Source organism: Cyprinus carpio, unplaced genomic scaffold (assembly GCF_018340385.1).
Source record: "Cyprinus carpio isolate SPL01 unplaced genomic scaffold, ASM1834038v1 S000006731, whole genome shotgun sequence".
Classification (NCBI taxonomy): Eukaryota; Metazoa; Chordata; class Actinopteri; order Cypriniformes; family Cyprinidae; genus Cyprinus; species Cyprinus carpio.
In genome coordinates, this window is record NW_024879334.1 from 807,978 (window position 1) to 880,066 (window position 72,089).

Sequence of the window (72,089 nt, forward strand, 5' to 3'; positions counted from 1 at the left end):
AGAAAGGTTTAAAAGAGAGTAATTTGGGATTTTGTAATGTTTTTATTGGTTTTTTTTTGTTTTGAAAGAGGAAAGGGCGTCGCATAGCAGGAGAAGTCAGATATATACTATATAGAAGAAGGACATATTTAACAGTTTTTATTTTATTTAAGTTTCAGTAAATTTAGTACTTAGATTAAAAAGAAAAAGGAATGAATGAAAATGTTTTAAGTTTTGAGTTAATAGGGAATAAACCCCGATCACACTTAAAATTAGCTTAACAGGAAGACAAAAGAAAAGGAGTGAGAATGGGATGAGAAAGAAGCTTTATTTACAGTTTTTTTTTAAGCTTTTTTTGTAAAGCATTTTTGTCATATTTAGTCTTAAAGTCTTAAAGTTTGTCTGAGGAGATTGCTCCCCTAGTTTGAGAACCACTACAAAAATGACAATTTTAGTTCATTAAAGCATGGCCTCTTATATCTTATTGTGAATTGTTTTAATTAAATCTCGTAAATGCCACAGCGTTAATTCACTCTGAAACTGGGGTGGGGAGATACAGCGGAGGGGGGGGGGGGGGGCATTACATAGGGGGGAGGGGGGGGGATGAGGGGGGAGGAGGGATAAAGGAGACAGAGACGGGACAGTGCAGATGCCTCACAGCGGGCCGCTGCGGTGGCTGGTCTGGGCCGCGCCGCTCGTGAACTCGACTGGACCCCGGCTTCGTTGCGCCGCAGGAGCTGGACGAATCGCCTGAGTGCTAACAGGAACTGCAGGGAGTGAGGAGCCAGAGAAAGAGAGAGACATAAAGGAGGAGGCGAGCAGCATCGGTTTATAAGATGGCCAGTCAGAACTGCTTTGAAAGAGTTTCGCTCATTGTCTCAGTGTGGTGTGTGGTTCATGTTCAATGCTGTGTGCAATTAAAGAGCATTTTGAGTTCAATATTATAACGTGTATAGTTCCAGTCCTTGATTCTATTGGCTGAGCCGCATTCCGAAGCTGTTATAAATTACTCTACAGTAACACACACCTTTGTTACGTTGTGTGTTGTCTCGGCACCACTTGTTGCAAGACCGCACTGTTTTCTGGAGGAACTACATTGTTTGGTGGAAGAATATTGTTTTTATTAATATCATTAGACTTTATTTGCTCTGTTTTATTTTGTGAAACCTTACTACGTAATATGGAATAACCGGTTTATAAAAGCAATAAGCCTTGTAAGCCGTGGTTTACAGTGAATTTATAACAGCTATAACTCCGCTGTCATGTCGTACCTAACAACGCCCTTAGCTGTTATTAATTCACTGTAAACCACGGCTTCACAAGGCTTATTGCTTTACTCTATGTTAGAGGATTAATCAAGTGCATTTATGCCATAATGTTGATTATCACAAAAATAAAATCCCTTTCATTTTATAGGAATTCAAATTCTATTGGACACATCACCGCCAGGAAGCTGAACTGGAAACGTATTTTCAAAAGCAAACAAGTGGGATGCACAGCATTCTGGGAAATAAAGTGTTCTCCCACTCTGGTCCAAAATCTTTCGATCTGCCTGTTAAGGCCTACAAAACCTTCAAAATGTTATTAAACTTTCCTTGACAAACTTTCCTTTTCTTGTTAAAACTGCACTATTAGTGTTGCGTGGGTTTTCTTGGATTCGTTAAGTTTAATTCTGTTTCTGTTTTTGGAAAGACAATGTTGTATACTTATTTTACAATTAATATAGACAATTTAATATATATTCAGGATTCAAATAAAATATTGTTACAAGTAATTCAAAAAACTTACGTTTCACAAAATAAAAGTTAAACCTCGCTTTTTATTTTTACTTACATATTGTAAATCGATTAAATTATTTTATAACATTAGGTTCTTACTGGCTAAATATTCAACAATATGCTAAATAACTTCGTATATATATATATAAAAAAAAAAAAAAAATATCGTATATATATATATATATATATATGATATATCTTATATATATATATATATATATATTAATTCTTATTTCTCTTTTGATTTGATAGGCAAATTATGTCCTTTGGGAGTGCTGCAGATATAAAATTTGAAATTTGCAAAATGCATAGAAAAAGGATTTCTTATTCATACAAATCTATTCTTCCATACATAAATTAAATCTTCCTTTTTATTTTGCCTATATATTAATTATATAAAGTTCTTTATAAAATCATTTCTTATATCTAAAATTTGTAAAAACTATGCTGAAAAAATCTTAAATGTAATAACATATGGAAAAATTCTTATTTTCCTTATATAAAATTCTAAATTATTAAACAAAAAATTATTACTACAATTTCTTAAAATATGCCAAATTGTTTGTACTTAAATATATTATTCTTATTTCTGATATAAAATTATTTTTTTATTTTCTAAAATATTGTAAAATAATTCTTACATGTATAAATAACTCTCTTATTTCTTACATAAACATTTGTGTTATTTCTAAAAAAATCCAAATATGCATACTAATTCTTTAAAATATATACAATATAGTTTTAAATTTTGCCTATACTACAAATTATATAAAGCTCTTCATAAAACATTGTCTTATAATTCTAAAATTTTACAAATATTGCTGAAAAAAATCTATGTATAAAATATTAAAAGTTTCTATTTCCTTATATAAAATTCTAAATTAATTAAAAACATGCACAATAATTCTTAAATATATAATTTAATTTCTTAAGGTACAATAATTCCACACTTCTAAAATATTCAAAAAAATATGCAAAATAACTGTTATATGCAATTATTGGAATGGAATATCATAGTTATTCTTATTTTCTTGTGATTTGAAAGGTGAATTAAATGATGACCGAGTGTTCCTGACATCCTGAGATCATTTGGTGTTAGAGGGAGGAGACAGACGGGTTGACAAATCCCGCCGCTGAGGGCCAACGCTGTGATGTGAGGAGCAGATCCTGGACGCCCGAGACGAGGCACTGAGAACAGTTTTAACAGCTCCACTGCCAACGCGCGCTCTCGTCTCCTTCCTCACAGATGCTCGTTCTCTGGGCCCCCTACTGATAGAGCGGCGCGACCGAGGGCCCATGAGACGCGGAAAGAGCTCGGGGCCGCACCACATTGCACACACACACACTGACGGCGAACGCCATCCACTAACGAGTCTCATCCGCTCCGCGCTGGAAAGTTACAGCGATCAGGCAGTTGGAGGATAAATGATTAATCGTGTTTCGGAGGGAAAGAGGAACGTCTTCCGCCGCAGTGAGAACCAGAGAATGGACTGACAGCAGGATGACAGGGAGACGCCGGGGAATATAAACCTTCACCTAACAGACCGCAACACTGACTGTCCTTAACAGAGTTTTCAGGGAAACAACCAGTTACTGCAGGTAACCTTATACACTTAAACTTTAAAGTTCACACCACAATGTGTAGTTACTGTATTGTGAATGTACTGCAAAATTACTAGAATTAGTCCATGCACCATAACCATTACAACTGACTGAAAGGTTTACTGTATATTTACTGTCTATTATGATATTTTACACTGTATAAACTTTTTACTATTTTATGTCTAGAGGCTACAAAATCAAAAATAAGCCTATAGCATGATTCATTTTATTAATGGTTGCACAAAAAACGCCTCTCTCTTTTTTCTCTGCATTAGCTTTGTTTCTTAATCTACTTTTCTGCCGTTGTGTATTGGCTCTATGATGGCATTAGCATTATGATGCGTCTGCCTCAAGCATTAATGCAAATGTTAAAACCATCCTAATTTGCTACACATCAGAAATGAAATGTTTTGTTATTTGGCAGTGTTGTATTAAACGTTTGAATGGCCGAGATCATTATTAACATCAGTGTAAATTTAAACCAATTGAGCCACTACTAAAAGCGAGCCTCTTGGCGCCATCTGCCTGGACAAGAGCGCACATTACACGCTCACACACTAGAGCCTACATTACATTACACAAACCACTCTGATCTTTTTATCATACAAATAAATATACCACATTGCTCGTTATTAAGTTGTTTGCATAATTTGAAAAAGAAAAATACTATAACAAACAACAAATATGATGGCTGCTGCCTTCTTGTGGCCAAATGCTGTAAATTCTATTCCTCAAATAAAGTATTTTTACATACATAGATATAGATTCTGTTGAGGGAGATTAATATGTGAACAGAAAACAGCAACAAAGACCAGCTTAACAGGATGTTTTTTATGTACTTATTCATGTTTGATATAACTTTTGAAGGAGCAATGCATTTGAAACAAACTGGTTAAAGAGATAAGGTAGTGTTTAAAGTACAGAACACTGAAGAAAGAGAGCTGTTTTCCTTGTAAATCTGCTAGCATGAGAAGAAATGAATGAATTGGATCTGGGGATGCACCACTAGATGTCAGCAGTGACTCTCATGAACATTCATCGCATCCAACTATGACTGAAAAATGGCTTTCAGAAAGATTTAATAGTTTGTAGAGATGGTCATGTGGAAAATAATTAATAAAAAAAAATAATGTTTTTTAAAACAAAACATGCACAAGAAAATAGTGAATTGTTACTGAACTGTTATATCTCTTTATATTGATAATGAGTTTCAAAAAGTTTTTTCATAAGCAGGTTTGCTGTGTTTATGAGGTTAAGATTTTTTTTTATTATTATTATTATTGCATATGAATTTCCAGGTATTACACAGTTTTTAACATAACTACATAAACTTTGTGATGCATGTTGTCAGGTTGTTACATAAATGAACTCAAAAACATCATGGCATAGTTTACTATTAACTATTTGAATCTTTTTGATTTTAATATTTTGAAAATTTTTTTTTTTTCAAATTGCATAAATCTGTTCATTGAGAAAACAACTTTTATTCAGTTTAAAGGCATAAATATAGCTAGCTGTTAAATATGGGCAAGCAATATTCAATTAGAAAAAAATATATTGAGATTGAAAAACAAAAATATGCCATTTATTACAAACAAATACACTGGTTATTGAGTATTTAAAACATTTTGTTTCTTTACACCCATTTCATTTACGTATGACAGACAATATGCATCGATTTATTAGTTTATGTTAAACCTGTGTCATCCAAATGGATGGAATTTTGATCGTATTTTTGATCAAATGTTTGTGTCTCATGGAATCTGTTTTTACAAGTCAAATGGTTCACAGAAGTGCTTTTCTGCTCATTGAATCAAATCACAATACGTGTGCTAGTGTGAGTAACCTTTAATTTCGCAGAAGTTCCTTTCATCTGTGAACAGGTTATTATTAACATATCAAATCACGTGCCGTTTCATCTTTACTTGGACTCTGAAGAAGCATCACATCTGGAGTGGGTTTATTGATCACAATATGAATATCATCACTCGTTTCCACTGCCGTGGTGTCTTTTTCTATTTTCACAGAATTCAACTTTTTGACAGCATAATAAAAGTTACCGTCCTCACTGTGTTTACTGTGCAGAGGATTTGATTACGTGTGATTCATTTTTAATTTGTAGAGTGTGTTCAATCTCTCAGAAGATATTTTTTTGTTATATCAGTGACACAAATTGCAAACAATTTGCAATATTGCCTTTGCAAAAACAAAAGGTTTGTTGAAATGCATCTGGTCTGAATTCAAAAAGCTTGATGTCATTTGAGTTTTACAGCGGGAGGTTTGGGAAAAAAAAGTTTCAGAAATGTCATCTGGTGTGTCAGATTTATTGTGACTCCAGAGCATTACAAGGCTGTACCTGTGGGGTCGTGACCCTGAATGTGGCCACGCTGGTGGGCGTGGAGGGGCCGGGGTGAGACGCTGTTCTGGGCCTGAGCTTGAGCCAGAGCCTGCTGAGGAACCATCACCAGCTGACCCATCTCCGTCCGGACCAGCACCATACCTGAAACACACACGAGTTATTCACCTCTGACCTCGGAAAAAAACTAAAATCCTCATCCGTGCATGAAAAAAATGACAATCAACAAAGCAAAACTGTGAATAATTCAAATTCTAAGTAATCATTTGGTTTTGTTTTTATATTGAATGTGTCTGTCTGATGTCCTTTATGTGCATGCATTTCGCTAAAAACAATAAACTTAAAATAGCATTTGGGTAAATGACATGAAATAATTTTAATAAGTTTGAGAACGTGTATTGTGAACATGCTAATTTTTTTAAACAATATTCAATAAAAAATAGATAGGAAAAGCATTTCAAGAAGCGCATCAGTGCATGAAACATAAAAAGTTACAGTCAGTCAGCAGCTGAAGCTTTGCATTTTTCTGAAACCAAAATTTTGACATTTTTAATTCAGATTTTAATTCATTATTATTCTTTGCATGTGTTATGTCTTGATGTCTTTTATCTGCATGGATTTCCCTGAAATGATACATAAAAATAGCATTGGAGTAGGATTGACAAGGGGGATAGTCGTGGCTGGACTTGCAACCGATGGGTTGCGGGTTCGAGTCTCAGGTCTGGCAGGTATTGTCGGGTGGGCGGAGTTAATAACCATGAATAACCGTAATACCATGACTGAAGAGAGCACCAAACCCCCAACTGCTCCCGGGTGGGTCACGGTGTGTCTGTTGTGTGTGTGTGTGTGTGTGTGTGTGTTCACAGTGTGTGTGTGCACTTTGCATTGCAGAGCACTAATTCTGAGTATGGGTCACCATACTTGGCCATACTTCCCTTTAACGTTCAATACTTTTAATAAGATTGTGGTTTGTGACGGGCTAAACACTTGCAAGAGAAAACATATAAACCTCATTGTTCAGTCTTCCTGTTACTATTATGCATGCAGATTTAAACTTGATTTGCAAGACGAAATGCAAGTACGCTGTTACATGTCATTTATCACAACCAAGGACCATTCATAAATAAACTACTAAACTCTCAAGCTGTTTTGTTTGGAGGAAAATTGATGAGAAAAGAAATGGTGACCTGGAACCTGAAAATATACACTGTAAATACAGATATTGATTATTTGTACAGTTACAAAATGATTTTAGGTAAAGTTCAGATTTACACTGGTTTCACAAAACTAGTGCTTGAACACACTCAGAGAGTGAAAAGGCAACAGGGTGATCTGTTCTAAGGCTTCATATTGGTTACTGATGAATCATTCTTGATCATTAAAATAATGATTTCTCCTTTGCTAGACTTGAAAGCAGTCTGTGAACAGTGTGAAAAGTCCCACTCGTAAGATAGCAAGTCACTTTTTTGATCTATGGTTCTAGCTCATTGCAGGACCTCCAAAACTGACCTGCAGTTTTGTGCTTCCATTCACCATCAATACCTCATCAGTCAGCATCCAAATGCACCAATGTAAAGTTATAGATATCATTTAAACCCAGATGTGTTTTAGCTCCAGAATCTCTTCTATACGTTTTCACCATTCCAGCAGCTTTAGTGTAAAACCACCTCGATGTCGATGAGACAAATGTCCAGGATGTTGCATTAAAGGCTCTTCAGATCAGTGTTTCTGAGGGTTTTCTGAAGCACGCGAACAGTTCAATGCTGCAGCTCCAGGAAAGTATTTGATCAACTCACAAATGCAATTTACATCCACATCATCTGGTGTGAAGTTTGTTTACAAATACTGGAAATGTATACATAATTCAGTAGAGAATAAAGTATCTGGAGACTTGAGTCACCACTTTTTTAAAATCTTATGAGTGTCACGAATATTATATGCAAAAATAGTACATAAAGACCATATCAGAAGCCCAGCATAATGTCTGTCTGAAACACACTTCTCAAGCAAAACCTCTGACAAAAAAGTTTGAAATTAAGTCATCTTTTGAGAAAAAAAAAAACACTTTGAATGGTAGATAAAAGGACACGAGGTTCTAATGACATTTGCCATCAGTTTTAAGTGTCACTTTAGTGTCTAATTTACTATTTAGGGCCACCGAATTTATTTGTGTTTATTAATAACTATTACTATAGATAATGGCAAAAAAAAAAAAAAAAAAAAAAAAACAGTTAAAAAAAAAATAAAACTTAAAGAGGAACAAACACTTTTTGGTCCCATAATGGAACCAAATGTTTTAAGCCGCTTTATGTTTTAAAACATTGAAACATTTACCATTTAAAAGAATTCATGCGATGGTTGTGTGATGTCTGGGGGAAAAAATGATGCCAAATGAGTCTGTTTAACCGTGATGCTTGAAAGTTTGCGATCAAATATAAATTGGGTTGCATAGGAATTTTCATTTGGTGTTTTTAAAAGATCAATCAAGCAGAGATAGTGTTAGAAGAGCTAACAAGTGTATGGTGCGTCTCCTCCTAACCCAAGTGGGGGGGGGTGGGGGGGGAAAAAAAAAGCATCAGTGTTTACGATGTGTAAAGTTGATGGTGTGCATAAGAAGCTCGCGCTATTAGAGAGTTTTCATCTGGGTCACGGTGTGTGCTCACACATCACACCAGACTTCCAGCTGTTTATGTTCAGAGTGCATCACTTTCCTGGTCATTCTAACGTTGGAGAAGAGTCGCAAGTACCTGGTGGGAGGTGAAGTCCGGGCGGCGCTGTATTGTAGTTTGTTGCTGCGGTGGTCTGACAATCAGCTGCGGCGTTACGATTTCCTCTGCTGTGCAGGCGGCTGCGTCTGCGTCTGCGGCTGCGTCTGTGTCTGCGCCCGGGTCTGATGACCGGAGCCGCACTGACAGCGGGTTTGACAGGCGCTGCTGTGGCCGCGGTGGGAAGGCGCCGAGGTCGCCGCGGGTTTCGCGTTGTTCCCGGGCGCGTCCGCGGGTGGATTGCTGTGGTTGACCTGCGCGCCCGCCGCTCCGATACGCGCGCCCCTGCTGGACCCCAGCGCGGACACGGATGTGCCGTTTCCATTCTGCGCGATGCTTGCGATGATGTGACGCGGGAGTCGGTGCAGCGCGATGGTGGGCGTCCCGCGGTCCAGCGCCGATCGCCTGCGGGTTACTGGACACGGTGAAAGTCGCAGCTGCCCGGGCTGGAGGTGCTGGGTGATGCTGATGCTGCAGCGCCTCCGTTGCCGTTGAGACTGTGGGATGCTGCGGAGCGCAGCGCGCGCGTATTCCCCGGGTGCTTCTTGCGGGTGTCCCTCGGGCTCTCACCTTTGTTGCCCGGTGCAGGAGCGTCGGATGCTGCTGCTGCTGCTGCTGCCGCCGCCGCTGCCGTAGTGATGATGATGATGCTGCCGTGCGACTTCAGAGGGCTCTCCTTCTCCAGGGCTTTGGAGTGCTTATCCGTGCTGGCGCGTCTTTCGGGTCGGAATCCGGGTTGCGCGCAGCTTTCCGCGCGTTCTGCTGCTGCTGTGCTTGTTGTTGTGGTTCTGCTGGAGAGTCTACAGGAGCAGGCAGCTGCGCGCTGTTCCTCCTCCTGCCTGCTGCTGCTTCGCGCTGCCCGGGCGCGCGTTTTCGGGCTGCGCGGCGGGCGGCTCGCTCTGGCCCACCAGCTGAGACTCCAGCGAGCCCACAAGATCGCTCACGGCTTTCTCGTCCACCTCGGAGAAGAGCATGTCTTCCAGAGGGGTCGGAGGTGCCCGCCATGTTCGGCTCTGTGTGTGATGGGCTGTCTGCTGGTGCGCGTCCACGAGCGCGAGTGCGCAGTCGTGTTACTATGGCATTGTGGGAATGGATGTGACGTCAGAGGGCCAAAACCAAACAGTTGTCCCCCTGTTACAACTCAACATACTACACACGAGTTGGAGGGAACGACGATAGACAGACAGACAGACAGACAGACAGACAGACAGATGAGATAGATAGATAGATAGATAGATAGATAGATAGATAGATAGATAGATAGATAGTACCATACACTTACAGATAGACATTGATATTATTACATAAGAAAAAATAAATATTAATTTTGTCTCTCTTATAATAAAAAGGTCCCCAGCTAAGAAAAATATGTTCTAAGAGCATTTAAAACATCCAGTTTTAAAATGTTTTAGAACCGTTTTTATTAGTTTTGCGAATGTTATGTGTTCATTACATTTTTTTTTTTTGAATGTTTTATGGAAATGTTACTTTTGAATGTTCTCTGAACGTTCTGAAACAAGTAACATTAAAAAAAAATACAAGACAAACGTCAAACTAAAATGTTTCAGAAAACAATGATTAGATAATGTTTTCGTGATGCTGATAATGTTTTGAAAAAACGTTTATTAAAAGACGGCAGTAATACTTTACCACGAACATTTCACGTATAACGTCAACTGGCGAGAATGTTATTGTTCTTTTAACGTTCTGACGGAACGCTCCTGAGCAGAAACAGAACTCAGAGTAAAAAGTCAGCGGTTTAAACTATGGCAGACATGTATCAGAGAGTAGCATATATAAGAAATTCAGTTATGGGGGGGATGGGTTTATGACATCAAGTTTCTGATATCAAATCATGTAAATTCAATACTTGGAATGACATAATAAAGATTTAACCCGTGTTATGTGTAGTTATGTTTCAGTGTACAGCGGTGTTTATGATTAAATAATCCTTCAGTTCTGCTGTTAGCATGTGTAATTGTGCATCAACAAATTCCTCAGCCCTCCTCATTGGCTATAACTGAGATCATAGATTACAGTTTCACAGGCTTTAATAATAAATATATTGCAGATTGAGCGGGATTTCAGGGATTATTGTTTTAACTTTTATATTATAATATAATGTACAGTTGCACGTGTGCATGGGGATATAAAAGAATCCCTTCATACCCATTTAAGTAAAACCTTCTAATTATTTACTTCCCACAGCGTTAAATCGCATTTCGCCTCTTACGTAATTCCCAAAGTAACGGGAGTCATACTGAACTCTCGCGATACCGTGAGGGAGCGTCGGGGGCGCGTTTCCCAGCATGCATCTCGGCTCAGTGCGGGAGGAAAATGAATTCGGCCATGTCGTGTTAAAGAAACCCAGGCTGAAAGAAAACGACACCGAATTACCGAAAAAGCAGCCTTCAGTCCGATCAAACCGTGCGCGCAGAAGATCAGAGGAGCGCAGGAGTGAACTCAAGCGGAAGGATGAGCGGAGGGACGCCTTACATCGGCAGCAAGATCAGTCTGATCTCAAAGGCCGAGATCCGATATGAGGGAGTTTTATATACACCATCGACACTGAGAACAGCACTGTAGGCTCTGGCTGAGGGGTACGTGCAATAAACACACACGCATATACTCAAAATTACACTAAATATATATATATAACGTTACACCTACAGAGGACAAACATAAGAGAGTGCTGTTATAGCCCTGGCTGAATGTACACATTCAATCCACACACACATCAGATATGGGGTTGCTTTAATACCCGGATTAACTGTTAGATCTGGCCTAAATGGAGTGCAGATACACAGAATTGGAGTAAACATACAAGGATCCCTTGTGAGCATAATAACTAATGTGTCCCCTGGTAATCTGTTTGTCTTTTCTAGTGAAGTCCTTTGGCACTGAGGACCGTCCCACGGACAGACCGATCCCTCCTCGAGAAGATGTCTTTGAGTACATCATATTCAGAGGAAGTGACATCAAAGATCTGACGGTGTGCGAGCTCCGCCCAAACCCACCTGCAACCTTCCTCAGGATCCCGCCATCGTGCAGGTGAGCTTCACGCGTTCAGGTGTGTGTGCAGAGCAGACGGCGGAGTGAATATTGACCCGTGTCGTTCTTGTGTTTGTGTGCAGTCCTCTCTGGCTTCCAGCGCGGGTCCCGCGGCTCCTTCCTTCCAAGGGTAAAAACCGTAAATGCGCCCCCTTCAGTCGGGCCCCGTACAGCCAGTTCAGCTCCAGTCCGATGGTACCCACAGCCGTTCGGGCGGCGGTCACGGTCCGCGGCTGCTTGTGCGTGCGATCACACTCCCACTCTTACAGCTTCCAGCAGTGGAGATGGTGTTTAGAAGAGAGTACACAAAACAAAACATTACTTGAATTTATGCCAGATATCACACACAAAAATCTCAAATCTCAAAGGCAAATGTTCGAGACATTTTTACAGCAAACAAACGGTGGATATTCTAAATGTTGATTTGAGTTGTATACAATTAAGAATAAGTGCATATTTAGAAACATAACATTTCAGAAAGCGTGCTGTAGCGTACAAAACAACTGACCTTGATGTACTGTATTTAATCAGCTGGGGAATTATGGTTATATCTGTTAGATTGTCTTCATTTTTTACTATTAGTTTTATTTTTTATTTTACTCTCTTCACCGGTGGTGTCTTGCCGTGTCTTTAAATTGTAAACATTATGACATGGCATAAGAAACAGTGCAAGTTAAGATGATAGCTGGCTTTTTTTTAGACGTAAATATATAAATATGATGGCGATTGACAATATATTCACAAGTGTCTATTTGCATATTAGAAGTTAAACACATTTTTATTTTTAAACTAAATGTTTTTATATTGCACACTTATAATATGTGCTGCAAGAACCAGAAATGTAAAACATGTCGACCGCCGGTCTCATGGGTGGAGCCTAAAACACTTCTTTTTACAGTTTACAACTGTTGCCAATCAGCTAGGCGCTTCATAATATCAGAGCCGGAGATTTTGTGCTTCTTTTTAAAGAGTTTTTGCAAGTCAATACAAAGTAACACTTAGCCTGGAGACGAGGATGGCCATCGATAAGAGCGAAGGAGTTATTATTATTATTTATAAAAGGTTAATCTTAACTTTTTAATGGTGGAGAACATGTGGTGGATGCAAAAGGCAAAATATGATTTCTGAGTGAGACATATGGTTAAGCTCAAGATGGCTCTTATCAGAAGGGCTTGAAACTGCAATCGAGGTGTTTGGCTCTTATGTAAGACTTCATATGAGGGGTTTCTCTCCGAGTGTGTGATGTGTTAAAGCCCACACTTAAAGTTGTGCACTTCCTCTCCTCACAGGAAGGGGCAGCTCAGGTCCTGCGTTCGGTAGCGAGGAGGCGAGGACACTAGTGACCTGGCCTCTGTCCCAGAGGCTACTGCTCTTTCCCGACCCGCACTCATCTCGGCGTCGCTGAAGTGTCTAGTACCAAACCGAAAGGTAAACCGGAGAATACCGCGGTGCTGATCAGTGTGAAGGAGAATGGCTTTAGTGTGTGTGTCTTTTGGTCGTAATTACAGCATGTGTCTTTCTTTGCCGTGTTTTAGTGACTCCAAGTGTCAATTCCTTCTAAATAAGTGATTAGCATAGTAATCATACCACATATGTACACAATCCAGTCATCAGATGGTGAATATGGCAAATTCCCCACTGCCTGTGATGGCACATTACAGAAGTTAAATGCATTGTAAATTATGCTCATTTCGTGTTGTCTTAAAAGGAATAGTTACACGGACAAATGAACATTTGCTGAAAAAGTACTCCAAGATGTAGATGAGTTTGTTAAAAATCTTCATCAGCAGATTTGAAGGAATGTAGCATTGCATCAGCTGTCTCATCCAATGGATGCTCTGCAGTGAATGGGTGCCGTCAGAATGAGAGTCCAAACACACCATCTGATAAAACATCAAGTATAATCCATACCACTGAGGGCGCAGTCCATCAGTTACACTACATCCGGAAGAAGGTAGAAAAGCTGAAGTTAAAGACACTTTTAACCTTTAAACCGTTCCTTTACCCAGCATAAAATATGAGTCTTCTATCCATAATACTGAACGCTTTCTCCTCTGAACCAGGAGAGAAATCCTGCACAAATCTTAAAGATTAAGTGTTCAGCGTATGTTGATGTGCCTACTAAATGTGTAAGGAATCACTCCACAGTCCATTTTATTTAATATTTTCTGTGACATCGTTGTCATAGACGATGTTGGCTATGGGTTGTGTCTTGCTTTGGGACTTGACTGGCATTCTGTCTTTCGTGAACTTCATGGCTATTCTAACCTTATCTCAAACTTTTTTTTCCCTTTTCGTTGCAATTAATCTGCTTATTATAAACATAAAATACAAGTTTATATTATGTAATTGTTACCCCACAGTCCCCAACAATGTCTGCAAAGTGCTTGCATATATATAAAGAGATAGTGTGAATCTTATTATTGGAAAGATATATAAAGAGAGAGAGAGACGAATTGTTAGAATTGGATAATAGTGATGATACATGCCCCCCCCTTTTTTTTTTTCCATTTTGCCCCTGCTTAGAAAGTCTCTGCACATCCCTTGTATACATGGGATTGATTTGGAATAACTTTAATGGGCTCTCAAATGTGCACCAAGCACTAGGGAGAATACAAGTATCGGATCAGGACTCTGTATCGGCAGATACTCAATATTTAATGACTCGGATCGGATCGGGACGAAGTATGGACTCGTACTTTGACCTTGATGGATTTTGTTTCTTACATCCTGGCAGCGAGGATCCATTGGTGAGACAGTGATGTAAAATGAGTACAATTTAAAGACCAAATCTTTTCCGCATGAAGAAACAAACTTCGTCTACCACATCAGAGTAAATTGTTCTAATTGTTTTTCTGCCAATGTTTCTTTCTTTAGTGGACTGGGAGCACTCTTTCCTTCCGCGTTTATCACGTTAAATGATACAGAGGCTCGCACATACTCACACATGTGGTCGCATCCTCTAACTCTTGTCCACGTTGTCGTGTTGTTGTTTTTTTGTGAGTCTGAATTGTGTCCTCGCTCGGTTCAGGTTGAGGGGTTCGTTCAAAGCCCATCTCGTGGAGACCTTCGAGGAAGACCCGACCCTCGGAGCAAAAATAAAAAAGCGGTCCAGAGCGGCCCCAGGTCAGGCCCCTGTCTGCGGACTGGCACAACCAGTACGCAAGTGTGTCAGAGGAGCCTTGGAACGATGCCTGCCTCCACGGTTTGTTCCCCGACCTCTCAGACACCTCCGAGTCTAACATTAATCTGCTGCTGTAGAAAACCAGGAACAAAAAGGTGAGATATCCGCGGCATTGGAAAATGATAAAGCATAAGTGAGTTTATCTGTGCATATATAGCTGAAGTAAGAGTTTTTTCACCTGCAGGACATTAATTTATGATATATGTTGTTTAGGGGCTACATGCGATCTGATGTTCCACGAAAGGAGTTCCTCGACCAGAATCCGACTCAAACAGGCCTGATAACAAAGATCCAAATAAAAGCGGCATTCTGTGGGTGAGTAAGGGAGGGCTCGGGGCGTCCCTCGCTTTAAAACTCCTGTCCGGGGGGTCGCTTCTGCAATAAACATGATGCAGGACCATACACCTTCATTTGTGGTGCTCCTCAGTAACCTACACGCTTGTTGTCCTCTCACTTCATCCAGGTTTCGGTCTCTCTCCGCATCCCCCGCCGGGTAAAGCTACCTGCCAGTGAGAAAGGCGGAGGGCAGTGGTGGCGGAGGCATGCGTCTAGGCAACATGGGCGAGGGCAGGCATTAAACGGGCGTAGAGGATAGGACCAATGAACTGTTGAGAAAAGTGACTTTGTGACTTTGAGGAGTTGGCGCAATGCACAGTTCAATAAAGAGTAAGAGATCGACCGGCGAGGTTCCAAAACAAACTCAAGGGATTAAAGTGTGCTCACTCGTGCGTGGGTAGGGAAGGAAAACTCGTGGTTGGGGTGAAAGCAACTGTATAACATGTGTACATCAACACTCACACAGAGTGCAGTATTCATTGTTAGGTTTGATTTTTTAAAAATGTCAGTATTTTTTAATGTCACTCTGCGCTGCAGATGAGAGAAGAGTGAGAAATCAGAGAAGACTCTGAGCGGGAGAGGAGAAAGGCCGATTCAGGTGTGGAGACCCCAGAACAGTGAAGTGCAACGCTGATGAGGAGGATCCACTGGGACCCAACTGTTACTATGACAAATCCAAGTCCTTCTTCGACAACATCTCATGTGGCGACTCAGGTGAGATCTCGGCTCCTGCTTGAGAACATTTGTAGTATTTTTTATAACATGTTCATTAGGGCTGGGTATTGGCACGGAACTTCGTGATTACGATACGAGTTCGTTTGGAAATAAAATGGTGAATTTTCTTGAGGAGAAAAACTTCTCATTTGGTAACACAAGTTATATTTAGCAAAAGTAAAAAAGATTATAGTTAGCAGAATTTAGATAACATATTGTTAATGTCTGTAAACACCTAATCAATATAAATATAGTACACTATAGATTAGCAAAAATGCTTCCTCCTCTAGAGTGAGTTGTTGACTAATGACGACAGATGGACATTGAATGATCAAACATATAATATTGATGTCTAGTCCGACAAATTAAGAGTACTTACATTATGTGACAAATTGAACAGAAATTCTGAAAGCGTACGACTTATGTTTTTTGTATTCGTATCGAGAAAGTAACAGAGTACATCTTTTAGATTCACACATCATGGCCTTGAAAACAGCGCCAATACCTAACAGATCAAAATCCGGGTTATCAAAGAGGTATCTTCAACCCCAGTAGGCCCAGGAGGGGTGTCCTTAGCACAGGTGGGTCTCTCGCAGTGTGACACAAGTTATGAAAGCCGTAATGCAATATTCAGCGGGGGGGAGGGGCTGGGAATATTGCGGGTACCCGTGCTATGGACAGTAATGGCTATAATTGTCCACACATGACTTTGCTACGAGAGGGGTGCTCAAGTCGACGAGAAATAGAATATATACTAGTCAGTTTTTTTTGGTGGAACAGTCTGATGCCAGACAAGTGAGTCATGAAAAAGCATCAGCGTTTAACATCTATCTTGTACCTGAGCTGGTTCAAACAGTGTTGGTAGATGCTGTTTGAGTGCATTCAGTCTAATCTCTCTCCATTTGCCTGTGTGTAGTAATTTGTTGTGGTGAAGTTCAGAAGTGAACTGTTGAATGAATCATCTAATGCGTGTGGCAGATCCGCTCTCAGGTTCTGGGATCCATTTTCTAGAAAGGAGAAATCGTGGAGGTTCTTTTCGGAAAGGTGCAGTGCCGTCTTTTTATTATATAGTATAAAATGTATATTGACATGCTAATGTGTTTATGAAGCTATTTCAAATATTAATACGGGCGACATCTTAATATTTTAAATTAAGTTGGTTAGAAGTTTTTGAAAACCTGATTAAATAGATAACCAAAGGCAACAGAAATGCTCGCTTTGTGTTTTCAAGTATGCATTTTTTTTTAAACAGGATTAGCTGCCTTCTAATATGTTATCACAACCGACAAGTCATGGACACTGACACTTTCAGTGGCAAAGTTTGTTCATAAATACAATCGGGAGCTATCTGGTTATAGAACCAGCTGTTTGTTATACTATCATAATCGCAAATCTAGCTCACCTACGCAAGACGAAGGTCCCGTACACATGTTCCAGATTAGACCAGCAATCTTGCCAAAGAGATGGATCATTCTTATGGACATTGCGGCTGGCACACAACAGAAGTAATGACACACGGTTGAATTTGCTTTCTGATGTATTTTTGGATATCTCAGGGAGCGGAGGGCGACCTGGTCGAGGAGAGGGAGGATGAACGCAGAGGACGTTCGGTATTCCGCTGCGCTTACATCGTGGACCGGTGTGGTATTTCCGCGGCAAGAAGGTGGCGTAAGAAACCATGGCATTCCCGTGGCGGTCCGGGAGGCGTGGCGGCTAGCAGGGGTGCTCGTTCATGCCCCTCCCTCTGGGGTGGAGGCGGATTCAGGGGCGGTTTAGAGGCGTGCAGAGGAGGACCTATAGTTGCTCTGACTTTGAGTCAGGTTAGCACTTCCTCTCTTTCGCACAGTAATGGACCCTTGTCACAGGGTCTCATGTATTCTCATAAGCAGAAGTCGAGTGTATAAGCATGTATTTGGATTACTAAATGGGGCGTATTGAAAGAATCGTGTTTTGGTACACTCGTTAGAATAGGAACCACTCTTCACTATCTAGCTAAGAGTCATCCCTGAACAAACTCCTAATTGCTGCCTTAATTATAGTTAGAATAAGATTATCGGCTAGTTAGTAAGCTAATATGCATGCTAAAAAACAAACTAAGTTAATCGTGAGAATCGAATCTGTAAACATAAGAAAGTTTTACCCATTTTGGGTAATTTAAAATAGATTAGTCAAGAAAGCATTCCACTGGTTTATTTAAAGTAACATTTCTACGTTTTTTGTTCAACGTTGAAAAATTTACTAAAAATTACAGAAGCTATTTAAAAATGATATGTTATAGGTATGTATACGGGTTAAAGAAAAGGCTCATAAAATTGCAAAGAGCGAAAATAACCGATAAAACCTATGGTAACATATTTATGACTGAATACTATAATAAAAGTAGACCATAAAAATGAATATTAAAAATAACACTAGGTTGTTGTGATAACAGAATTGTTATCAGCCAGTTAGAGATATAACATTTTTTTCCTCATTTGTCTGATATTGTAAATATTTAGAGTTTATTTACAACCCCAAATTAAACTATTTGAGGAACCACCAAATGAAGTAAGAGGATAAAATTAGTAGAATACAGTGCAATCTTTCTATGCGGTGCTAACGTTCGTACCTTTTTCTTGTGTGTGTGTGTGTTTGTTTGAACGTTTGTTTCCAGAAAGAGGAGAATAAAGGTATCCGAAGCGTGGTCCAAGCCTGAAGACCAGATCCCTCCCAACAGCCAAGATTCGGTCCGATCGTCCCGTCTAGATTACCGCTTATGGTTTCGAGCTCCTGACTAACTTGAGGAACTGGCCGGCGATCGCCTATCGACAATGCATGATGACAATGAGAGGAAATACAGTGAAACACTGGCGGCGCCAGGGGGAAGGTGGAAGGGCAAAAGGGGGCGTTAAGATCAGACGCCTGCCCTTCGCCTGGACCCACAGCTTTACCCCAGGTTGTATTTTTCTCCTATTCTTTCCTTTTCTAGAAAAAAAAAAAAAAAAAAAAACATTTGCTGTTTTTGCGGAACGGTTTGCTCCTGACGTTTGATGCGGATAATTTGTGTACAAAATGCCGAGGGGGGGGGGGAGTAAACTGTCCAGGTGTGTATGAGGATGATGATGGTACTCCTTCTATCGGTTATTTTTTGGCATAAACCTTTGGTTCCTTTTCGTAAATAGCTTTGAGACGGTATTTTGCGAATAATCAGTTAGGTCCTGTAGCAGAACCCTCGGGCTGACACTGTTCAGCGCTCCTCAGTCGTATTTGCCAACTTGACTGTATGTTTGTGATGTTTTTTGGGATCTGTTCCTCAATATATATGAGGGCCCAGAAACCGGTCTAGCGAAAGTGCCCGTGTTCGATTAGCACAGTGGTCACGGCATCACCGTCTGCGGCTAATGGCTGAGATGGTTACAATGGTTTGCACATGGGTGTGGGGTTGATAGTAAGCTAGTTGAGCAGTGTTGTGTGTGGGGGTTTATAGGGGTCATTAAGTTTATTTCACCATCCTCCAAAAAGCTCTTTTTTGTGGATAGTCTGGTCGAGAACTCAGCAGGTCACTTTGAAAACACCCTGGTTTATATGATTGAATGATATTGATGGAATTCAGCTTTTGTTTTTTGTCACGGAAGTCCCTCTCTCTGCCACTCTAAACGGGATCATTTGTTTGTTCCACCTTGCGGTTCTTTCCGTCTTTAAAACCAACTGGTATTTTGATTATTCGAGTGCCAGTTATTCTTGCCTTGTTCGATGCTCAGTTATTTAAAATTGAAACTAGAGGGCTTTCTTGATATAAAACCCTGAGAAACGATGAGCCCCATCGCTGTTTAAAACAGAGTCGTTCTGGAACACAGATCACAGAAACCCTTTAAGGAGGCCGATTGGACGTGGCGTGTGAAAATTGTGTCCAACGGGGGTCCGCATTTTAAAGGAAGACAGAACGCCCCGCGGGCTACATTTGATGTCATTTCATACAGCTGCCATATACCCGAAAGTGACTTGGTTGAATTTGTTCAAGGAGGTTCTCACAGCGTGGAAGCGAGTATTTCAGTATAGATTCAAATGCACATGAGTGCACTGCAGGGGTCTCGTGTAGCTCTGTAAAACATACCTGACGCGCTGCTGGGTATCCCGACGCACAGCAGAAGTATGCGAGTAGGTCTTCCGAGTTCTAAACCAGGAGAGCGAGGTTGCGTCACTCCGAATTAAGTGTCCATCAAGCAAGATGTCTCAATGAACCCCTCTATGTGAATCGTTTGATCCAACGTTGTCTCTGTTTGGTTGTCCACCTTTGATTTTCGTTAACGCAGGGGCAGAAGTTGAGTAGTGCTTATCCCATAGTTGACCAGCCATCCATTGCTTAACCTTCGTTACCGGGCCAGGCCCTGGGACAGGGGCAGGAGTGATAAGTCGGAGCCGCCATCTCTCGCCCTTTGAATGTCACTGAAGCACTAGGGGGGTCCTAAACGCCCGGCACTGTTTGATACTGGAGCTTAATGATTATTATTCTGTGCGGATAAGGTCCGTGGCTTCAACGGTCAAATATTTTAAATTTCCTATGTTTTTCAAAAGTGTGGTCCAAAGACTGAATTACGGATGACATTTGGGAGCGAGAAGTGCTCTGGTCATAGTTCCCACGGAACTCCCAGGCGGTTCACCGGCTGTCCGTGTCCGTTTCTTATGCTTTTGGTGGTATTAAGCTCTACTGTTGACATTAAATCTACAGCCACTCCCCCCTTTAAAAAAGCACTTACTGCACTCTTTGCAACAACACGTGCAGGCAGGCTAGTGAGAACGTGCAGTCTGACCGATCGCTCAGAAGCAGGGCATCGATCGGGAAACCGCTAAGCTACAAGTTGTAGGCAGATTTCGGACTGGAGTGAGATGTGAAAACCAGAAGTCCTCTAAGCCTGATGGCCACAGCTTTCGAAGTCGAGCGGAACGACTCTTGTATGCTCATGGACAGATGTGCAGAATGTATCTGTTTACCATTACAGGTGTGTAATGGTGAATTATGCTCTGGAGGAGATTTGATTGGCAAGTTTTGTTTTGTAGTTTTTCCTGAATTGGAGGCAGTTTGTACATGGTGTGGCTCCTTAGAGGGCATCCTTCAAGACGGGACAAACAGGTTATTATATTCAAGGAGAAAGTACTAATAGTTGTTCAGTAATCCTCTTTGTATGTGTCCTCACTTGGTTTTTTGATCAATAAAGCAGTGCTAAACAAGTAACAATTATGAGAGCTAGCAACAATATAGCAGCCAATCATGACATTTTCTTTTTTTTTTTAAAATCCGGGTAACACTTTACAATAAGGTCATTATTTTCTTAACACAGTTAATTCCATGATCTAGTACATGAAACAACCATAAAGAGTAACGATAATTGTGTTGCAGGCAGGTTATTTATATTTATTATTGTGTTTATACAGCAATAAGCTGACAAGAATGAGACATCATAGTTCATTGTTATACATCGTCCAGTCACATAAAAAGTGCAGGGAATATAGCACTCAAAACAAACCTTAATCAACTTTTGTTATCGTACTTCTGAAAACTTGAATGACGAAATATTTAATTATATATTTGTGTCCTAGCCTTATAAACTTATTCTCATACTATATTATAGTATTATATATAAAAAGAAAAGTATCGAACATAGATAGAGGGGGGGCAGTGCCTCAAATTTAAAGCAACTACAAACTCTTGGTGCACTTTAAAAATGCGTACTCTTCAACTAAAATGTTGAGTAACATAACATGTATAGATGGACCTGTATCAGAGTGCTGGTCTTCATGTTACACTCACGATCGCCGTATACAAGTGTTTTAAAAATATATGATTCATAAGGCTAGATTTTTGGGGGATATTTAAGAAAGTATAGTTAAAGAAAAAATAGATTCTTGACTTTCTGAAAAATAACCAATGAGAAACAGTACCGTGGCGGCGACAAATTGAAAATAAAATGTTATTCGTTGTCATATACTCAGAAACATGAACGTGTAGGCTAAAACTTATCACTACAAGTTAGGATTATAAGCTATTATATATACTATAGATATATATATATATATATATATATATATTATATGATATATATATGATATGATATATATAAGTATTATGTATTATTATTATTATTACTTGATCATTATTACTTACTATTAAAGAAAACGAATGAATGTACCACTAATATTAAAGGTGATTAACAATGAATTTCCGTGTGAAAATAATAGAAATTTCAGCAAACAAGATTGAAGAGAGGTACCAGATTAAAAAAAAAAAATATGATGTTCAGCGTACTGTGTGAAAAAATAAGGTGTGCAAGCTACTTAATCGTTTTTTAAATTTTCTTACACAGGCATTGTTTTAAAATCATTTTTATTTCAGTCTAGAATCTAATCTCTAGATATAAAATTAGATTTAGCCACGTGTGTTTACTTTTTAATAATAATATATACATACAATAAAAATCATAAAATTAACACAATAATCAGATATTTTAGCATTTTAATTCTCTTAGACTATTTTAATACAAATAAATTTAAATATATAAATTAAATATCCCTGTTTTTCCAGAAACAGACACTGAGGGGCTGGGATTAAGAAATATAATGTCTGGCCTCTTAATGATTTTTTAATTTGTTCTTTTTAAATATTTGTAATATTTCCGCTAGGTTCTAAACTGTGGTTTGCTGGTTGAGAAACACAGCTCTGTGCCATACATATAACTTATGTACAGTTGAGTGCTTGTTTTACATTTACATTAGATTTTTTTTTTTAAGAGGAAAGGCGTCAGTGCTGAAGTGACCTGCAGGCGTCAGTAATGAAGCGCGTCAGGAAAACCTCCGACCAGCAGAAGAAACGCGTCGATCTGACCTGACCTGACGGAGACTGTTTACACGCAATAAAAATGCTGGAATTCATCGAGGATTTGTTCCTCGCCCGGGATTTCTGGCTGTTTCTCATCTTATCGCTACACAAGTGAGGCGCGTGTCGGTGCCGTGGAGCTCCGAGTCTGGAACATGTCTGTTGTTTTTGTTCCTAAACGGCAGCGCGGAAAAGAAGAGCAAATTCAACCAGGGAGATCATCTCAAGAGAGCGGGAGTTTACGCTTCCCCTGCTTACCACGGCTGTCACACAGTTCGGTTATTTAAGAGAGAAATAGCCGCGTTCTATAACTAATCTCACAGCCCTCACGTTTCCGGGACGCAAACGACGACGTAATTTAGTTCCGCTCACTCAGCGCGGTGTGGCCGCGGTAACTTACAGAGACGCAGATATCGAGCTGAACGTCCTCTTGAGGTTTTAGATCCCCGGTCACCGTCTTTCTTTCGAAACTGCTCTCGCCTCAGTTCGCCGGTATTATTAAACCGCTGTCCGTTGAGATTTGAAAAACAAATTCGCGCCACTTGTATCCATTGCGTGAACGCGAGAGTTCCAGAGCGCTGGTTTGTAAATACGCGTGAATCGCTATTTCTATTCTTTATTTACTCTATTTACTGATAGAGTAAAATCACAAACTCAACATTTGATATATATTCTTTATTTTTTTTTTTTTTTAAAGTGAAAGAAAACACTTGAAACTCAATATAAAAAAACGTTGTGCAGATATATAAGGAGTTAGATTTATTGCAAAAATGTGATAGAAAAAACGTTAAAAGGGAAAAAACTTAAAACAGACAAACAAGAGGAAACACTCCAGCAGAATGGAAGATAAAATCATAAACTTGTTATTTATTTAGAGTTTAAGAGGTTTCTGAGTGATAATGAAGACGACATTTCAACAATAAAGACTTTAAATCTAGGTAGAGTTGAGATTTTTGTTATCGTGGAATTTAAACAAAATGAAAAAACTAAAGTTTGATAGCGTTACTATTGTTATAGTTCCATAATGTATATATTTAAGTGAGAAGTTTGGACTCTTTAACTGTCACTCCCCATTTTTTAAAATAGGCATTAAAGTGCACTATCCAAACTTAAATTGTTGCATTTTAGAACACTTTGAATATAGGACCTAAGGTTGGTCTCTTTTAAAGAAGAAAAATTAGCAGATTTTGGCAAAAGTGGAATTTTTTTTCAAAAATTAAAGTATCAAAAGTTATATAGAATTTTAAATGTCCTGTCAATAAAATGCGCTATATTAATTTAATTTTTATTTGGTTATAACATTTTATAAATAGGTTTTACTCTAAAATTGTATACGTTTTTACCTTTGTCTCTAGCGAGATGTGGCAAATTTTAAAGGAGCATCAAAGAACATTAAAGTCTTCTGTGAGAACTTATGTAGGGGGCGCCATACCACATACAGCCACTGGGAGCCATCAGAACTCCTTTGAATTTTGTTTCTAATGAATTGTAAAGTTAGATAAGTGAGACAATAGTAAATTAATACTCAGGGTAAATGCCCTAAATATGTATCTTGAGACTCAGACCTTTCCACTGGGTCTGCCTATTGCTAATGTTATAACTCAGTATTGATTCTAAAACACCGCAATGCATGTTGTACTATGACACTTAACACTAAACTAAATGGGAGGAGACTGGCCATAAGATTTTGTAAAGTAACATAACCATGGCATAGAAGCTACAATTTCAAAAATGCTCTCACAGGATGAATCTATGAGCTTCAATGATATATACTTATGATGATTAGGTCAGAGATTTTATATAGAGACAACTCTAAATAAATAAAAAAGATAATTCAAGCCATTCCAATGCATGGGACGGGTGAAAGTTAAGGCTTAAATCACAGTGATGACTTTAAAACCACGCGGCTCATTAACATACGACCACCGATTAGCATATGCATCTTTATTAAGCAAATAGTGTTAAGTAGTACACTAAGGTTAGATACTCATATAAGGTCAGTTACACACAGTAATGTGATCTTCTTTTAAATAAACCAAGCAGCTGGATAGGCTTCCAATCTGTTATCTTAGAGTCCCACTTATATCTCTGGTGCATAATCTGAATGAACGGCGGCTATCTGACTCCGTAACATTAAAAGTTATAACCTGTTCATTGACTGATGCAGTTTTCCAGTTTGCTTCCAGTTTGTTAAAGGTTTCTTTATGGAAACAATCTAGACAAAAAGAGTTGGCTTCTTATGGGGTCATTGTGCGGAAGTTCTATGCGGGCTTTTTTTTTTAAAAGTGAATTATTTAACGATAAATTTAAGGCCTATAAGTAAAGATATAGAAACTGTAACTTTATATTATTGTGGAATTTAAGTGCGGCTACCCCATTGGTTAATGTTTAAATCGCAAAGCTAAATGGAATGCGCTGAGACTCAGACCTTTCCAATGATATGTTTGTTGGCAAGATTATAAAAAGTTTTGATTCTAAAAGACCGTAATGCATTTTGTAATATGACACTTGACTCCGCCCACTAAGGGGGAGGAGACCGCCATAAGATTTTAAAGTACCATTTCCATGGTAACTCAATGTCCGATTTCAAAAATGGGTTTCTTACAGGATGAATCTTGGGCTTCTAAACTCCAAATGATATAGTAATTTATATTTATTTACTAAAAGATTTTTTATATAGAGAAAAAGGACAACAACAAAAAAGAGCACTAAGCGTCCCAATGGCGGGGACGGTGAAAAGCATGGGGTTAAATCATAATTATGACATTAAAACCACGTAAGCTCATTAACATTCAACCACCGTATTTACATATGCATATTTATTAAGCAAATAGCATTAAGTAGTACACTAAGGTTAGACACTTATGAGGTTATTTACATATAGAAATGTTAAAGCTACAGTTGCAGAAACTGCCAGCTGGAGAGGCTTTGAAATAGTCATGAAGAACTAAATTATATCTCTGGTGCAAAACAAAAATAAAAAAATCTTGACCTGCAAAATTAAAAGTGACTGGCCTGTTAACTGACTGATGTTGTGTTTTCCAGCTGCTGGATGAGAACGATCAGCTGGTGCGATGCATCACAGAGTATCTGCAGAAAGGCCGCGCCACGGAGTGTGTGCAGTGCGTGAGTTTCATGCATCTGTTCTCTTCAGATGCTTCGCTGCGTTTATAAAAAGCATGTGCTCCATCATCTCCACAGATACCAGCAGATTCTGCACCGCAACATTGTGTATTTGGGAACCATAGCTGACGCCAGCACCGAGATCCTGCCGGAGACGCAGACCTCGGACCACACCGTCAGTTAGATTTGTATCGTAAATGTTATAATAAATGTGAGTGTGCATTAGCGTACATTCATATGAGTGAGTCATTTCTGTGCCAAGAGTTGCACCAAACATATTTGCAAAAAAAAAAAAATCCCTATATATATATAATTTTAACTGTATTGTTATTCTAATTATATTTAATCAATTATAACATAGTTAATATTCTATATATGAAATATAAGTTATTAAATTATTCTTTATATATAAATGTATATATGTTTTGCTTTTTAACCACAGAATCGCATTGGCTGAGAGGAAAGACGCTCTGGATGTCCGTTGGGAAACATTGTTTTTCTGTAAATAATTTCATAATGATTTTACGTCGGTGCTTTGTATAATAAATGTATAAACTTCAATAAACACTTGTACTTTTACACAAGCAGCAGAAGTCGACAGAACTTCATCTCTAACTATTTAGTCTGAGTTTGATGATGCTTTCAGTCACTCACAGAAGTCTATTTTCAGCTCCATTTAATATTTTACCATGTTTAAATCCCTTCTGTGGAAAATGAAAATCAGATTCCATCTGGATCTACATATACATGTCTTTACATAGTATTTACACCGTGCTTTGTAAACCCAAACACATTACAGTCATGAGAATGTGAATACTAAAAATGTATGCAAAAGGAATCAAAGACGAAATGAAAGCGGATGTTATGTTATATATTTATTTTTTGCATTGCTGGTACACTTGGAAATAATCAGTTGCCAGCTCTAGTGAACAATAAGCAACATAAGCCAAGCAGTCACCCCTCATGTCTTCAGTCAGGGCAATGTCATTTCTTTCTTTTTAATTTTTTAAACTCCTTTTATTTATTTTTTGAAGCCACTAGTAAACCATTTTGACACAGCTTAGAAATGTTGAGCATTACAGTAGCCAAGCAGAAGATGTTTATCTTAAAAAAAAAAAATGCCTTAACAGGTTGGGAGGAAAAACACTGAACGAAGCAACGAACTAACATTTTATTGTGCAAAGCACGAACTAGAAAAAGATATATTTATACAGCAAAACGATTCTCTGTAAACATGTAAGTATGTAGTTTTCAAGAAAACATGGTCTTCATAAATACAGCAACATTGGCATGGCAAACCGTCACGAAAAGGACATCTGGGCTTTTCAGATGCAGCCCGAAAACACAGAAACCAACAGGAATCTGGGTCAAATAACAAAAAAAAAAAAAAAAAAACACCCCAATCCGACCATAACCAGTTATTAGTGTTTATAATGGCGTATTTGGTAACCTCTGTAGAAAGAAGGTACAGTTAAACTCTGTAGGAAAGAAAAGAAATGTGCTTCACATCTTGGGAAAATAACGTTTTACTTAATAATAAGCCTATATTATTACGCTAACTTATAGAATAATGGTATAATGTGTAAGAAAATACAAAAATAAGATTAATACTGTCAACATTTGTACAAGAAATATATCATATTTGAAAGGAATACATGTTATTTTTATGGGAAGTGTTAGTGTCGTTCTGAGAATGCCAATGGGAAAATGAACGCGTTTGACCGTACAGAAGGGTTCGGGTTTTTATTAAAAAGTTTTTTCTAGATAGAACTACTACTACGGCTCCCAAACGGCATTTCTTTTGTATTTCAAGCACCATTTCCCCCTCTAAACGATACTTTGGTTAGAGAAAATATCTGCAAGTGCTATTCAAAACAACATGGCACAAAGTTACTACTAACATCCTTTTTTTACTTGTTTTTTTTTATCTTTCAGATGTTGAAAAAGTAGTGTATTTCTTTCAAATTACACCTCTGCTATGATTATTATATTTCTGCCGAGCCTGCTCGAAGCCTCTTCATAAAAAGTAAATTATTTATAGTTCTCTTTCGTTTCTTTTAGTCATTTACAAGCTATGGAACAGTAGCTGAGAGCTGCAGTCTGAGTCGTCCCACGTGACATTTGGCAGTTACAGCTATTTAAACACAGTATCGTTATGTGGGACGTCCGGTTAGCAGACCGGGATGTCCGGATCTTCGTAATGTGGCTGCGATAGCGCGCTGTGAGTGAGCACGGTGGCCATGCATATCGAAAAAGTCGTGTAAACTCGAAGCCGAACGCCGCTGCGAGACTGAAGGCTTCAGTCGTGCCGATGCGGCCGCCAGTGAAATGGTCCGACTAGCTGCTGTTAACATGAACCATGCATCGTTTGGACAGCGTGGAAGGCAGTAACGTTTCTTGTTCCCGGGATGTTTCTGACACGCGATCAGTGTACAAAAATGTTATTGACCACTATGTTAAATGCAAATTTCCCTATAAAAACACTTCTAGTTTACAAGGTTGGAGTCTAGTTTAGGTTCACGGCACACCACAAGATCAAGGTTTCTACGACGCCGTGTTTGGATAATTAAATAATATCCTCCCGCTTCTGCTTCCCCGACACGACCGACACCCCTTTATAAAGTTTCTCAGTGGCGTCCCACTCAAAGCATTTAAAAGCTGATCTGGGTTGACATCCTGAGCGTTACTCAAAATACATGAAAAGGGTTGGCGACCTCTCCCAGCACGGGTCCAGCTCAGTACTGGTGCAGGTAAGCTGGGTCGATGCTCGGGTTTGAGGCAGGAAGGTTTTTAAGCTACTGCACAGGGTCTTGTGCTGGGGAAACCTGCTGCTGCTGTTGTTGTTGTTGTGTGAACGGGAAGCCGGAGGACATCCCGGAGGATGGAGGGCAGCTGGCTGGCTGCCTAATTCACACCGGGGACTGCAGCATTTGCATGGAGTCACTTCTTGTTGGCTGGAGGGATGAACACCTGGCAGAGTGGGAAGAGCTGCTGGGATTGGGCATGGTACAGGTGTGTGAGGAGTGCTGCAGGGGGGCTTTAGAGGCCAGGTTTTAGCTTTTGCTGTCCTGTAACACAAAGAACACAAAACATATTTACATTTATGCATTTTGCAGTACAAAGCGGTACATCCTTAAATGAAATGAAAGTCCTGGGAATCAAACCCTTGACCTTGCATATTGGGAATCAAACCCTTTACCTTAGATCCTGGGAATCAAACTCATGACCTAGGAATCAAACCCTTGAACTTGTGTCCTGTGGAATCGAACATATGGGAATCAAACCTATGACATAGCACACTGGGAATCAAACCCATGACCTTGTGTCCTAAGAATCGAACATATGGGAATCAAACCCATGACCTTGTGTCCTAGGAATCGAACATATGGGAATCAAACCCATGACCTTGTGTCCTAGGAATCTAAACCCATGACCTTGTATCCTAGGAATCGAACATATGGGAATAAAACCTATGACCTGATCCACTGGGAATCTAACCCATGACCTTGTGTCCTAGGAATCGAACATATGGGAATCAAACCCATGACACTAGCACACTGGGAATCAAACCCATATGACCTTGTGTCCTAAGAATCTAACATATAGAATCAAACCTATGACCTTGTGTCCTAGGAATCGAACATATGGAATCTAACCCATGACCTTGTGTCCTAGGAATCGAACATATGGGAATCAAACCCATGACCTTGTGTCCTAGGAATCGAACATATGGGAATCAAACCTACGACATTGTGTCCTAAGAATCAAACATATGGCAATCAAACCTATGACCTTGGCATTGTTAGCACCATGCTCTACAATTTGAGCTATAGGAAAGATTGTTTTAAAGCTTCATACAAAGCAAAACAATGCCAATGTGCAAGAAACACACAATAGCACAAAGGCCAATGACAAATGCTGATGCTCAAGATGGTGAAAACAGTTTAACGTATTTAAAAAGTTTTCACATAAGTTTCAAAGTTTTTAGTTTCTGAGAAATGTAATTGTGTATATATGGTGGTCTGATTTTATTTAAGTCTTTTAAAATAATTTTAAAATAAGTGGCTAATAAAAAAAAAAAAAGTCAAAAGGTTCTAACATAATATATTTATTGTACAAATATTGGCAGTATTAATCTTATTTTTGTATTATGCTACACATTATACCATTACTCTACAAGTTAACATAATATAAGCTTAAGTAAAACATTTTCCCAATTTTTCTTTCTTAAAGAGTTTACCTTCTCTTGCACAGACATTTAAAAATTAAAGACTATTTTTTGCTAAAAATTGTAAAAGTAAAAAAAAAAAAAAAATCAAATATTTTGAATAATTTTAAATCATGACTAATAAAAAAAATTCTATATTTCTATATTTATAACAACATCTGAAATAACGGTCATAATAAATAATCGGAATCAAATGATCGGACAATTTAAGATCAGATCAGAGTCAACTCTTTGATGTCATTTCCTGGCATCTAACATTTAATTTGATGCGACATCAGAAAATTAAAATTCAGAAATTGTGTTTAATGTGCCAAGTTACAAATACAGTACATTATTACCAATTTGAAATGCATGGTGCGCCAACTATGAACACAAGGCTGTTTATTTTGTTTTTGCAGAAAGACAATCAACTCATGCAGAAAGAGTTGAAAAACTGGATCAACTCCTTCACAATTTTGTTACTGGCTCAAACTTTTCAAGTTCTTGGATCCGAATTTTAATGCAGAACTCAATACAGAATGTTTTCCAAAAGATGCTTAACTGTTGTCTCAAGTTAATTTGACAGCATTTTTGTTACAGTAACAGCTGCATATGAGATTTCTAAAAGTTTTTAAGTCGTCCTCTTATGATGATGATATATATAAACGTGTGGGGGTTTACTGAGTCATTAGTACCTGGTTACTGTCGTCACTGGCGTGGTGGAGAGGAGGAGAGGGCAGAGTGCACACTTCCTGTTCGCCACAGCTGTGTTTCCTAAAAAACACACTCAACATGAGGGACACACTCATCTCAAACACACCGCCCTGGCAAAATGTTTTTGATAGAAGAGTCTGATAAACAAATTAAACTCTTACCGTCTTTGTTTAACAGCCGCCACCAGGTCAGGCCCGGAGAACATGGAGAACAGACTGTCCCCATTGGCTGAGGACGTCTCGTCACTCGAGCTGGCCGAATCCCCCTGATTGGCTGACCAGCCGCTGTTGACCGCCTCCCTGCTCGAAAACAAACATCGATATCAACATATGCAACTATTAACTGCAATATTTACACTATGGTTCAAAAGTTTGGAATAATTAAGATTTTTTAATATGTTTAAATAAGTCTCTTCTGCTCACCGAGACTGCATTTATTTGATCAAAAATATAGTAAAAAAGTGAAATATTATTACAATTTAAAACAGCCATTTTCTGTGTGAATCTATGTTAAAATGTAATTTATTTCTGTGATGCGCAGCTGTATTTTCAGCATCATTACTCCAGTCTTCAGTGTCACATGATCTTCAGAAATCATTCTAATATGATGATTTGCTGCTCAAGAAACATTTCTGATTATTATCAATGTTGAAAACAGTTGTGCTGCACAATATTTCTGTGGAAACTGTGATACATGTTCCTTTACAGGATTGTTTGATAAAGCATTTATTTGTAACAGAAAACTTTTGTAGCATAATAAATGTCTTGGCACAAAAATATTAAGCAGCATTTTCAGCATTGATGTCTACTGGACTTTACTAAGTAAGGAAATGGAAACTGAAATAATTCATCATGGTTAAAACATGGATGAGATGCTGTGATTGGTTGGAGCGTCTCTCACCCCTCGCTGTAGTACTCTGGGTGTGTCCAGCCCCTGTGCTGCTCGTCTGGGTGTGGCCAGTTACTTCGGGTGTTGCTGGGCCGACGAACATGCTGCGCCTGCCGTTTCTGCTGCATGGCCTGATTGACCCCGGCAACATAACGTGCAAACTCTGGATCCGAGCCCACTGACAGAGAGAGAGAGAGAGAGAGAGAGAGAGAGAGAGAGAGAGTGATGTGTGTCGCTGTGTCCTGCTCTTTGTTTAAACTGTCCAGCGCAGCAGAAACACATAATGGAGTCCAACACACAGACACACACACAGACACACACACGCGCGCGCGCGCAGACCAGTAATGCACTTAATTGACATTCTGCACCACAATAACCACTACATACACACACATACAGTTAGAATGTCATAATGGAATTCCGCTATGGCACTAATGAGGAAAACCCTTTGAATAAGTAATACAATTGTGTGTGATTTGACCAACACCCTTATATACACGCATTCAAGTCTGGCATCTAACTAAATACATTACATTAAAATTACTTGACAAGCGGATTGATTATTCTAAATTAATGCATTATCAAGTGTAAGATGGAAACAGAATGGCATGATCACCATATGTAAAAACGCTGTGACTGCTTCAGTCTTTTGATTCCGCAGCGAACAAGGGGTAGTTGGGCTCATAGAGCTCTAAAAGCAAAAAAAAGAAAAAAAAAACGATGTAAACGTATTACAAAAAAAAAAAAAAAATACATGAAAATCAGAGTTGTCAAATCTGTGTTTCTTACTGTTAACTCAAACGATTAAAACATTAAGAATTTTATAATTGAAATAAAGCTAAAATAAAATCTAAATATTAGATGAAACACTTGAAATTAATAAAACTAAAAATATAAAAATTATAATTGTGAATTCCAACTAACGGAAATAAATTGGTTAAGTACAAAAATGACTAAAACTGAAATAAAAATAAATTAAGGCTAAATCTAAAAATATATATAAAAAAATAAACTAAGAATGACAAAAGTAAATTTGATTGAAATGAAACTTAAAATGTAAAAATCTAAAAAAAAAAAAGTTTCAGCTAAAAACTGATTTACTTACACATATGTTCTTATACTGTAAATATATATAAGAAAATGTCTTTCTAGCTGGGACTGTCACACATTTGAAAAAGGTTTTATCTGTTTCTGGAAAAAAATTTTTTTATACACTTTTATGTTTTTTATATTTTGTATCATTTTCATTTTTAGTAACTTCTTGAACTTTTGTCATTTTTATTAGTTTTTATATTTTTGTAATATTTCTATTCAGCTTTTATTATTTATCATAATTTTTAAAAACTATATATACACACACACACACACACATACATATACACACACATATAAAATGTAATGGCTTAATGTAAAATAATCAGAACATTCATTCTCTTCCACGCGGCAGAGTTTTGCTCTGATGCTCTACCACTACAAAACCTATGATGAACCCATCTGAGCTGACCGGTCTCTGCTCACCTGCAGGGTCAAAGGGCATTGAGTCTCCCAACACCCCGAACAGACTCTGGTCGCTTTGGTCTCGGTTGGGCCAGGTGTTGTTCCGGGGTCCCTGCGGGGGCTTGTGGCCGAGCATCTCAGACATCATGCTGTCCATGTACGTACTGACCAGCCCCAGACTGTAGAGGTCAGAGCTGAGGTCCGGCAGGCCCGGGGCGGGCCACTGTGTCAAGGGCCCGATGGGCGAGAGGCCTCCTAAAGGACCCTGGGGCCACTTGCTGGGGGCTCTTTGCTGCGGGGGCTGCTGGGAAGAGAGCTGCGGGGAAACAGGTGCTGTTTGTTGTGGCTGCTGCGGCTGACCGATCGGCTGCAAGAGATGCTGGTAGAACGGCAGAGTCTGTGAGTTCGGCTGCGTTTGCTGCTGTTTTGGTGTTGACGGAAGCTGCTGTTGCTGCTGCTGTTGTTGCTGTGTTTGTTGCTGCAAGGTTTGCGCTAACATCTGAGACACTTGAGACTGCGAGGTGAGCGGAGCCGCTCCACTGGGCGGCTTCAAGTCGGCCGCATTCGTAGACGCCACCGAGTTCCTCCTCTTCACCAGCGGAGACGCCTGCTGGGATTTCCCCATGTTGAACCCCGACAGGAAGTCGATGACGTCTTGCATCTCCTGGTCGGTGGGCAGGTTCATGCCCTGCTCGTCTGCGGACGCTCCGTTGGCGTTCTGTGCGTGGCTGGGGTCAGGTGTGCACGGCATGCTGTTCATCTGCAGGAGGCTGTGCAGGCGGCTGGATTTGTCGTCCGAGCTGCCGCTGCTCCGAGACGGGGTGCTGGGGATGGAGTAGCTGCCGCCTGCGCTGGAATTAGACGAGGTTTTCTTGGTGAAGCGTGAGGTGAGTTTGGAGATGGTTTTGGGGAGGCCTCCGGAGGATTTGGTGCTGTTCCCGGGAGGAAGATCGACGGGGCCGCCGTAATCAGTCGTGTCTCGCTGTAGCTGGATCTGAATGGTGGGCAAAGTCTGTTCCCTGAAACACAGAAACACAAGCAAGCAATTACATCATCAATCTGTTCTCTTAATATCATGGAAATGCTATTAGAATTTTTATTAGAATTTTTTATTTTACATTTAAATTTTACTTAAAGTATTTATTATTTTTTTAATAATTCAATGGCCCGGAGTCAATTATTCCACTTATACTACAGTTACCACATCTCAAGACATCGATCAGATGATATATTTAAAGGGATTTGTCCGGTTTTTGTACTTAAATCTCTATTGTGAGTAGGATTATTTCTTCCGCATCTCATCCAACGCCTCTTTTGCTGGTTCCAAAACATCATTTTAAAGCTGGTAATGGAGGCTTTAGCCATTGATGGCATTCTAATGCAGTTATTAATGAAGTTATTAGAAAGAGAGCGAGAGAGACAGAGACACACAGTGTTTTGATGGTTGAGAGAGATAGTTTTAAAGAGAGAGAGAGAGAGAGAGAGAGAGGGAGAGAGCGAGAGAGAGAGAGAGACACACACACACACACACACACACACACACACAGAGAGAGAAAGAGAGAGAGAGAGAGAGAGAGAAAGCTTGTGTGAATTAGACTGGTGAGGTGTGTCATGTGTATTTACTTTGGGAAAATTGTCTGTCTTGTTGTTTTTGTTAGTCCTGTAATTTCCGTTATTACAGCTTTACTACATGCGAAGAGCTGCCTGGAACTACGTTCACTGTGCACTTCCCAGAAAATAATTGCACACCTCAGAACATTCGTCAGCCAATCAGATTCAAGCATTCAACGGCCCATAGTATAAAAAAAAATATATATATACACATATATATGTGTGCGTGTGTGTGTGTGTATTAAATGAATACAAATTGTGTTTTCTAGATTCCATTTTACAAGGATTTTGTGGGAAAAAAAGATTCATAATAATAACAAACTATAAGTATATACCTGTATATAAGAAATGTCTTTCTGAAAAGATTTCATTTTTATTATTTTTTGTGTCATTTTTTTATGTATTGTTTTTTTTTTTTAATTTTACTTATTGTAGCACATCAAGTTAAACTAAAGGAAAATGAGAAAGGTTGCCTTTGCAACTTGCTAAAACTATAAAAAAAAAAATAAAAAAAAAAATCACATTTTATTTCAGTTGGGGTTTATTTTATTTCAAGTAAAATAAATTTTTTGTGGTTTTACTTTTAGCTAATTACAGTAACCCAGTCTATAATGAACTAAGTCTAGATTTAACAGAAAGTGGCCAATTCTGGTCTCCTTTCACTGAGTGCAGTCAGGTATGAAGTTTTGACACTGACTTGCGCTCTTTCCAGCGCTGGAGGTCAAACACAGCCGTGTACAGCACGTCCACCAAGCCGAGGGTCTTGTCTCTCGGGGCTAAAACAGACTCGCGCTGCAGCAGAAGACATCGCCGCTGGATCCGCCTTCAGATTCACCTGTAAAGACAAAAGTACATATATATTAATTTTATATAGTCTACAGTTTATTTGACTCTTTTATTTGATTTTATTTCACCAGGAAAGGCTGCTGTCATGTTAAACTTAGGAGTAGAGAAAATAGATAAAACAAATTAAATACAAAAAATGTATATACAATAATTTAACTAATTTTTTTTCAACTAATTTTTTATAAAAATATAGTAATTATATAATTTAATTTCTGTTTATTATTTAAAGTTTAATATTTAATAGAAAACAGGTTTCTTTTCCTGAAGCTGACTCACAGTGACCCAAATTCTTCATTAATAGCCGTAAATGGTTTATTTTATTCACACACACAGCATTAGTCCATCTCTTCTTTGAATAAATGGGCAAAATCTAGAACTCTAGTAACCTGCAGCCAAGAAGGGATGTGGATCTACTGTCAAAGCGACTGGAGAACCAAATATTATCAGAAATATTGTTGTATACAATGATCACCATGTCGTAGGGACCCTGGATCACAACTTTAGATCCTTCAACGAGAGATCTGAGGGGCGTACGCTCTTATTCTCATCTTGAGGCCGTGTCAACCACACCTTGCACACACACACACACATCATCAGGTTTAATAACTGTACTGTACACACTGTCATGAAGATCTGCCATGTGCCGCTCGTTCAGTGATCATAATCAATCATTCCACAGTCAACCGGACGCTTGAGAGCCCCGGTAACCTGGCTTTTCATCACCGTCAGAGAGCCACGAATTGCAACATTTCCCACAGTTCTTGAAAGAGGGCATGTTGAAGCCACACATTCGTGGCGTTTGAAACGGAGATGGTCGTTTCCTTCAACCGGAAGTGGTGGTATGTCATTAATAGCACAGGTGTATCCTCAATTGACGAGACTCTCCACTGAAACACAACACACACCCACAAGGTCACGTCACGCTGACCACACACACACAGCAAGGACAGAAACAGCGTCATGGAAACCGCTTTATGATTATTCAGAAATTATTTTCCTGTAGCCGGAGGCTTTTTTTTCTTCCCAAATCCTCAAGCGTTCAAACTTTCTTTCTTTCTTGTGTGTCAACATTGCTGACCAGGGATTCTTCTTGGAATATCAGGGGTATTAAACGAAAAACAAATGATTTTTGTTACTTGAATTTAAACAAAGGTTAATGAAAAAATGTTAGCTTATTCAGCAATTAGTTTAATTTTTGTTTATTCAAGCAATTATTTTACCATAACGCAGTTTAAAACCATATGTACTGAAAAAATAAATAGGTAAAAACTTGGTTCCCCTTCAAGTTAGGTGTCTTTAAACCACTTGTAATTAACTAACGGTAACACACTTTTTTCAGGTGTCCCTTGTTTCCTTTTACATGTTACTTTACTATATAATAACATTAAATTTTATCCTATTTACATGTAAGTGACCCTAACCAACCTCAATCCTAGTAACCCTAACCATAATAGTAAGTACCTTTAGTTAATTAAGATTACTCCGTATTTATATTGCTAGGAATTAGACTGTAACAAGGGCACCTTACAATAGTGTTAACCACTACTACTATAGAGTTATTGTCCAGACGTAACTTACAGAAAGGTATTTCTTCAGAATAACGTCAAATGAAATACAACATGTATAACAAGAGTGCAGTACATCAATAGTGTAATTTGTATGCAGTACATAGTATTGTAATTACAATGGCAAGTACATACAGTAGTATAAAACCAATATACAGAGTTCCAAAAAAAACACCTCCCCCAACTTCAAATAAATACGTAAAAAGAGTTACAAAACACAATTAAAACTTTCAATCAATTGATGACTCCAACGCGGCGCCCCGTCTCGCACGCATGTCGCCACCGCAGAGTCGGGCCCTGTTGTGCGCGCTCAGACTCGCTCAGTTCTCTTCGCATTCTCGCCTCGCCCTCCCTCAGGCGCGCGCCGCGCGGTGAGGACGAGCGGGCACACGCGCACGCGCGCAGGCGGGGTCGAAGTCACCTTTAAATGTAAATTGATAAGATATTAAAAAAAATATATTTATATATAATATATATTATAATTGTTGATAGAAACTTTACTAGAAAAGAAAATGCATTTTCTTGAAACTGCCTCAGATTGACCCAATTTTAATAAAAATAATGAAATCATGAAAAACAAAAGGTCCCTAGGCTGTTACGAGCACTTCTCAGGTCAGATTAGCGACTGAATTTGCTTTCATTTATGAGGTTTATGAAATCAAATCTTTCAAGGACAATTTGGTAGTTTTTTTTTGAGACACATTTCTTTAGGGAGGCAAGCAGATATTAATTGAAGTGATTACGAAGTGTCATTTAGACGAGCAGATGATCTTTTTGCTTGTTTTTAATGCACCCACTCTAAACAGTATCCACTGATAACAGATCAAATGTGACCCTTAGAAGGTGGCACAAAACCCAGTCGATAGGGTCCAATTTTTTTTCTTTTTTTCGAATCAAATAATCGCTATCCAACTGATTTATGGTTTTTGTAGGAGGACAATATTTGTCTGGAGATCAACTATTTGAAATTCTGGAATCTGAGGGAGGGCCAAAAAAATCTAAATATTGAGAAAATCACCTTTAAAGGTTGTCGCAAATGAAGTTCTTAAGGGGTCAATGCATATTACTAATCCCCCCCAAAAAAAAAAAAATGAAGTTTTGATATATTTTACAGTAGGAAATTTACTAAAGATCCTTCATGGAACATGATCTTTAGCTTAATATCCGAATAGATTTTTTGGCATAAAGAAAAAATCGATAATTTTGACACATACAATGTATTTTTGGTCTATTGCTAACAAATATACCCGCAGAGACTTAAGACTGGTTTTTTTGCGTCCAGGGTCACACAAATGGTAAACTACCTTGAATTGCATTAAAAGCAATGTATTTCACTTTGGATGAAATGTAGAAAATGTAAATGGCAGCACAAAAAAATGTCGTTGATTGTTTTAATACACACAAGTCTTACAAGTGCCCCATGCCTGTGTGAAATAACAAGAAAACTCACCAGTCCAGCCTGTCCGAACGAGCAGCTGAAGCTGGCCGTCTTACAGGCTCGCTCGTCCAGGCTCGGAGGGACACACCTGGTTCAGCACCTACTGTGACGGGGAAGCGTCCCGCACGGCCACACCATTCTGATCCCCCGCATCCTTGATCAGCTGGCAGCACAGCATGCGGGGAAAGAGATTTCAATTAGATCAAATTAGATGATTCTCTTTAGCTGTAAAGTGGCCTGAAGTTGTAACTGGCGCAATTTAAAGCACCACAAGCCATTCAAAAACTGAATGAGATCGATAAGATGCTTTGGAAAGTCTGCATTTATTTTGATCAAAAATACAGTAAAAAAAAGTGAAATATTATTACAATTTAAAACAACTGTTTGCAGGGTGAATCTATAATGATATATCAGTGATTCTAGTTAGCAAGTGGGCTTAATTTTCAGCATTATTTCCTCCATTCTTCAGTGTCATTGATGCTTCAGAAATCTTCTAATCTGGTCTGATTGGCTGCGTCAAGAAACATTTTCTGAATTATTAGTCACATGTTGAAGGAACATTAGTTTAGATAAAATTGTACCAAAAGTGTTTTGTAAACATTATAAATGTCTTTACTGTGACTTCTGATCAATTTTAATGCATACTGCAAAAAAAAAATTATATATTTTTTCCCATAAAAGTTTCAAACGCAAAATCTTACTACCCCCAAACTTTTGAACAGAAGTTGTGCATTGCAATCTTAAAGGGAAAACTTGCTATTCTTGTCATGAAAAAATAATGAAAATCTGCTAAATGGGTTTGGTAAGATCCAAATTTTCTTGTTTTGATGTGAATATATGGCAGAAATCTTCAAAACAATTGAGAAAACAAGCATCCTGAGTCTACTGGTTTTTAACGTTAGTTTATATCCGCTCTTAGTTTTGGTGGCTTGCTTTTCAAATCATGTCCAGGCAGGGATCTCATCACAATCTCTAGTCGACATTCATCAGGTCTTCGATGTGTTCTGATACCAATTTTTAAGCTTGAGGTTCTACGATTTGCGTTTCGTTGAAGGAAACTCCTCGGGAAGGAGATCTGAGAGCCGATCTCGGGGGACGGGTATTTGATGGGTAAGGCTCACACTGGATGGGCTGAGGCTGTGGTGTTGAAGCGTCCTGGGATGTAATGCCCGTGCGTGGGCCCCGGCGTCCACTACTGCAGCAGTCCCTGCAAAAAACACACCCACAATAAGTAAACACATGACTGAGCAAAAGACATGACAACACACAAGTGCACGTGCCTGCGGCGGATACAATCGATGAAGTCAGGTTACAAAGTAATCAGGCTTGGTCGCTAAAACGAGGGGCGGCGGGTGGAGGTTCATGAGGAAGAATTACTCAGCTGGTGGAGGGGAGGGTTGTCATGGCACCGGGGAAAACCTTGAATGTTTCATTGAACATTTATTCATTTGGCAGTTTGAACAAGCACAGCAGGCGATTGTTCCCCGACTGACTCATTTGAGGGCACAAACTAAACCAGTCTGTGGTTAAGAACTAACTAATGTAAGCCAGTCGAGAACAATCACTTCCTGTCTAAACAAATAGTTTCTTATCCAGAAATATGATGCAAAGTGATTCACACACTTGATGTGGACAGTCAACATCTGTTTCTTCTTTCTGTCTGTGGCGACTACTGAACACACGGACCTCCAGAAAGCAGCTTAATCTGCACTGAGCGCTATAATTCCACACACCACAAAACATGCCCGTAGCTGGGCCTACCTGGATTTGGGATTATAGAACCGCTCAGCCGCATTCACTAGACCCAAAGAGTCTAACGTTGCTTTATACTCTGGGTAACGCAGAGGAGAGAGAGAGAGAGAGAGAGAGAGAGAGAGAGAGAGAGAGGGAGGAGGAGGAGAGGAGGAGAGAGAGAGAGGGAGAGGGAGAGAGAGGGAGAGGGAGAGGGAGAGGGAGGAGCGAGAGCGAGAGAGAGGGAGAGAGAGAGAGAGCGAGAGAGAGAGAGCGAGAGAGAGCGAGAGAGAGCGAGAGAGAGCGAGAGAGCTTTATTAATGTCAGTGGGTTATTTACTGGCTCAAAATAAGCCTCGTTATTAACAGAATTTTTATATATTTTTATTACATTAGTGTATATCTCTATTCAATAGCGTGTAACATTTTACTTATAAAGTCCTGCAGTTGATCAACAAATTCTTTAAAACAAAAATATTACATGCACTCAAATAATATCAGCTGATATCAATATTGTTTAAAATATTTTTAGAAATATAACATGTCATATATATTAAATACTGGGTAATACCACCAATTATATATATCCTTTTCAGTTCTGACTGATTATTATTTAAAAATAATATTTTCAGGGCTTGTTGACTCAAATGCATCAGTCAGAACTGAAAAGGATAACAGGCTGGACATCGCAAGATAAGATTAAAACGAAATCAAACAGATACTGAAAAGGCTCTTGCAGTGTTTGAAGGAGATCCACGTTAATTCTTTATGACTTTGCAACACTAAGAAACACTGCAATCACTCGGATGTTCTGGTAGAAACTGTTACTGTGGGGTTCACCTGCAGAGCGTTGTCGATGTTGGCGTTGAGCTCTTTGAGCTGGTGTTCAGGGATGGAGGTGTTCTGAGAGCAGAAGAGCTGCTGCACCTGAATGCCAGACTGGTAGAAACTGTGTTACTCTCCCGGAGACACGCCGTCACCTGAACACCCAACACACACACACCGCCCTTTAACATACAAAGCATGCATCTGCCACATGCGGTCTGCAGTTTTTATTACATAATAATTTAAATATTTTATTGCAAAAATAAATAATATATATGCATACATATGTGTGTGTGTTATGTATGTGTGTGTTATATAGATATATATCGTTCACAAATTGTGATCATTAAGACTTGTAATGGTTTTTAAAAGAAGTATCTTCTGCTCATCAAGCCTGCATTTATTTCAATCAAAATTACAGAAAAAAAAAGCGATCTTGCCAAATGTTATAGATTATAATGAAGGTTTGTGATTTTAATATCCTTAAAATGTAATTATTTCTGTGATGCAAAGCTGAATTCCGCATCAAGACTCCAGTATAAGTGCACCATGATCTAAGAAAATCATTTAATATGATTGTTTATTATTAGAATTCCAACAGTTGTGCTGCCAAATATTTTTTTTTAACCTGTGTGATACTTTTTCCAACGATTTTGCTTTGATGATAAAAAGTTAAAAAGAACAGCATTCATTTATTCAAAATAAAAAACCTTTCTAACAATATAAATCTTTGCTATCACTTCTTAACAATTTAACACATTCTTGATTGTTGGTGCTTGTACCTCTGACGCTCCTTTCCATGAGCGGACGGCCTCGTCCAGCTCCGACAGGGGCCCGGGGCTCGTGTTCTGCGCGTGGGCATTTCCGTGTCTCTCCTGAACCTGTGCGAGCGCCTCGGCCAGGCAGGACTGCGCCACCGGCTGGACCTTCTGCAACGCCTGTGACAGGAACTGGAAATGCACCTGCATCACCGTCAGGAAGCAGCGGCCCAGCACCTGAGAGAGAGAGTTACATCAACACAACATCAAAACTGACTTACAATCACACCCTGAAAATGTGTTTTATTTATCTGTATATGCTTTTATGTCTACAGTAATGGCACTTCTGTGTATAATCACCATGTATCTGTTTGTATTGCTTTGCTTAACTTATTTTTGTCTTATTTTTGCACAAATTAAAGCATGTTGTTGTTGTTGTTTTTTTAATCTGTTTTAATGGCCTATTTCAATTTTAAGAAACAAAAAGCATGTCTAATAAATTTAATTCATCAAACTTTAAGAATTTTATCATTTTATTAGATTTCTTACATTAATTGGGGTATATGATGTGTTGTTGTTTTTTTCTGGCTTTAAGATTTAATTCTGATTTATTAAATGAAGCCATAAAACAGTAATTACTTTATTAAAAATGTGTGATCAAATCAAATTGAAACCACACACCAGAGAGGCAAGAAACCCTTTCGAGGTCAACGCAGCAGACCGCGCTCGATGCTCCGGGAAACGGCGGTCCATCCCGGTAGCAACATTCCCAGACACAGATGCATTCTGGGCAGCTTTACAGAGTCTCTGCCGTATCTCTTCCTAAATAGGGAGTCTTTCCTGACTCACGTCTTACTCATCAGGACGAGAGCACGGAGACAAGCTCATAAAAATAATGAAATAAAGACAGGATCGGCATCTGCTCAAACCACTTCAGGCAGTTCACTGCTTATAATTTCACTTGAATTTTGTAGCTCGAGTCAGAACTGCGATGCATGAATTGATTCCTTCCCCCAGCTGTTCGTAAAGAGAGAAGGCAGGGGTCCCCCACCACAGCAGAAAGGGTTTCTTTTACAGGTACCTGCTGGAAATATCTACAGGCCCAGTTGTAAAGACAGAAATATCCGCTCGACGGAACAGGAAAGATCTGGACAAGTGAAACTTACAACACAGCTCAACTAAAACTTCTAAGGGTCCATAATTATACAAAATAAATAAATAAAATGTATTAAATTAAATGCAATTACATAAATAAATAAAATAAAGGACTGAGGCTTTTAAAACATGAAATACTGTAAAAAGCAATGAAATTCTAAAAATAATTATATTACCGTATAATGTATTTTAACACTAACAGATAAAAACATTAACAATTAATCTAAACATTAATATAGAATAATATAACATTACTAATTATTATTATTATTAAAACAATATTGAAATAGGGAAAGAATAGTGCAAATGAAAAATATAAACTTAAGTGACAAAACATTTTATTATTAGTAGCATCACCATCATTATTATTAATATTAATATTTATTATTATTATAATGACAGTGATGATGATAATAGTAAATATTGTTCAATATTAATAATGGTATAATAATACAATATTAATATATGATAATATTTTGTATTGTTGTCATCATCATTATTAATAATAATGATGAATTATTATTAGTAGTAGTAGTATTATTATGATGACAATAATACTTTGAATGATAAAAATAGAAAAAATAGAACTAAAGCATCTAAAAAGAGTGTATTATTTTTAAGATCAATACACTCACAGCAAAGATTATTGTTTTGGTGATTTGATTCACACTGCATCCTTAATTGCAAAATAAATTCAATGCATTTCTTTAATCCGTCACAGAATCGATCTAGGTGAACATAAACTAAACTAAATGTTAACTAAAACCATCTAAACTAATTGTCCAGCCCAGATTCAGACGAGGCTGTTAATAAGGATACATCCATATAAAACCTCCAAGTCATCGATTCGACTGCTCATATACCACAAACAAATCCGTCGACATGGTTTTGGAAATCCGATCTAGTGTCTGTATTTTTATACCCAGAAGCGCTGCTGGTTAGCTTGGCGCGGTGCAGTGGGTGTATTTCTGTAGCGGCGCTTCATTGAGACAATCGTGGTGTCAGCTAACGCCCCGGGGACGGGAATACCCTGCTGTCGCCCTGCCAGCCCAATGTAAACAGCAGAATCAGATTCCCGCCAGGCAGGAAGGGCCACTCGCAAACAAAAACGCTCATTAGCAAACACAAGACGCTGAATAGACACTAAAGTCTGTGCTGTGTTTACAGAGAGCGCTAATATGCGTGCATTCAAGAAATACTTCCTCTGGTTCTGTGCACGAGTTCAGAAGGCCGCGGTTTAATAAACAGTGACATTTTCACGCATATCTGGCAGCTGAAATGATCTGACAAGACACCGGCTGTGTTTTAAAGCAGCAGAGCTGGCATGTTTTTTCCGTTCTGTACGAACCACAAGCCTTGTTCTCGCAAGACAAGCCCAAACTTTCCAGAGCAGTTGCTGTAAAAATTTCCGGGTGAGCATTCAGGACGTTTTTCGCTTCTGCAAACACTTTCAATGTTTGAAAACATCCCACTGCAAACACGTTCAGGCGGAAAGAATTTGGAATTGCCAGAATATTCCGTTTCATACTTTTGAAAGCTTTGGCGTTTCGTGTTTAGCGCTGGGACTGCAGAGCTGCAGGTCTGGCTCGGGTCCCTGCCGCGGCGCCCGTTTTAAAGGCCTGTGGTGTGAAGCCTTCCTGCTCGGAGCGTGTCCACATCCACACGGGCACAAACCCTCGCTCATAAAGGCATCACTGCAGCTTATATGCGTCCCTCGAGTAGAGACACGGAGACTGACCAGCGCGGGTCAACCACACCAGCTAGAAAATATGTTCACTTAGAGAGAGATGGATAGAGAGAGAGAGAGAATATATCACTGATCAGAGGAATTCCTCTATAGAAGATCTGGAGGCCTCTCCTCTCTCCGCCTCTGACACATAATCAGTGTCTGGAGGAACAACAACATCCACTGCTAGAATAAAGTCACAGGTTTTGTTCCAGGTAGGGCTGGATTTATGAGGATTCCTGTCCTGTCCGAAAATTGTACTTTGAGCGAGACACTTAACCCATTAGTTGCTGGTCTTACACACAGACTGTAAAAAACAGATTCTGAAGTAAATTACATTTAAAAGAAGGGCAAAAGCTTCCCAAGATTCACAGGCTCTGATCTGATTGGCGGCTAAGTTTGCGTTATAATTTTCATTTATGGATATTCCTCAGGTTTTAAAGAGTTGCACAATCAATTTTCTGAATTTTTTTTTTTGAGTTTGATAAAACTGTGTGATTTAAAATGTGATTTAAGAAATACAAATAAAAAAAAAGTTGCGATTTGCTGTTAGGATGTAAGGCCGCCCAATTTGGCACAATTTTTGATTATATACTGATATGACTATGAATACACACACACAATAATAATAGAAATAATACATGTATATAATAAAAATTTTAAAAGTAATCATACTAATTATAATAATAATAACAAAATTAAGTTCAACAAACCTAGAATATACCAACAGTAAGAAATATTACTGTAATACTTAATTTAAATAAAAATTTGTATTTAAGAAAAATAATATTTTTTTGTAAGCACACTGTAATTTTTATTACAAAATAAAATAATACTTACAAAAATTATTCTATTATTTTCATAAATACTTTGTGATTTTAAGCATGAAATATCATTATAATATGAAATATCACATAGTAATATTTTTGCCATTCTCACTAATGTTTAACCAGCTTTATTTCAGTTGAAAGCTACAGGAGATCCTTAAAGCTTCTGCTTAATAAAGCCGTTCATAAGTGACTGGTAAGATGTTTTTTTAAAGACCTTTTTGTAAATGCACATTATAAGCAACCCAAACTCAAAGCAGATGCAAAAAAGAGTTTGTGTGGAGCAGCATTTAATGTGAACAGAGACACTGAAAACACCGGATCATGAGCTGTAAACAAATACAGTTCTGCGCTTCATTCCGAAACATGCAGCACATATATTTATCTTATTAAATGTTGGCTTTTCCGATTGCCTCATCATGATTTAATCGAGCAGCCCTATGACTGTCTGATGCATCTATATTACGTACAAATAAATGGCGAGAGCTTTACAAAACCCGCAAACAATCTGATTGGCTCCCTAAGAAACACTTCCAAGAAAGTTGTAAATGCAAGATTTTAATACACCTAGTATACTATAAACAAGACATTAGACACAGCATACTCAAGAGAGACTAGTACTTCTATCTAAACATCAAAACATCAGACTTACCTCCACGTCCTGCCGGCTGAAGTAGATTTCTGGTCTTTAAAGTTAGCGGCGCCTACTGGCCAGGCTCCATCAGCATTTTGCCGATCTCTGGCTTTATTGCTGTAGTGGCGGCTGGTAGTTCCATGACATGTTCCTGCCGTCAGCTGGATTTGCGCTTTGGAGTAGCAGGTGAGAAAAGCGCTGCGAAGAGAGCTTCGGTCAGGAAGCAACACCTGACAGAAAGCGTTTAGGCGTCAGGTATTTGGAGATGCCCTGCTGGATGTCCCGCGATCGCCGTGGTGGCTGGGGAGGCGAGGCGTGGCAGCTGAAAGGGGAGGAGCCTATGGTGCGCCATAGGGGAGAAGGAGGTGGAGCAAAGAAAGAGAGCCTTGAGGCGCTGAGGTCGGCTGAGCTCGAGGAGCAACTGGAAGTGCTGGATGCTGCTGCACTTTGTGCTTGAGACCCTTAAACAAAAAGCGCAGCTTGATCCCATTTTACTTTCTTGTGCACTGCAACAATACATAAGTAATCAATACACCCAGGAAATGTCAGTCTCTGGAAACTTCACCTTGAATGAGTTCTGGATGCCTAATCTGGGTCTCCTTGAATCAAGTAAACCAGGCAGCAAAGATCCCATCAAGAGAGGGCAGTCATGACAGTATCACGCTCTAAAAAGAGATGGAGAGTGAAGCGAAGGAAGGTTGAGGAAATCTTGCAGCCAACTGCAACTCCGAACGCAGCTCACATCAAAACGTTTTGCGCAAAAAAAGACAAAAATATCCCAGTAGAAGTTATTTTCCCTTAGAACTGTTTCTGGTGCCTCTCGAGAAAAAAAACGATCTAGCTTCAATCCAAAGTGCATAATCAATCCTTCAAATGGAAGCTTCTCAAGGAAGGAGAAAGCTCTTTCCGTAGGCCTCTAATAAAAATGAAAAATCTTAAAAAATCTCTCAGAAAAAAGGCTATGAATTTTCAGAGAAATGAGCTGCAGGATGATATTTGGCACGCGGGCCTGCACCGCTCTGGCTGGATCAGTCAGTCAAGAAGGTTTGCCTTGAAGCGCCATTACAGCCAGTCAGGGGTCGAGCAGGGAACTGAACAGACGCAGCTGCTGGGAGAATCGCCGGACACCCCTCTTGATCAGTTTCAGTGCCTGAGGTAGTTGAGTACTCACAAGCAGAGCAAATGTGCTTCCAGATAGGGGGTGTCTCAGTAACACAGGCCGCAACAACAAAAAGCACTGCAAACTATCTGTAAAGGCCTCGCAGTCATTTCCTGCGAAAAGAGACAAAAAGAATGTCAGAGGAGGAGATATCACAGGGAGGGATGTGTTTGGACATTTGTTTCCAAGCGTCTCCTGGAATTTGATTCAGAGCGTTAAGCTTTCAAACGGTGCACTGGTCATTAGATCCGGTAGGACATTAAATTACACGTTGTTGCATTTGTGTGCAAAAGAATCAAAAAAATTCACAGTAATATAAATGTAAGTTCGAATTAAAATCGTGCCAGTGTTAAAACAAAAATACAAAAAAATAGATTCTAATTGTTATAAAATAAAGAAAGCTGAAAAAAAAAAAGTTATGATATTGGAATTAAAAATAAGTTTAGCAATACATGAAAAAAAAGGCAGATGCAAAAAGCTTGCGAGTTTTGTGTGCGAAGCACATTTAATGTGAACCAAGCAGACCTGAAAACACCGGGATCATGAGCTGTACAAACTGCGTCGCTCCGAAACATATGCAGCACGCGAACGAGTAATTTATATCTATTAATTTGGCGTTTCCGATTGCCATTATCACGATTGAATCGAGCATCCCATATGACTGTCTGATGGCTCTATATTACGTACAAATAAGGGAAGAATGGGCTTTACAAGAACACCACAAGCTGCCAATCGGTTGATTGGCGCCGTCCTTAAAACATCACTTACTACAAGAAAGGTTATGGAAGGCAGACGATTTTAATACACCTAGTCCGGTAAACAAGACTGTAAGACTTTTGGGCGAGCCTCAAACATAGACCTATACTTTGCAATCATCCAACATGACATAAAAAACATCAGACTGTCTTACTGTCTCCACGGCCTGCCGCTGAAGCTGTGCGTTCTGGCGTCGGCGGGCGCTGCTGCAATTAGCCGCGGATCACTCCCTTTTACCCCATCATGCAATTGTGCCGTATCCTGTGCTTGTATTGGCCGGTGCGGAGGCCCGGACTTGGCGCGGGGACCCAGGACAGGGTCCAGCTGTGCACGATTGCCTGTGTTGCAGATGGCATATGCGCTTTGGGAGTAACTGCGCAGTCCGTCGTGCGAACCGCGTGGGCCAAAGCAGAGGCGTCGAGGCCTGGGAACACGGTCCAGCGCGGAAAACGGGACAGGAGCAGAGTGAAGCGACGGCAAGAAAGCGTTTAGGAGCGCCAGGGTAGTTGGAAGAGGCCCCTAGAGAGTGGTCCGCGCTGGCGCGGCGACAGGTGCGGTCACCCAGTGCAAAGACAGGTGGGAGGGCGTCGGCGTGGGTGGACACAGGCGGCGTGATGGCTCGGGCAGTCCCGACAAAACGGGGGGGCCCCGAAGGTGGCTGTCGTCCATAAGAACAGTTGTGTGAGCTCGAAGAGGCGCCGGAGCGCCGACCAGCTGAGGCGCCGAGGCAGGCGACGGGGCAGGACGGGAACTGCGGGGGGCTGCTGCAGGCTGTTGTGGTGACAAGATTGGACCACCGCCAAGCAAAAACGCAGCGTGGTAGTCACAGTGGACGGCGGGTCACTGCAAAAGACGAAGTATCAATGCACCCAGGAAGTACTCGGTCCTCTCGAATTCCACCGTCGAATATTTTCGAGAGGCCTTAATCGGGGTCTCCTTGAATCAAGTAAATCAGACAGCTTAAAGATCCCATCAGAGGGGCAGTCAATGACCAGTATCCCGCTCTAAAAAGAAGGAGAGAGTGGCGCGAAGGAAGCGTTTCGAGGAAATCTTGCAGCCCTAGCGGCAACTCCGAACGCACCTCACATCAAAACGTATTAGCGCAAATTTGCGCAAAAAAAAAACAAAATATCCCAGTGGAAGTTATTTTCCCTTAGAACTGTTTCACGGGTGCCTCTCGGGGAAAAAACGATCTAGCTTCAATCCAAAGTGCATAATCAATCCTTCAAATGGAAGCTTCTCCGAGCTCTTTCCGTAGGCCTCTAATAAAAATAGAAAAAATCTTAAAATCTCTCAGAAACGGCTATGAATTTTCAGAAGAGAAAAAACAGTGTCAGGATTTGCGCGAGCTACAGGGTGATGTCGCCTTGGCACGCTGCGGGCCTGCACCGCTCTGACGGATCCAGTCGGTCAGAGGTTTGTTGAGCGCCGTACAGCCGTCACTATTGTTCGAGCGGGGGGTCTGAACAGACGCAGCTGCTGGGGAGATCGCCGGACACCCTCTGATCAGTTCCATTGCCTGAGTCCGTTTGATACTCACAACAACATGTGCTTTCCAGATAGGGGGTCCTCGGTAACCACAGGCCGCACAACAAAGCACAAACTATCGTAAGGCCTCGCAGAGTCATGTTTCCTGCGAAGAGACAACAAGAGAATGTCAAGAGATATCACCGGGAGGATGTTTTGGACATTTGTTTCCAAGCGTCGCCTGCGAGATTTGATTCAGTCCGCGCCGTTCGCTTTCCAACTGCACTGAGTAGTTGCATAGATCATTAGGACATTAAATTACACCGTTGTTGCATTTTGTGTTGCAAAAGAACTCAAAAAAAAATTCACAGTAGATATAAAAATGTAAGTTCCACCGAATTAAAACGCGTCCGTGTTAAAAAAAAAAATACAAAAAAAATAGATTCTGGTATAAAAATAAAGCTTGAAAAAAAAGTTATATTATTATTAGATTAAAATAAGCTTAATTGTTGATTACACTAAAAATAACTAAAACTGAAAAATAAAGGATAAAACAGAGAAATTTTTACTTCATCTAAAACAAACAAATCAATAAAAAATGACTAATTAAATATTAAAATATAAAATAAATACATTATTCCAATCTATTAATAAACACTATAAATAATACTGAAATAAAAAACAACTTTCCTCAACAAGATACACATGGATTCGAGGAAAACGTTCATGTCATATGGAAGTAAAACTTTAAAAACAGACTTCTGTAACTAAAAACGCAAGCTCAAAATTAAATAAAAAAAATTAACTAAAAAGGTTTCTAAAATAATTAAAACTAAAAAAAAAATTTAGCTAAATGGAGACTTAAAAAAATCTAAATTACTTAAAATTAAACTGAAAAAAGGTAAAAATATAAAAAATAAAAAGTGAATTAAAAATATTAATGAACAATAAATAACAAATCCACGTTTCCCCTCAACAAGACACATTATTTGCACAGTTATTAAACAAAAAAAAATGTCAAATGGAGCATGTTTATGAGATTAAATTTAATATTTAGTGCCAGCTATGAGCAAATGTATGTGAATGCATGGAGTTAGTAAACGCCCGCTTATTTTTCTCCCCCTACAGAAGAACACCACTGAACAACAAATAAATACATGGTCTTACAACAAGCAAAAACAATGTCTGATACTCACATTCAAACCTGACAGAACACTGCAGGACAGCACTGAAAAAGCACAGCAATCCCACTGTCTGAAAGAACAGGACAGGGCCTGTAGCCCATTCACAATATCTGCCATGTCAAAACCACCCGGGTGAAACCCATGAGAGACAGTCGTTGTTTTGGTCTGCTCATTATGCAAAAAGTCCTTACTGCATTTGCATAATAGCTTCGAAAAAATATAATGCCGTGACATTTTAACAGCTTTAAGGGTCGTCACGCTTCAGACGACTGCCACAGGTGCCAAGAGTACTCTTTTTATTGTGAATACTAAAACACATTCTCCTGTAAACGTGCCACGAGACTTTATTAGGACTGACATTCGGACTAGAAAGATTTTGAAAATAACGCACTTCTTTACATCCCCTAAAACGATGGGCTGGGGTAATTTGGGCCAAAAATATTATAACAATAAAATAATTCACTATCACATATTTAAACACAAGATTAATTTACATACTAGGAAATCATTTCCACGTGTTTGTTAGACCCCAAGAATAAAATGTAAACATAATTTGTCTACAAATTAAACCTGCAAAAGAATCACTTTTAATGCATGGCCCTATGAAATAGGTTTTATTTTTTTCCTACAAAAATCTGGTCAATTTTCTCTGTTATGATTGTTGTTTTTTAGTTGTATTAAATTTATCATCAAAATGGTATCTAAATGAATATGAATAATAATAAAAAAAAAACTAACAATTTAATCACAAGCTTTTTAAATCAACTGAAAAATATACCTTATAAATAAAAACAGTGAATTTTTGTCAAATAAGTTGCTTACATAATAGAACTTTGTATAGTGTATAAAAATATTATGAAACAATATAAATATTTATTATTTTTGTTGTTATAAATTAATAAAATGCCTATAAAAAAATTGATTCACATATACGTTGTGGTGTGTGGTTTGTTGTTTGGTGTGTGTGTATTATATATAATATATATATATTCTAAACTTAAATACATAATTAAACATAAGGGTCTTTTAATATAACTGTATTAATCATTATTTATTACTTATTAAACAAAATATATATCTGTATATATACAAATAAGTAATAATAATTATAATAAAAAAAATTATAATAATAAATAAGTAGTGTTTAATACACTATATTATCATTATTATTATTAAACAAAAATGATATTTTATATAAATATTGCATTTTTATACTTTTAAATATAAAAAATAAAGTAATAACATAATTATAATAAAAAATAAGTGGTTTTGAATAGCACTGTAATAATAAATAATAATCATACAGAAAACTCATCTGCAGTTCAGGAGCCGTTTTGCCTTAAAAGTTTACACTTCTGCAGATGAAAAAGTGTTTCTCTTTGCTGCTGCTGAATTAACGCTATGTGGAACTTGTGCTTGTAGAAGCAGCTGAGAAACATTCCAGAAGTCCCTTCTTGTTTATCTGCCGTGTTCCAGTGTTGGACCTTATCTTTGTACAAACACAAATAGTTATCATTTAGGAAAATACATGCTCACATGCACAATGGCCACAAACCTAGACAAACACTGGCTGTCAGCTTTAGAGGATAGAGACAGGCTCCGAGTGCGAGTCTGTTCAGGAACGTTAAAGAGCAGACGTCTGTCTCCTCCTGTAAAGCCTGGTCTTTGAGCGTATGACAAGGAATAGGCGAGCCGTGAAGTTCCTGTCAGTACAACCCCTGAGGATTAAAGTGTGTTTTCAGTGCCAACAAACGGTCCAAAGTGTTCGCTGCTCATAACACACAACAGTGGAAGCTAGGTGGCAATACTTTTGGCACTCCCTGCATACTAAAAAGCCCCTATCAGTCGCCCTGGTCGAAGATGAGAAGGGAAGTCTTGTGATGATGGATCATCTGTTGCTAGAAGGGTCTCAAAGCGTAAATAAAGTTCAGACTGCACTTCCTCTATAAGCGCAGCTTCTTACTGCACTGGCAAAAGTATCTAACCGAGTATCGCTCCAAAGATGAGCCATCAACAAACAATCAGCCAGCAACTTTAGTCCAAAGCTTCCTCTGGCAGATCACCCAGAAGTGATCGTTTACTCATCTCTCATGTTATTCCAAACCAGATGCTTTTTGGTCCCTACATGTAAAACCAATGGGAGTGCAAATCAACACTTGGGCCAAACTCTAGCAATCTGCCCTTCCCATCTAACTACATTTTTTAAACGATCATAACACACTTTTTAGTTCAAGAGAGAGAAATCTTGACGGATAAATATATTATACTTTGTTTTTTAACTATATACTAATACCAGCTTAATGCGAAAAGCTGGCAATATTTGTAATACGTACTTGCTTGAATTACAATATTTAGTTTTAAAGACTAATTTGTTTAAAATTTTCATGTAAATCTGTACTAAAATTTTTAGTGCTATAAATTATTATTTACAATTAATACGCATCCAAAAATAAAAAGTTTTTGTTTAAATAATAAAATGTGTGTGTACTGTCTTATTTAACCCCATGTTATATATAAAAAAACATTTCATTCATTTATTTAATTTTAATACAAGATATTGTTTGATAATAAAATATGTTTATAGATCTAAATTATGTATGGAAAAAATTAATATATATTATATATATATATAAATAGAGAATATAATATATAATATATATATCAGTATATATATAATTATATGATATAATATATATATATATATATTTTTTTTTTTTTTAAATATACAGTTCATGTTTGTGTATATATAAAAAATACACATGTAACACACACATTTAACAAAAACTTTTCTTTTGATGCGATTAATCCAAAATGGAAAAATCTGGTTGACAGTCATTAATAAAAATAGAAATTCAGTCTGCAACTGCAAGCTGCTCTTAGAAAAAAAAGAATCATAATAAGAAATCCACTAACCATTCAAAAGTTTGTTCAGTATTTTTTTTTTTTTTTTAAAGTCAATACTTTTTATTCAGCTAGGACGCAAAGAGATTTATATTTTCAAATAATGCTGTTCTTTTGAACTTTCTATTCATCTGTGAATCATGAAAATAAAAATTTATCACCGTGTCCATAAAAAATATGAAACAACATGACTGTTTTCAGAACATTGGATACTAATAAGAATGTTTCTTGGCAGCAAAAATCGGCATATTAGAATGATTTCTGAAGATCATGTTGAACACTGCAAACTGGAGTACTGATGCTGAAAATACAGCTGCGCATCACAGAAATAATTTACAGTTTAACAGAGATTCTCATAGAATAACACTGTTTTAAATTATAATATTTTTGATCAAACAAATTGCAGAACCATTGGTGAGACTTCTTTTGAAAACATTACAGTTTATCGACCCCAAATTTGTGAATGGGCGTGGAAATCGTCACACATCAGGTAAAAAGAATCTTTTCCTGACTATACAGGGTGCTTCTAATAGTAAAGCCTAAAGGTTGCTGTGTTGTATTCAGGGCTGGTGGATCACACAAAACAACTGTCCCTCATGCATGAAATGATAAACAGCAAACGCGACACTACAGCGCCACTTTCCGCTCGCAGGACAGGACACACTCTGAAACGTCCCTTCCACTCTGTTACTAATGAAGCCCAGGAATGTGTGCCCTCTCCGCAACAGAAAGTGTTTCTCATTATCAGAGCAAAGACACAGAGCAGAGAGGATGGCTTTCGTCAGAAGAAGATCAGACTTCATTTAACAGAACATTACCTGCAGCGAGAGGGCTAAACTCAAGTTTGGAAACTCAACTCAGCAAAACCCACAAACACGCTTCAGCTGAATTCCAACTAATGTTTTCCCAGACAGGTTTTCCGGTTTGTTTGGCCGACCAGAAGCAAAAACATGTTACAACAAAAAACCTGGAAAACGTCACCACTTCAAAAACGAGTTCTTAACAGAATCAGATTAGACAAAAAAAACCCTGCTCAAAGCGGCAGCAAAACATCCAAACACTGAGGATGATTACGTCAAGACCGTCAACTAGTTCATTTAATTACTGGCCCCCCCCCCTACTAGATCAGGCAAGCTTCTCTTTTTTTAGTGTTTTTTTAATTAGTAATTGATTCAGCGAATTCAAAGAGTGTTTTATTATTATGTACCAAATTGAGGTAAAAATGCGCTATTATTTTATTGATAAATGGAATGTAATATAATATTGTATTGCTGTGTTTCATATGTTATAATGATATATACTATATATATATATATGATATATATATATATATTATAATAATAACATTTAAATAAAAAATTAAATATTAAAAATATTAATAATAAAAATCGTAAAGAAAACAGATTAAATCTTTTTCTGATTTGTTACCTGCATTTCATGTGACTATTAACAGATTTCAAGAAATGTATTAAATTCTTAAATTTAAAATAGGAATAAATACTTTTAGGTCAAAATTGGTACAGCAAAAAAAAACAAGTTTGGGAATTGCCGATTTTGCATATTAACAGTTACATTACGAAATATTGGCACGGTAAAACCCTCTCCAAGAAGTTGCATCTCTGAATCCTTCCCCTTTACACTTAAACTACTAAACCAGCATAATTATTTAGTGGCTTCTTACACAACTCAACAAGTAGGTCCTAAGAAGCCACTAGATGTTTATTGCTGATTTATTCATTTCTAGTTTGAGGGGATGAGATGAACTTGGGGCTCGGAGAGGGTTTTAATGTTCTACAACAATGCAAACATTAACTGAAACAAATTTCCTCTCTCTCTTTAATCAGTACTTTTAGTGTCAACCTTTGTTTTCCTTATGGTAATTAATAAAAAAAATTTGATGTATAGCATACTTTTTTTTCTTTTTTTGCTTTTTTTGGAAGTTCATTTTATAAACAATAAAGAGTTTGCATTACACTTTCTTGTCATTTCACCCTCAAGGACCAATATAAGAGTTCATTCTGTGGATCTAATTAATGCGTCTTTAAGTGGTGCACTGAACTCCAGAGCGGCTGTGGGATTATTTCTGGAGTTCCCATTCAGGAGACAGACAACGGCGAAACACAACAAGTGTTGCACACGGCGGAGACCCCCCATATCCACACATGTGCTGGCGTGCAGCTGTCAAGTGGTAGCTTACTGTCACACATAGTGCCTATAATCGTTCCCCAAAATATAGTTATAATACCTACGTTTCGACAAGCCTCAACTCTCTACACACACCTGGCCCAATAGAATCACTATTGCCTAGTTTTTCAGTTTACTCGACAACTGACATCAACGACACAGGTGTGCTGTGCATCCACTGAGATGAACTGAAAAACATGCACAGATCACCTTGACGGAGAGAGAAACTCTGAAGTCGCTCAGTCAGAGTGAAAATATATCTGTGGCTACTCTTATACTCGGGCCTACCGACTCACACACTGGTTTAGTCCTCCCAGAGTGAAGACTGACTCGCATATGCCATGTGATTTACCAGCATTGAAGAGGGTCAGGCCCCGACAAACAAAACAAAAGAGAGAACAAGGGAAAAAAAAAAAAAAAAAAAGAACACACTGTGAAACCAGATCTGACTGCAACAATACCAGACTCAACACCTTAATGATCCTCACAAACGGAATGCAATGGTTCCAATCCGAGGCGTTCCAGCGGGTCCCTCTCCAGAAATTCCTGTTTTAGATACACCTCAGGGCCGGTAGCAGCGGTATTACCCCTGAATTCAGACCCCATGCTTCAACTCACAGCTCCATTTCAGCTGTACACCCAAAAGATAGCACGGCTCGGGTTTCACACACACTGAACGCTGGTTGCATGTGGGAATGATGGCATCTTCTGTTCTGCCGCTTTGGCGCTCGTAGCAGGCCTTACATTGGATGAAAACACCACTGGGTGTCCCGAGGAGCATTTTTGCGATGGAAACGTTTCTTCTGTGGTAAGTGCGGTTTCTTAATGCTGGCGTTTCAGATTTATGAAATTGTGAGAATGAGCAGGCGGGTTTTTTTTTAAAAACAAGCACAAAAAGCCAGATCTTAAGTCCCGCTGGGTATTATTTGTAGCAATAGAGGCAAAAAGCATTGTGTGGGTCCAAAATTTTATAGATTTTTCTTTAATGCCAAAATCATTAGGATATTATGTATAGATCAGTTCGTGAAGATATTCTTGTAAGTTTCCTACTGTAAATATATCCAAACTTTATTTTTGATTAGTAATATGCATTGGCTAAGAACTTCATTTGAACAACTTTAAAGCCAATTTTTCTCAATATTTAGATTTTTTTTTGGCACCCTCAGATGTCCAGATTTTCAAAGAGTTTGGCCTATTGTAACAAACCATACACCAATGGAAAGCTTATTTATTCAGCTTTCAGATGATGCATAAATCTCAATTTCGACAAATTGACTGGTTTTGCGGTCCAGGGTCCCACAAATGTGCTAAAAAAAAAATGGTCCCTTGCTGGTCCAGTTCATCTGGCTTATTATCCTGCACATTTTCCCAAAGCCAAACACATTTCACATTCCCTTGATATACCCCACCAGAACTGGACTGGACCACCAAATAATAATAATAAAATCCCCACGACTTTATTAAGCTCTGGCCAATTGAAGTACTACACCATCAAACCTTACTAGCACTAAACTGAAATAAATTAAAATAAATTAATTAATACAAATGCACAAGCATATAACAAAATAACGAATCCTTAACCAAATGTTAGGAAAATAAAAGCTAATTCAAAATATTAACAAATATTGCAACATAAATTTATAATTACTAATATACAACTGTTTGGAATGGGAATAACCAGGTGTTTTGATGATAATTAATAACGTCCAGTACCTCTTCGTTTCTGACACAATACAACTGTCCAAACAGACAATGTCATGGGTCCAAAACATTGAGATGCATCATGATATCATATCACGAAACTGCAGCGAAGGCTAAAAAATAAATAATCCAAGAATTGTCTGTAAGTGAATGTTTAAACGATAGAATTTCCCATCTTCCAAGTAAAGTACACAACTATAAATCCTGTTTTCTTTTCTATATAAACCCCATAAAAGTGCTTTGATATTACAAGTCGATATTCCACAATAATCAATAACTGGCAACAATGGAATGGGAAAAGGTTGACTAAAATGCGAGGAATTTTGCTGTATTAATAATTATTACATTTTGTCCACCCAAGCACCCTCAAAAACAAATCACAATGCAGTTACCTCAATCCAATCACAAACATTTCTCTTCAGAAGTTCAAACACTGATTTTTGCTATGGTGAAAAAAGCATATTTCATTTTACACACGACAAGCAGATTGTGAGTATCTGAACCAAACTATTCCCCTGAACTATTATGCAATAGGAACTTCCTGACTGATTATGACACGGCTATTGACAAGAACCAATTCATGTTTTTACTTCATACATCCAAAACCACAAAAAGGCTACGGTGGTCCAGTGTACAGTGCGCTATCAGATGGTAGACTACAATACGAATGATTAAAGGTATTCTTTTAATTACTTTGGTGTACTACAGAAACAATACGTGACTTGAAAGGCATGGTCAAACTAATAGTAGCACACCCAAACAGAGTAATATAACATAATCACAAGTCTAGTAAGTTAACATCCTTGGAAGATACTGTAAAACATGTTTGGAACGGTGAACGCTGTGTGTCTGGTGTTCACAACTTTAGCAAAGTGCTCAGGAACATTAATGAAGACAAGACTGCTTTGCGGGGTTAGTAGATTAAATCAAATGGGTTGAGACTAGTAAACTCAGAAACCAAACAGCAAGCGCTACTACATCCACGCTAAACCAATCACACAGCCATCCAGAATATCAGGGGTCTAAAAACGCAGCTAAAAACCATAAGATGTTCCAGTGAAAAACCAGTGAGAGTTCTTTAACTCATCTACATCATTATAAATCTGTATGGGGCCGGCATGCCAAACAAGATTTTAACTGCTGTGAACATGACTCCAAATGACAATTGCTGAATTCATAAACCTATCTTTCCTCATACATTTAGAGATCCAACACCATCCATGACTAAAACATTTAACATTTAACGAAAACCAATGGAGGGAAAGATTCCTCCTCTGCGCCCGTTGGCAAACTTGGGAACAGTGTGACCTCTGCCCACACAAAAGCTTAAGACAAAAGAGTCTCGTACTATGCTGCATGACCTCATTGCTTACTATAAGCAGTCCTGCCGGCTCCGATTCTGCCGTGGATCAACTGGAAACAGTGAGATTTGGCTTTGAGTTTAGAAAGCCTGCGCCTTTTGTTCCTCAAAATCTGTGGTTCTGGCTAATAAAAAAACCACAGCAGCGCCGTGAAGGAAAGCCCTGCTGAGAGTAAGGCAAGGTCTTGTGAAGAGCCACGAAACTCAACCCCTCGAACTGACTGAGAGTTCCTTCCTGCAAACACCTGTTTTTGCGGATGACATCATCGGCGGGCTGATGGACGGCTGATCGGCTTTCCTATAGATTTTCCTGATAGGAAAACTTCTGATAGAAAAAATCTGAGACGAACCAACAGTGTTAAGATGATGTTCTAAAAGTGTAGAGCTTAAATAACTGCAACTCACATACATGATTTCTAGTGATTGTAGAGGCAATATTAGTGAGGGTTAAATACAAGTTCATATCCACTTAACAAAAATTATATTTTCTTCTTTGCAATAACCCCTGGCAATATTTCGGGTTTTCAAATTATTTAAGTCAACATGCAATCAAAATGGACTTACTGTCGTATGATTTATAACTTTATTTTTTGGTCTTGACGTGAACAATCACTCAATAATCAGGTACGCAACAAAATGGTCCGATTTTTGGATTCAATCAAATTCATGGAGAACAAATGAAAACACGATATGAACCCCGACAGGGAACTAAACACGAGATTGAGAGGAACTATATACTTTCAATACTTTTCTAGTATTATCATTGGGTAATTATACTGTATATAAATTGCACGCATCAGGGAGCCGCTATTAGGGCCCTATGAAATCCGTTTAATTTTTTCCTAAATTCCGTTTTATTTTTTTCCAAATTCAGTTTTTTTCACTTTTTTTTTTTTTTTTTTCCGTTTACTTTTCTGGATCTTTTTTTTTTTTCCTGTTTTAAAATTTTTTCTCGACTTCCTTTTTAATAGTTAAATTAAAGTTTTATTATCACAAAGGCGGTCTTAGTTAATTAAAACCATGAAATGTATACATTGTTCACATCGATTTAATAAAAGTTTAACAAAAATTACATGGTTTAGGGCCTGAAATGTATTTTAGTTTTTTTCCTCACAATATGTTTTATTGTTACTATATTCTGTGGTTTTAGCATGTCTACGTATTTGACTGCATAAACAACTTATTTCTTTAGTTTTATTAGTAAAGTAGCCTTGTAATTTTTTTTTATTTTCTCAGAATCTGATGAGTATTTAAACTTTTTCTGGTTACCACAATGAAGGAGTCATAAAACATTAATCTTCTTTTATATTTTTTTACTTGAAATTAAGTCAAACTTTATTTTTTTTTTGGCAACTAAAGGGGATTTACTATTAAAATTAAAAACATGGAAGAAATGTTGTGTGATTATTCCTTAAAAAAATGTTGGTTTCATGGCCTATTTTAGTAGTAGTAGATTCTTAGTAGATTGTACATTCGTACTGAAAAATAGACTTCAAATCAAATCAACGGGACTTTTATTTGTGATGGGTTGCCGTGAAATATCTTTATACATTCTGTGTATGTGATATGAGCAAGTTTTGCTGCAAATCAAACGGTCAAATGCTCATAGAAGTGACTCTCAGAGCATTGTCTGGAGATGTTCTTCATGTGTTTTACGTCCCTCATTTAGTGAACAGCGACCGCGAGCGGCATGTGTGCTTCAGTATATGTGTAGTAAATGAAACCGGCTTGTCTGCGCCATTCATTGACAGAGATGCGCAGAACACATGGCAGGAGTTCCTATTTAAATACACTTTTGCAGCTTAATAGTTACAGATCTTCGTCGCATATCGCGATTTGATTTAAGTGTAATGACCTACTTTTGATTAATAAATTCTAATTAATTAAAATTCTGTGACATTCCGTGTTAAACTGTGAATTCCGTTGTTATGACTGGAATTCCGTGTTTCTGAATGCATGAACTGCGTTTTTAGTTTCCCCAACTTTTTTTTTCGAGATTAACATTCCTTAAAAAAAAAAAACCTTACTGGTGTGCATCCTTGACACAAAACAAAGGCACTGATATATTTCAAGATCAGTCAGTGCAAGTTTTCCTTTTCAGTTAAAACAGCTCAGATGTACACCTTTAAGGCTGGGAACTAGGTTTAAGTCTGTGAAACTGGAGGTAGATGTTTGTCAGTGGTGCTCAGGATCTGCAAATCATTCGCTTATCGTCCCTCAGTCATCCTCTCCTTTCTCTGTGTTAATGTGGTAAGTGACAATTTTATGTACTGCAATGTAACCAGTCCACCGCTAGCAATCTTTTATTTGAGTGTTTGATTACTAAAGATCTAAAAACAATCTTGGATAATTCACACTGTGTGACTGTCACTCGTCCTGAACGAGCACCGATTTGCCTCTGATTTTAGGCATTTGTTGTTGGAACCCTATGATTTCCACGAAGCGGAAACACAGAATTGTACAGTTTAATGTCACGGAAATTTGTCAAATTTTGAATGAATTAATCAAAAAGTTAGGGTCATTAACACTTAAATCAAATCGCGATATGGGGACCTAGTATCTGTATACTAATTAAGCCGGCAAAGGCTATTTAAATATGAATCCTGCATGTTCTTGCGTGTCTCTGTTAATGTCGTAGAGAGCGTGATTTCCATTTACATTAACACCACATACTGAAGCGTGCATGACGCTCGCGGTGGATTTCAGCTTTCTGTCGTCTCACTAATGAGGACGTAAACACATGAAGAAGATCTCCAGAACTGCCTCTGAGAGTCACTTCAATGAGCATTTGACCGGGGTTTTATTATGAGTAAAAATAGCGTCATAATCACATACACAGAACTGTAAAGGTATTCCACGGAAACCCGTCAAAATAAAAGTCCTGGTTTAATTTAAAGACAAGTATTAGACAAATGGTGATTACTACTGTTCAGCAGAATGTACATAGCCTACTACTAGCTAAAAGAAACATTAGTTGTTTAAGAATAATCACATCTAACATTTCTTCCATGTTATTTAATTTTAATAGTAATTAATTTTCAATCAATTACAAGAATTAATCTAAATTAATGTTTTACGCCTTCATGTGATAACCAGAAAAATTTCAATACACATCAGAAATTTCTGAGGGAAAACAAGTTTTAATGTTTAAGAAAAATTGAATAACTTAAGTTGTTTTTCATGAATTTAAATAATTAGACATGCTAAACACAGAATTAGGTAACATAAAAACATATGGTGACAGAAAAAAACATTTCATAGGACCCTAAACGTATGTTTTTGTTGAAACTTAATAAATTTTATGCGAAATGTGCATAAGTTTCATGATTTGTAGATTAATTAGACATACTTTTACTTTTGAAATTAATTTAATTTAACCATTAAAAAGGAGTCGATAAACTTTAAAACGAAAAAAACCGGACCATCCAGGAAAATAAAAACGGAAATAAACGGAATTTGAAAAAAAAATAAGCAACTAAATTTAAAACCAAAAAAAAAATGGAATTCATCCGCCCTATTGTTGGTGATTTCACAAAACCTGTCGGCGAGTGAAAGTCGGGGCTAAAATTGTGGCCAAAACAACAGACCTTGAAGCTTTAACGTTGCAACAGTTTAAAAGTTTAACTTCATCACTCTGAAAGCTCAATAATTCTTCAGCACTATTAAAGATGTTAAACTTGTTAAGACAAACTTCTCCTAAAAAGATTAATCCACTTCAGTTCTGCTTGCGAGAACAAACTTTTAGTACTCCCGGCGAAAAAAACCCATGAAGAGTGAGAACGGCTACATCTTGACTTGTGTTGAAACACACACACAAACACCTTCCCCCATGAAAAGATTCCATTGGAGGGGACAATATCTGAACTGCAATAGCAGTCAGCAAGAGAAGCAGCATATTTCCCAACAACACTTGGAATGCTTTGTTAGTGGGATATCTTTCAAGCCCGCCGGCCCGGCTCCGGCCAGCAGCGCACACACACACAACACACACACATCACCACACACACACACACACACACACACTCACACACACACACAGACGCTCAGACTCGCGTTGTATCCCAAACCTAAATGCATGCAACCTTGAAACGTCCCTCCAAAACTGAACTAGAAAGCGAGAAAACCAATTCTACATTCACAGACTGTCATAAGAGCAAACAACTACTATTTCGTAAAGAATTATTCTTGAGAACAAGAACTGAAACCTTCACAGCGAATTCCGGCTGCTCGCGGATGACCCCTGAGCATTAATTTCCATAGCAACAGTAATTGCCAAAACCGCTGCTCATATTCCAAACGCTGGTCACATAAAGAAAATAAGGATGCATAACATCTATAAACAGACAGAAATGGCCACACTGGCATTTCTGAACCGTAAATTTTAACCAATAACTTGCAGTAAACAATTCATATGTTTCTCTAAATGTCTATGAAGCACATAATTTCGTTGCATTACCAACACTTTAATGTCTACAAATGCCAACCTCCAACAGATCTAATTTATTACTTTTTTTGTTTGGAAATAACTAAATGTACCAAAAAGTGCTGTCCCTTCTCCGTCCTTAGTAGATTTGTGTTTTGTTGTCCAGTGCAAATGTCCTAAAGACTCGTAAATCAGATGCATCTTACTTGTTTTTGCAAGTCTTGTATTCTGAGAACTGATCAAACATGAAGTGAGTTTCTGAGTAAAAATGCAAAGAAAAAAAAAGGTTTTGCACCACATTCACAGATATCTGTTCTTCTTGTGTCAAGCACACACTTACTATCATTTTGGTTAATTTTCTCAGAAAACAAGACTTTAAATATCTTCAATTTTCCATTGCAGGTAAAATGTGTGCGATTTAGAAAATGTTAAATCATATTAATCAATCAAAAATAAAAATCAATCATTTTTTAGTGTTATGCAACATTTAAAGCCACACGCTTTATTAACTTTCGGCCCATATTTATAAGACTTCTTAAGCCTTAAAATTTTGTGAAAGGTGTGAATTAAAGACTTCTTAAAACATTTTTAAGACCTGTTGAGACTCGTTTTTAGATCTTTGTGAACAAATGCAAAGCAATTCAAATGCTCAAACCCATCATTCTCACAGGTTTGACTCCATTTCCATTCATTAAGATAACAGACAAACACAAAAAGATTTTCTTATCCATCCTCCCAAGCATAAGAATAGGTCAAATCTATTTTCTCACACAGTGCACAAATCTACACGCTTATAACAATAGTCCCTGCAATTGACAACAGGTCACGAAAAAAAAAAAAAAAAAAAAAACCTGAAATGTTCCGGGCGATCATGAGAAAGCAACCTTTAAATAACTAGCACTGCTGCAGCGTCCCATAACCAAACGAGTCCTGTCTTTTTCTTTCTTCCACAAACTGAAGGGGACCCAACACCGGAAATACATTTCCCATTCCACATGAACTCAGAGAAGGCCTTGCCAGCGAGTTCTCATTCAGAGTCGGGCTACAATAGCTCAGAGGGGCCAGCCGTCTGCGTCGCAGCACTTTTCAAAAGAGGGTTTTTAAACAAAAATCCTGGTTGCAAAACCACAATGAGGTTCACACAGAATGGAGCGTACTTGACGCTACTCGCAGACATCTAACAAACTAAATCACATGCTTCTGCGGAATCCAGGGGTGAAGAATGTAGAAACGAACAACTAGATCGGTAATCACGCAGTTGTTAAAATGCTGGTTTTTTTTTAGCTTGCACACTATAGAAATACTCTACATCAATTAGTGTGGCACGGTACCAAAATTTTCAGTATTCGGTACTGATACCAGTGAAAAATCCATGGTTCTCGGTACCAAAGCAAAGTACAAAATATGCTAATTTAAAAAAAAAAAACACACTTTTTTATCACTAAAATAAAACCAATGCCATTCTTTATACTTATTTACAATTGTGTGTTTAAAGTTTTTCTACAATTAATATAATTGATTCAGTGATTCCAGAAAACAGTTTCTGGTGAATGTTATGATTTATGGTCCTCATTGAGGTCCACGCGCTTCAGTCCCTATGTAAAGTGTCTCTGCCATTCAGTATTCATTCACACAGAGACGCGCAGAAACATGGAAAAAAAAAAAAAAAAAAAAAAAAAAAAAAAAAAACAGGATTCATATTTCAACCAAACTTTTGGCGGCTTAAACATTTACAAGATTCCTGGTCCTATGGAGACTTTGATTTGATTAATTTTATGCTAACTTTGACAGATTCCGTGACTGTCCATATTAAACTGTAAGTTTCATTTTCATGACTGGAATTTTGAGATTCCGTCCAGCGTTTTCTCTGCTTCGCGGAAATCATAAGCGTCTGTATGCGTCAAGAACCCGGGTTGACCGGGTACTCTGTAACCAACCGGTACTTAAAGAACTCTGTCACCGTGACATTTTTCATTTCTTTTAGTACCGACTTGGTACCTGAAGTAACCGGGGTCTTTGGACAACACTAGCATCAATGGTGGGTAATATGTTTTGTTCTGAGCAAAAAACAGTATTTAAATGGAAATAACAATGCGGCTTGTGCCAAAATACAAGTTTATCAGCTTTTAAAAAGGAGAGAAATGCTTTACTATCTTAGGTTGTTGACGTCAAATGTACATCAAATCATAAACTCATCTGTCACTTGGTAGTTCAACACTGACAGGTTGCATGACATGCCACTCCTTTTTAAAGGAACAGTTCAACACAAAAAATTAAAAATTTGCTTCAGGATAAGTTCGGGATGAAATTTAGCATTCTGTCGCTTGTTCACCAATGGATGCTCTGCAGTGAATGGGTGCCGTCAGAATGAGCAGTCCCAAACAGCTGATAAAAACATCACAATAATCCACAAAGTACTCCAGTCCAGCAGTTAACATCTGGAGAAAGACAAATCTTAAACAAATCCATCATTGAGATGCTTTAACTTCAAACTGTGTTGTTTCCGGCTAAAATACAGATTCTCTGTTCCATACTATTGCTTCTCAAGTGAAAAGGGGATTTGGTCTGAACAGGAGAAAAATCTGCACAGGATCCAAGCACTGTTCACAAGCCAAAAACAGCTCTAAACAAATGGATGTTGAGCTTGTATTTGACCGGAAGCAACAGTTTAAGAGATGTTAACAACGTCTTAATGACTGATTGTTTCTTACAAACACACAGCTTTTGGTTGCACAAGACATTAAATGATGGCCTGGAGTGCGTGGATTATTGTGATGTTTTTATCAGCTGTTTGGACTCTCATTCTGACGGCACCCCTTTCATGCAGAGCAGCCATTAGTGAACAAGCGACAGAATGCCTAATTCTTTCAAATCTGATGAAGAAACAAACTCTTATACATCTTGGCTGTGTCTTGACGCCCTTTAAAAGCCATAAACAACATACACCCAAGTAAAGAAACCAGACATTCCACTTTGGACAGGCCAAGTCAAGTTAAATTTTTAGATGTATATGTTAATGTTTTATAATATGTCAATATCTTTAGGGCCAGTCTATATTACCATATTGACGCATGTTGGGATTTGCTGGTGTGTGTGTGTGTGTGTGTGTGTATGTATAATATATCTACCTGAGTAGATCGTATTCGTGCAGATCAAGTTGGACAGACTTATTATATCCAACTAAAAAGCTGGATGATAACACGTTTACCATTTTTTTTTTAATCAGGGCCTGCTAAATCTGCTATTGCACCTATACATTATGTGATGCATTAACTGGAATTAATAAAAAAATAAAATAAAAAAAAGGTACATTTCAACATTTGGATCCGAACAACCACAACCCACTGCCAACAAACCAGATCGAATCCAATGAATAACACAGCAGAAATGGGTTCCAGCAACGTCCTTTGGCATTCACGGGGCGCCAAATACATGTAACTTCACCAAGACTGCACAGTTAATTTAAGATACGTACCCGGGGTACACTGGTGTCCAGAGGAGTATGAAATAATCCCGAATATTCTGACTAACAGCCACTAGAACTCCCACTGCAGGAATCTGGATCCTCCTGACACACAAAATCCCATTGAAATAAACCAGTCCGTGACCCCCTGAAACACTCATTCCAGCAGAAAACTACCCCAAGCCCCACCAAAACTAACACTTAAGAGTCGTTACCGGGTTGATAAACGACCGACATAAGAGCCCAAGATGACCAGATTAAGTCGACTGATTACACTATGCATTGATCTGAGGATTGCAAGATGGTCCATTTCAACTCAGAATCTAAGAATCTGTCCGATGCACTTCGACACCCAGAAAAAACACTGAACCATACAAAAAATCAAATCACCCGCCAGGGGTTTGGGTGTGTATGACACCGCGTCGGCTGTCATTAGGGTGTTAAAGGGCTTCCAGTGAAGCCTATCACTGCTTTTTTCAGGCGTTGAAGGGTCTCAAGCCCCAGTGTAATTTTAATGTGCATCCGTTAAGTTGAAGTAATTAGATCAAGCCCAGCAGATTTGATGAGGTTTACTAAACGGCTCAAACACAGTTCAGATGAACCAAAACCCCTTCACAAACCTGATACCGCACTTTAAACATGTCAGACGTGCCAATCATTTCAATCACCTCGTTAACAGCACCGAATCACGTTTCACAACGAATTATACAAAACATCATCAGTTGTTTATGAGAGCTACTCAGTTAGTCCGTTGGGGGGGGGCGCCTCTCGTTGACACGGATTGAAAAACACCTCACCTCGTCCACAACCACGCGCTCGCGGCCGCTCCGCGGCGGCGGGTATTAACGGACTCGTGTCCTACCTGTATTGGCTCCGGAAGGCGTTAATTGTGTTAAAAACAGCCCGATCGGGCGGTCAGATCACGGCATCGCTACCAGCTGTTTGTCCCCCCCTCCTTTCTGTGGAGAGCGTAAATGACGCAAGCGCGTCCTTCCGACGCGCGTCCACAAATCACAGGCGCGAGCGTGCACGCCAGGCGACGCGCGCTCCGACCCACACCATAGAAAAACTTAAAAAAAATGAAAATGGAATGGGAATTAAAGTAGATTTTCAGCTAAATTATGGTTCAATTGTTGCATAACCATAGTTAAGTTTTGTTCTATAATGTATAATATCTAAGATCTGATATAAATCTAATACATTATTATTATCCATAACGAAATTTTTAATCTGCGTTTTTATTGGATTTTATTTATTTGAATTATAGCGGTGATGATTTATCGCATGTTGCTTCATTCTTAATTTATGTAATGTAGTTATTTATAATTATATTTAGAAAAAGCTCATTTAATTTTATTTTATTAACACAAGCAGCAGATTTACTGAAGATTTTTTTTTATTTATTGCAACTCCAACAACGTAAGACACACACAACCGCCAAAGGTACTAGAAAATGTACCTATATAAACCATAAAAGACAGAAGAATACATTAACATAATAAATGTTCGGAAGAGTTTGAGACTGTGATGTGATGGACTCCATCCATCGGATTTTTTTACATTATTTATTTATTTATTGCCATTTTAAAATAACTGCAATATGGGAGCAACTGTTGGTTCAGTTCCTTTCTCAAGAGCACTTCATAGCCCATGGGTATTGAGGGTGTAGATAGCGCGTGGGTTCATTCCGTCCCTCCCACCTACCAACTCCTGCCGCCCCGAGACTCGAACCGTGTGGACCTTGCCTCCTGGTTACAAGTCCCAATTCTATAACCATTAGCCCTGTCACCGACGGCACCAGCTAATTGAATAGTTGGGGGTGTGGATAGGGGTACACGACATGTGCTGCAAGACTCTGGCGAACTCGAACGGGCCCACTCTGACAGATCTTTACATAACCTTCAAACAGATCAAAAAGAGCATTTTCTAAAACCTAAGCAGGGCAAATCTTTTTCATTAAACTCATGTTGCATGCAAAAAAGGCAAAAGCAAGTTTAGTATATATAGTAATACATTTGAAACATGGTAGAGTACTCTAAAGTGCTGTGTATAGCAATAAATACAATGTTCTCAAAACATTAACGCACCAAATCATAGATTCCTTGATAAGACAGCTTTCGCATAAAGATTTGTATTACTATTTTTTTTCTGACACGTTTAGTTGGATGTTGTGCAATGCTTTTTAAATGTTACTACTTGTTTCAAAACATTCCGAGAACATTCAAATGTAACATTCCCACAACGTTTGCAAAATGATGAAATGGAATGTTTAAAAAAAACATTGAGTGTTTCAGCCCAAAGTGAAGGACTTCCGCATCGACCCGGAGAACATGTTTGAGTTTTGGGACGTGAGTGTCGTAGTCTTTGACCTGTGAAGTAGGTGTCTGTACATCTGCTGGTAACCAGAGTCTGACACTGACTCGCGGCCGAACGCAAACGCAGGTTATTCGTGATGTTGACCTCATCCAAGCAGAGGTCACACAAAGGCTGGCTCACTGTAAAGGCTGACGAGCTACTTTTAGTCATTGTTGATATTTAAAGGGCAAGGTTCCTTACTATCCTACTGTATTTATTATGGACTCTATATGCTCTTTGGCATATGCATGTTTGCTCATTTAAAGAAAGGTTTGATGTGTAGTTGGATTTGTGTTTACAACAATGTTATTTTAGTAGCAGTGAGATACTATCATAGTTTTTATTAATAGTATGAATTAGTTTTTATTTTTATATTTTGTTTATTATATTTTTTGTTAATACTGTACACACATTTTTGTCAATTTTATTTGTTTTGTTTTTTTAATATGTCTATATAGTTTTTAAGTTTACATTTTATTTTATTAACATATTATATATATAATTATTATTAAATATTTTATAAAATGTTGTTTTATAGTGTTACACATTATTTTGTTTTTGTCATATTTACTAGTTTTTGTTTTTAATATGTCTATATAGTTTTTAAGTTTATGTTTTTATATATATTTATTTTATTTCAGTTAACATTTATTTTATTCCAAGTAACAAATAATGGTTTTAATTTTAGTTAAATTTAAATGAACAAATCTTGAAAGAGCATGTTTTGTTATTGTTATTGTTATTAGCTTTTGTTTTTTAATGTCTATAGTTTTTAATTTTCATTTTTTAGATTTAATTCGATTTCTGTAGACATTTATTTCAAGTTACACATTTTTTTTATTGTTTTTCTTTTATCCATTTTATTAGTTTTCTTTATTAGTTTTTTATGTTTTTTAATGATTTTAGCCTGAAATTATTAACAAAACTTGAAAGAGCATCCAAAATGATCATTCAAATAATAAAAATGCAGTAAAACTAATGTATTGTACATCATTAGATGAACTTGAATTATTTTTTTCTAGTGGGTTGGTGGACGATACTCCTTGGTCTGTCCATCGCTCTTCATATCGGGGAGTGTTATCATGAAGATATTCAGCGAGTGTGAGAGATTCTCAAATCTGTCTGATCTCTTCTGTCTCAGGATACGAGAACTTTGAGAAGCTGTTGGCTGGAGCTCATTGGATGGTGGGTTTTATTAGTGAAGGAGCACATGATCAGTATTTCACCTTCATTAGCAATGTCAAATTAAACTCACTTCAGATATTCAAATTCAAAATAAACAGTTTGTATAGTGACACGCTCCCATTAACAGTTTGAGGACCAGTAATTGATTTCACATGCTTTGAAGGACGTTTCTTCGGCTCAACAAGGCTGCATTGAGATGGATATTGATTAAAAATACAACTTACAACAGCTGTTCTCTGAGTGACTACATCTGTTAAATGTAATTTATTAGTCTGTGATTCTTAATGATATTCAGAAATCATGAAACAGAAATCTTTTGTAACATTAGAAATATCTTTATGTCACTTTTCATCAATTTCATGCGTCCTTGCTTGAATAAAAGTGTTAATTTCTTTTACAAAGCTTACATAAACCCCTGAATCTGCATTTGTGGCAGGACACTCATTTCCGTACGGCTCCTGTGGATCAGAACGCACCCGTGCTGCTCGCTCTGCTGGACATCTGGTACATCAGCGTCTTCCAGGTGAGACTCCTGGCTGCTGCCCCATACGAGTCTTACATGCACTGCTTTCGCTGCTCTTCCAACAGGTGCGTTCTCACCTGTAGAGCTAGACACAACACACACAACACCAGCTAAAGACTGTATGCCATTTTATACTGCCATGTGGCAGGTCATCAAAAGCTACTAATGGTACTGGGACTCTATTGCTGTGATTTACAGGGTGACATGGAGTCTAATGGAAAGTCACATCACTACTGAGGGTAACGGTTTGAACTATCACACGGGGCCGATCGTATGGGAAAGAACAAGAACTAACGGACAGCAATGCTTTTCTACCAGCTCATTCATCAAGGTTCACTCGCGGTGCCCACGCAGACCTGGAGTACATTATGTGTGTGGTGTGGTGGAGAAGCATCTGTCTGACCCTTCTGTCCTCCTCCACAGGAACTCGTATGGTTCTGCTGACTTCCCTCATGGGCCTGCCCATATCCACATCGATCCGAAACAACCTCCACCACAAGGTACCGAGCTGCAGATCCAGCGATCAATCACATGAAGGGACTCAGACTGATGACACTTTTTGTATTCCTTGTTGAATATCTTAATAAATGAAATAAAAAAGGTAAATGTGATTTTTTTTTCTCTCTCACACACTCAATTCAGACTTTATCTCTGGCAGTTGTGACTTTGCAAGTTTATATCGCAATTCTGAATTTACATCTCGCAATTCTGAGTTGGTTTTTTTTTCAGAATTGCAAGAAAAAAGTAATTATTGTGAGACATGAACTCAATTCTGAGGGAATAGTCATAATTGTGAGATATAAACAGAATTATAAGGGAAAAAAAGTCAGAATTATGAGATATAAAGTCAGAATTGTGAGATATAAATTATGAATTATGAGATATATACTCTGAATTATGAGATATAGGTGAATAATTATGAGATATAAATTCAGAATTATGAGATATGAACTGAATTATGAGATATAGGTGAATAATTATGAGATATAAATTCAGAATTATGATATATAAATTCAGACCTGTGAAAAAGTCTTAATTATGAGATATTAATTCAGAATTGCAGAATTGCAGAATTGTGAGATATAAATTCAGAATTATGAGGAAAAAGTCAGAATTGGGAGATATAAACTCAAAAATATGAGATATAAATTCAAGAATTATGAGATATAAATTCTGACCGTGAAAAAAGTCTCAATTATGAGATATAAATTCAGAATTGGGAGATTTAAACTCAAAATTATGAGATATAAATTCAGAACTGTGAAAATG

General features: G+C 38.2%; 1 protein-coding gene and 2 pseudogenes across 1 annotated transcript; 2 read left to right on the forward strand and 1 right to left on the reverse strand.

Annotated features, from left to right (window-relative positions):
• The first annotated feature begins 10,832 nt into the window (after nt 1-10,832).
• On the forward strand, nt 10,833-15,788 carry LOC122144594 (annotated as a pseudogene).
• Nucleotides 15,789-22,770: 6,982 nt separating this feature from the next.
• On the forward strand, nt 22,771-26,322 carry LOC109072486 (ss18, like 2). Its single transcript, XM_042755623.1, has 5 exons — nt 22,771-22,818; nt 24,125-24,145; nt 25,661-25,737; nt 25,817-25,913; nt 26,181-26,322. The coding sequence occupies exons 1-5, from the start codon at nt 22,771-22,773 to the stop codon at nt 26,193-26,195; spliced, it is 258 nt and encodes an 85-aa protein (XP_042611557.1). The 3' UTR covers nt 26,196-26,322.
• Nucleotides 26,323-28,533: 2,211 nt separating this feature from the next.
• LOC122144596 lies at nt 28,534-46,679 on the reverse strand (annotated as a pseudogene).
• Nucleotides 46,680-72,089: the final 25,410 nt, after the last annotated feature.

What these genes read in the sequence shown, in the direction of transcription:
- LOC109072486 (XM_042755623.1), top strand. Translation starts at nt 22,771, where the DNA reads ATGTCTGTTGTTTTTGTTCCTAAACGGCAGCGCGGAAAAGAAGAGCAA. An exon ending in AGCGCGGAAAAGAAGAGCAA is followed by an intron (nt 22,819 to 24,124) that starts ATTCAACCAGGG and finishes GATAAGTGAGAC; the next exon opens with AATAGTAAATTAATACTCAG. An exon ending in ATAGTAAATTAATACTCAGG is followed by an intron (nt 24,146 to 25,660) that starts GTAAATGCCCTA and finishes TGTGTTTTCCAG; the next exon opens with CTGCTGGATGAGAACGATCA.